At 32.7% G+C, this 58,646-nt stretch overlaps 1 protein-coding gene and 1 pseudogene across 2 annotated transcripts; one reads left to right on the plus strand and one right to left on the minus strand.

Moving 5' to 3' along the window:
* The first annotated feature begins 16,747 nt into the window (after positions 1-16,747).
* Positions 16,748-20,451, plus strand: LOC147409647 (putative mannitol dehydrogenase). Its single transcript, XM_086431188.1, has 5 exons — positions 16,748-17,336; positions 18,407-18,520; positions 19,041-19,554; positions 19,693-19,846; positions 19,990-20,451. Exons 1-5 carry the CDS (start codon positions 17,239-17,241, stop codon positions 20,187-20,189), a joined length of 1,080 nt encoding a protein of 359 aa, XP_086287314.1. The 5' UTR covers positions 16,748-17,238; the 3' UTR covers positions 20,190-20,451.
* Positions 20,452-30,187: 9,736 nt separating this feature from the next.
* Positions 30,188-39,575, minus strand: LOC147409648 (putative mannitol dehydrogenase; annotated as a pseudogene). The gene is made up of 5 exons (XR_015175027.1): positions 39,408-39,575; positions 34,890-35,003; positions 33,646-34,112; positions 33,307-33,460; positions 30,188-30,536 (listed from the first exon to the last, which is right to left on the minus strand). The product of XR_015175027.1 is annotated as a putative mannitol dehydrogenase (transcript).
* Positions 39,576-58,646: the final 19,071 nt, after the last annotated feature.

A 58,646-nucleotide genomic window follows, 5' to 3' on the forward strand; every position in this document is an offset into this window, starting at 1 on the left:
GGAACACACATTATATTTGAAATAAGTGTCTACTTACTCAATTTCAAGGATGGTGGGGGGGGGGGGGGGGGGCATAGTTTTTTGGTGTGTCACCATAAACTTGACATTGAGATGTTAGGGATTCCCAAGAAAATGTATCCCTAGAAAAATGAATGTAAATCCCTAGAAGATTAAATTAATCTCTAGGAAATCTGCTTTTTTACTCAAATCTTAGTCCAATTGACAAGTTATACAAAACTTTTATAATTAATGTACCATATGGGTTATGTTTGTTGTAGGATATGTAATAAAAACACAAAAAAGAAACTTATTAAAGATTACATATTTGGTTCAATGTATGATACAAACAAGAGAAAATGACTTACTAATAGAAAACAATTTGACAAGGTGTAAAATCTCTTGGAATTATTGTACCATATTGGTTAGTGTATTGCATGATGTATAGTGAGAAATAAAAGAGGAAACTTAGAAAAGGTCACATGTTTGGTTCAATGTATAACATCAACAAAAGAAAATAGATTATTAATAAAAAGGATATGTCAAGTTTGAGAAATCTTTTGAAATTAATGTACCAGATTTGTTTCCTTAAAATTTCATAAATTTTTTTTTTCTATATAAACCCACCCCCCATAGTTGTAGCGTCAAGCATTGTCTTATTGTGGTCTTTGTTTATCTCTGTTCAAAATGTTTTTCATTTCTTATTATTTTGGATTCGAGAAGCTTTTGCCCTCATCGATGCATATCTTGATCGTTGTTCATGGCATTTCACACTCTCGAGGCAATTTCGTTATTACTTGGTAATGAGAAAAAGCTTGAAGCCATTACTAGGGAGTACTTGATGAGAGTTTTAGCGAAGACACGAAGCTCATGGCACGAGCATGAACAGTGCTTGTCGGAAATGACATTACTTCACTCGCGATCCTTTAAATTCATATCAGCATATCTTCTTAAGTTTCATTGTAGTGATTATCCGCGTCGCATGATGTGTATTAAAGGAAAAAGGAAAGAGGAAAAAGGAAACTTATTTAGAGGACAAGTTGTAATATCTTCTATAATTAGTGTCTCTGTTTGATTGTAAGTATTGTATGATATGTAGTAAAAACAAATAAAGAAAAAAATTAAGGTTATCTATTTGATTCAATGTGATACAAATAATTAAAAAAAAGTCGTGATAAGCTGACGCTCCCCTCTGACATACGCTCCCATCACAGAATCGTAGATCATTTGTCTCGAGATACACAAAATAAAGATTTTATGATTCTATGTATCCCGAGGCAAATGATCTATGGTTCTGTAGGGGGGGGGGGGTGAATAACGATCAGATTCCCATGGTAGACAAAGAGGAGAAAATCACATAGATTTTTACGTGATTCCCCCAAGATTGAGGTACATCCACGGATCACACCCTTTCATTGAAAATAGATATATACCCCCAAGAAAATTTAACTAGGATTTTACATAATACTAGTAAAATTATGAAAATACCCTTGGAGACAACTGTGTGGTAAAAATATCAGTCCCCCTTTATCCATTTCTCCTCTGTTTTTTCATTTAGAAAACTATACATATTCAACTTGCAGGTTTTTGTGCTTGGCTCTGGTGATCACCCTTTGCTATGGTTTGTATGCTTTAATTGTAAATGAGAAGAATTCACTTTTCTCAAGATGGTTCCCCCATGATTATATGAGACCATATTAGCATCTTGATTTGCTTTTCTTTTTGAAAATTTAATCATATTTTGTTATTGTTTGTCAATGTTCATCCATCGAGTCAGAAACTAGATGTCTCTAATCACCCAATTAACCAAGGATTGATTGAGGTCACACAACTATAGCTGGAACATCATCTATTTCAGTAGGATCCTCTCCTCGATGGAATCCTCATCATCACATTGAGCAAATTATTCATTAGTTAGGGGCTTCTTGCTTGATAAAATTATATAGTGATACATGCGACAACAATGCCACGTTGTGTCTCCAATGGGCACACGATGATAATGTGTTGCCTCTCCCAACTAGCATATAAACAAATGCAAAAAGGATCGAAAACAAACATGCAAATGAGACATATTCTATGTAAGTCCCCTCTAGGCTCGATACGACTCTTGTTTATCTAGCAGATCATAATATTATTTATATGCACGTCATCTATCACTCCAACTCAATCCACCATAACTTCTATAATGATGAACTGTTTATAATAAATTTCACAAGAATAATTTCGGGTTATGTACTTAAATGCGACATTACCTTAAAAATGACAAAAACTTGTGGGTGATACAAATGTGACGGCCGGGACTTCAGCGAACGAAGGATCACCACAAAAAACATTGAGAAGATAATAACCACATTAATTCAATTCTTGAATGCTGAAATCACTCTTGTAATGGCTATCTTTTTGAAAAAATAGTACATAATCGGGCAAGAAAACATGTTTCTCCATACAAAATAATTGGTAATACTACACGTCATTCCCATCCATTACATGTAAACCAAAATTCATTCGCTTATAAGCTATGGCTCTTTACGGTTCCTTATTTATGTATTGTTTGTGATATGGTTTTGCATTCATTGTTGCAGCCATCACCATCGCATCAATCTCATTATCGAAATCAATGTAATCTGGATTTATGCACTCCATGGTTACAAATATTTCGTATTTAAATTATCAATTAAACCTCTAACTAGCATACCTATCTATGAAACCAAAAGTATAATTAAACATAACACAAAGTAGTATAAAATGACAATCCTCAGAAAGCACTTCTTGACCATGTAAGTTTTTGAGTCCAAATATTCTTATTAAGTATACCACTTTTTAACTTACTGACCAGTTCACGCTGTATAAATTATGATTGCAAATCAAAATTTATGATGTAATCATCAAAAAAATTTGAATCTCAAACTCGTTCTTCAATAAAAAGTGGTGAACTCAACAGTAATTTAAAAAGTGGTGAACTCGACACTAAATTAAAAACTGATGAACTCGCCATTTAGTGTCGAGTTCACCACTTTTTATTTATTTACCGTCTAGTTTCTGTAATGCAATTGAACTTTTCATTTATTTTTTTAATTTTGATAGTTGTTTAATCTCCTTTAAATACCCAAAAATGTATAATAAAAAAAAAAATTGAATTTCAAATTTGTTCTTCAATAAAAAGTGGTGAACTTGACAGTAAGTTAAAAATTGGTGAACTTGACACTAAGTTAAAAACTGATAAACTCCCCGCTTAGTGTCGAGTTCACCACTTTTTATTTAATTACCATCTAACGTTGTAATGCAATTGGATTTTTCAAAAAAAATTATTTTTTATTTTTCCATTTTTTCAACTTCAACACTTGTTTAATCTCCTCGAAATACCCCAAAGTACATCAATTATGGTTGCAAATCAAAAGTATGATGTAATCATCAAAAAAATTTGAATCTCAACTTTGTTCTTCAATTTTATTTTTATGAATCATTGAAAATAAATAAAAAAGAGTACATCTAAATGTTCAAAATTGAGAGAATATCATTCTCCATTTGTCATTCATAATCAAAGATCATCGACAATGATGACTATCGCCTTTGGAAAATCTAACTATGTGAAGAAGATGAGAAAAAGGGTAATTTTGACATTTCACATGTCAAAATGGTGAAAATGGTATTTAACGACCATTTAAAAAGAAAAAGTTTACTAAATGTCCTGTTTAGCTAATTGTGAAAACTTAGGGACTATTTAAAAAGAAATCCCTCCACAATTAGCTAAACAGGACATTTAGTAAACTTAAAGAAAAAGTTTACTTAAATGTCCTTTAAGTAATTTTCCCAATTTTATTCCATGATTTTAATCCTAATTTTCTGTATTTTATAATTTGCTTGTCGAGTCAAATTTGACTCTGTTGATTTAATTTGGTCAAGTCAAATCCACTCAAATTGGTTCAACTCGATTTCAACATCAGTTGAAATATATATTTTGGGGAGAGAATATTTCAACATAATTTATATATGTATATTATGTTTTTAATTCGATCCGATCCAAACCAGATCTGACCACTATTAGATGAGTTTCGAGTGGGTTTTGGTATCTAATAATACACTGCAAATGACCCGACCTGACCCGATCCAATGATAGCTCCATCACAATCTTTTGCCCACAATTCGAATAAAGTATCACCTAAAAGCTATAGCCAAATGAATCAACTTGAAGGTTTGTTTCTATTTTCTCAACAGATGTATTGACATCTTTTCTTCCTCATCACGCGAAAATCGAGACAGATCCAATGGGTCTGATTCGACATTTCAGGAACCTTTTCAACAATGAAAAACATAAGCCCACATCCAGGGAACTGGACTCAATTCTAAATATTTGTACTTATGGTGTGTTCCCAAGTACTTCAAGATTAGATGATCTCAACCATCCAATTGGTTGACTTGTTTTAAGTGGTCAACAAATCTTGCTGGTGGCCCAAAAGGAGTCTAATTAAGATTGATGTTGACCATACACAACATCTATTTAATGATTTTCATAAAAGATGTGACCCATTAATTAAATGATGGGCCCAAACGTTTTGTTTTATATTCCAAGTGTCCCATTATTTTAAGTTTTATTTTATTCTCATTAACTGAATCTACCAATAAAGGTACAAAAGGGTGAGTAGTCAATGGTTTGCTTAGTCCCACATCGACTAAGGACTATAATTGTAAATAATATATCAATAATTGTCTATTTTACATGTAGTGTTATGAGAAATATGTTTATGTATAGATGTGGTACTAGATCATGTTAAGTTTTCTTAACTTGCTCTGATACCATGTTAAATTAATTTATATACTTCTCATTTTTTTTTAAAAATTTAGGCAGAAGATCAATCCCATTGAGTTAGATAAAAAGACTAAAATGCTTTAGTCATCTCATTTTTTCCCTCTTTCCCCCTCTCACCCCAGTTCTCTCAGTGCGTGTCTCTCACTTCTTGTCCCTTGCACAAATAACATGGATTGGAAGAACATTGCATCCATATTTGTGCAAGATGTCACTTACGTGCAAGTAAAACCTATTGATTAATTTCTCTACTTTGGAATAATTTGTTGGTGATGATGTTTGGCTGTTCAACTTGGTAGGTCTCAATGTTACTCTATGTGGTTCAATCAAATTCGTTATTTATTTATTTTTAAATTTCAGTTTTCTTTTATAGATTACGAATATTCCAAAAGCTCTTCTTGGTCTACATCTACTTCTCAGGTTTTTGTCTCAACAAATATCTATATAATGAAAACAATGGCGGACTCAGGGATGGAGCCAAGATTATCTTGTAGTGGGGGCAAATTATAATTAGTGTTATAAGTGAAGAGCTTGAAGATAAATAGTTTTTGGGAGAAATTTAAAGATTTTTGGTTAGAAGTTGAAAAAAAAAGGATATTTAGGTAATTTTCAATTAGTTTATGAGAGAAGGCCCAGTCAAGAGGCAATATCATCTTGAAAGATGATCGGGAGAGCAGGGGGGATAGAGGGAGGTGAGGGAAAATGGGACACCTAATTAGTTGAAAATACAAGGGTGTCTCAAAGTTATGTAGGGGCAATTGCCCCAATTGTCTCCTTATTAGGTTCGCCCTTAGGTGGATCCCATTCTTTTTATCCCCTGCATAAAGAGGGGTTGAGAATTAATCTTCCTATGAATCTTTCCTGTACTATCCCTTTTCAAATAACATCCCACCAAGTTTTTTTTACTTTCCTCTTCTACCGTTTGAGCCCAAAGAGGATGCCCGTGTCGGTAGGTGCGTACAAACTATAGTATATTAAATTTATAACAAAAACAATAATCAGTTGACAGAGATTGTGAAATGTCAAAAATACCCTTATGTGTTGAATTTATGAAAATGTCCTTCGATCGAAGCAACTCAAATGTATTCGATTTAATCGTTCTAAAGACAATAACCTTGAGAATCCTAATCAATTTCAACCAATTTTTCATCGATCTGAACCTAAACTTTGTTATTTTAAAACTTAATCTTATTGTTTTCAACCATTTCTCATCATTTTCAATTCAATTTCATATTTTTCAACCTAATATCAATGTATTCATCCCAATCTCATTGTTTTCATCTCACCCTAATGGCATTCTTTGACCCAATGCTTAGAATCTCCACATGAAAAATATCGAAACAAAAAAATTAGAGAAAAATGAAAAATCGAGAGAAAATATGAAATAATGAAGAAAATAAAATTAATAATACCCACCTCCTGTAACCTCCAGAGCAGTCAAGGACACAAACAATATATTTTTCTTGATTTTTTCCATAAAAATTTATGGTTTGAGGATAAAATGGTTAAAAGAGCTCACATGAGAGTTGAAATCTCCACCCATTCTATGAAACATGAGATCTTTAACTTGTTTAACCAAAATCTATCTCAAAATTAAAATCGAATTCAAAGATGTTAATGGTAGGATTTCAAAGTAATGGGTTTAAGGAATATAACCTTAATACTCTTGAGAACATTTCAATCCAATGGTTGAGATTTGATTTGATTTTTTATTTTTTCAACTAAAACAATGACATTTTGATAATTTAAATGTTACACGGGTAATTTAGATATTCAGATCATAGACCGTCAATAGAATAAACATTGGTAACAATTAGATCAGGTCAACTGATAAGGACCCAATAAATTGATTTTTGGGACCGTAAATACGCGAAAATTATCAACGTTTAAATGTTAGTTCTTATAAATAATAGCAAATTATATTAATTTTCCAAATTAATGAAGCTAATGAGGTATTATTGCTAATTACAGATAAATAAAGTGCATGTGGAAGTTACCAAACGACGTAACAAAGTCGGTTACAATGTGCGAGCAAAAAGGGAGCATCCAACAAAATCTCGAAGAATTTCGCTGCCATGTCACCGCATCACAGTAGGGCCCTAGTGTTCCGCGGTGATATTGAGGAATTTTACCTCGAGATTTGTACAGAATGTTCCAGATACTTCGGTGGTTGTAACTGAATGGTTCTTTCGAAGCGAATCATCCTAAAAGTTGACTCAATAACCCGATTACGAATGTTATAAATTAGAGGGTTGATTTCAAAGAAGGGGTCCCCTCTTGACCCTCTTCTTCTCCCTAATTTCTCTGCATTTTTCTTGATTTTTATTTTAGAGAGAGTTTTTGTAGTAGTGAGAGGATCAATTGTTTCTTTAGTTCTTATTGTAACTCTTTTGGAGAACCATTTAAAGAAGGAATCAAAAGTGCAGTTTTATCTTACATCATCTTATTCCTTTTGTTATTGTTGCAATTATGAACCTTGCAATGAGTGGCTAGATCCTCTTTAGAGAGATCAAGGATGCCAGGGCAAGTTCATCCCTCTAATGTAGTTTTAATTCCTTATTTTGCTTACATGTTCTGAGAATTCTCCTATGATTAGATCATCTAGCTTATATTTTTAATTTAAACTTTGATAGTCATTACTTAGATAAGTTCAAGAACGGCTATACTCTGTGAAGAATCTGAATATAAGTTAGGCAATTTCAATCAAATTAGGATTTTCATGAATAACTTTTGGGTTACCTTTGATGATTAAACTGCTCCACCTTCCGATCCATGAGCAATGATTTACTACATGGATTGAGTTATTCTTAGAATTAATCTACATTATGGATGGGTTACAAGGGTCGAATTGACCTCTCTAATTCCTCCTTATTATATTTTCAATCTTTACTTTCTATTTTTATTTCAATTGCAAGTTAATTTCCATCTCTATTGTGTTACAAATCTATTTTGTTTTTTTACCAATCTGTTTTTAAACTCTGTTTTGGTTTTTAATCCTTGTTGTGTAAAATAGAGGTTAAAATATGGACTTTGGGTAAGTCAAATTCGTTCCATAGGGACAGTTGGGATTCAAGTGTTCATTCAGATTAAAAACTAAAACAGAGTTTGAAAACAGATTGGTTTTAAAAACAAAACAAAAACATATTTGTTAAACACAGAGAATGAAAATCAATAACAGGAAAGAGAGATTAAAATTAGTAGAAAGAAGCTTAGAGAATTTAAGTTTACCATCATAAGTCATCCAAAATGCTGAATCGTTCTAAATATGACTCAATCCACATAGCAAGTCATTGCTCGTGGATCGGAAGATGATTCGATGTAACTATTGATTGTAATCCAAGAGTATCTATGAAGATCTCTGATTTAGACAAGATTATCCGACTTATGCTTCCATTCATCACAGAGCATGAGTGTTCTTGAACTTATTTAAGTAACACTCATTAAAGCTTAAATTGGAAGTATGAGTTAGCTGATCTTATCCGAAAGAGATTCATAGAATTAACATGTAAAATAGAAATAACGAATTAAACAACATTAATAGAGTAAACTTGCTCCGGCATTTTTGACTTCTCTAATGAGAGTTTAGCCGATCATTGCAATGATTAAAGTTGTAGAAAATAATACAAGAAATGAGAAGATGGGTGAAGAAGATGATGTTACACTTTAATCCTTCTTTAATAGCTCCCAAAAGAATTACAAAAATTACTAAAAATTAGATCACTCTTGATGTTCTCACTACAATCAAGAGTTCCTTATCAAAAACTAAGAAACCAAAGAAAATTGCAGAGAATTACAAATGGAAAAACAAAGATCAAATCAGAGCCCCTTCATTTGAAACCACCCCTCTAATTTATAACATTCGTATTCGGGTTATCAGGTTGATTTGATTCGAGAGAACTAGTTAGTTACAACGGCCGAAGCATTTGGAAACTTGTACAAATCTTGAGGAAAAATTCTTCGAGATCACCGCGGAGCACCAAGGCCTAGCCGCGCCGCGGCGCGGTGACGTGGCAGCTGCATTCATCGAGATTTTGTTGGATGCTTCCTTTTTACTCGCACATTGTAACCGTCTTCGTTTCGTGATTTGATAACTTCCACGTGCGCTTTATTCATCTGTAATTACCAAAAAAATCTTACTAGCTCTCTTAATTTGGAGAAATAATTAAATTTGTAATTATTCAAAGGGATTAACATTTAAAATTTGATAGAATTTGTGAACTTATGGTCCCAAAATCACATTATTGGGACCTTATCATCAACGAAAGTCCAAGGGGGTAGACCACATCTTGCATTTTGTGTGTATGTGTATGTGTGTGTGTGTGTGTGGGGGGGGGGGGGGGGGGGTTAACCCTAATTTCACATATTTCATAGGAGGTATTACTAAAATACCCATAAATATATAAACTTATTTACTCAATTACCAAAAAATCTTATTTAAATCTCTTTCGGTAAGCCTATTTTTAATGAGTTTAGTAACTCGGTGCATGTGGGATTTGAGCCTAGGTCTCATGTATCATCACCCAAAAACTTTACCAACTAAGCTTATTGGTAGTCAAATGAAATTTTCTTACACTTAAGCTTTAAAAAAAAGCCTTAGCTAGGAATATCATTGAATTGAATCAGATTTGGAAATTTATCAGATCAGTAAGTTTAAAATCCAATCCAATCTTAACCAGATTGGTTCCGTGATAGCTCTACTTTCTCCAAATAATATGGTTATTTAATTAGGGTTTTGTTTTTAAGGGACCTACTAGTTGCACGCCACCAAGAACTGATTGCACTCCTAGCTACCTAAAAAAATTTATTTCGACTTTCTTTTTCTTTTTCAAATTTGCATCGTGTCCTTACTCACTACTCTTAGGAAGGAATTTTACTCCAATACCAAAGATAAAGAACCCATTGTAAGCAAGAGTTCCTACAAATTTTACAAGCAAACCTACCATTAATAGGAACTCTTCCCTTGTAGGATCATGAAAATTTAAAAATTGAATCTAGAGTTAGCAAAGCTTCAGTTCCGTGGTTCCTCTTCAATTTTCAAGGAGAAGAAAAGTAGTGCAACGCTTTATTTTTGGAATGCAATGATAACAGTTGAGTTTACGTGATTTTTTTCATAGTGATGGAGTGATGTGCAATTAGTTGGGCCCTCTTTTAATTGTTGGATTAAAGATAAACTTAAACCTCTTTAAAAAAAAAAAAAAATACTGTTATTTACTTAATTGCCATCAACAGCTAGCGTCTCTAAATATTATAATTTAGGGTTGAATTTTTTTTTAAGGAAAATGAATGTCCAATTACACTTAAAAAAGAATTTTTTTTAACCCCTTTACCCTTCAAGTAAAATTTATACACTCCAGATAAATAGTGTAAATTATTAAAAAAAAGAAAACTTCATTATTCTAAAAATAAAGAATACAGAAGAGTAAGACAATTAGATATTAAAGATTGAAGTTTTAATTTAGTCCCAACTTTTTTTTTTCTCTAAAATAAGATGGATTCCAAGATTATTAATCATAAGATTATATTTTTATTTAAAAAATAAAATTTAAATTATAAAAAAAAAACATTTAATAAAAAATACAAAATATTGCTCAAGTTATCTCAGTTGTCAAATGAGATCAAGTGGGAGATGATTTACACAATATATCCCACTCGCTCCTTTATGATAGCGAGTGATCTCAGTCTCAGACCAGATTTGAAACCACGACTGAGGATAAAAACACATTTTTTTGTGTGTGTAAAATTATCTTTTCTTTCAGTGATTTGCTCTTATGAGGTCTTTCTAAATATTTCAAGATTGTTTGACTTCAATCATCTAAATAGTTTTTGTTCAACAATTATGACAGATTACCCAAAAGGAATTAAAAAAATTAAGTGGTTGTGACGGTTTACATTGATTTTATTTTATATATATATATATATATATATGGGTCAGGTTCAAGGGCCATTTGAGAAAACATGTAAGAAAACTTTCGGCGGTAAATAAAATTTTAAAATATGGGTTAGAAATTTTAGATTGAGCTGATTTTTTGTGAGGATGATCTCTATGATGGGAAGATCATCCAAAAAAAAAAATCAGCCCAATCTGAAACTTCTAACCCCATTAAAAGTGATTTAGAATATGGACCGTCGATTTTTTTTCAATTTTTATCACTAATTTGTAAATCACTTTTGATGGATTTAGAGGTTTCTGATTGAGCTGATTTTTTGTGAGGATGATCTTCTCATCATAGTGACCATCCTTGCAAAAAATCAGCTCAATCCAAAACCTCTAACCCTTATTTTGAAAAACGAAAGTTTTCTTACATGTTTTCTCACATGTAAGAAAACATGTAAGAAAACTTTCGTTTTTCAAAATAAGGGTTAGAGGTTTTGGATTGAGCTGATTTTTTGCAAGGATGGTCACTATGATGAGAAGATCATCCTCACAAAAAATCAGCTCAATCAGAAACCTCTAAATCCATCAAAAGTGATTTACAAATTAGTGATAAAAATTGAAAAAAAATCGACGGTCCACATTCTAAATCACTTTTAATGGGGTTAGAAGTTTCAGATTGGGCTGATTTTTTTTTTGGATGATCTTCCCATCATAGAGATCATCCTCACAAAAAATCAGCTCAATCTAAAATTTCTAACCCATATTTTAAAATTTTATTTACCGCCGAAAGTTTTCTCATATGGCCCTTGAACCTGACCCATATATATATATACAGATCAATTATATGGTGGGCCTAATTGACTTAAAGTCCTTTTTTGCGTTCCAAGTGTCCCAATATCCTAAACTTTATTTTATTCTCATCACATGAGTCTACTTGTAAAAAGGAGTGCTTTGGTTGGTTTCTTAGTCCCACATCGATTAAAGGTTAGAATTCTATATAACATGTCTATAGTTAACAATACAATATGTAGTGTTGTGGGAAATATATTCATATAAAGACATGGTATTAGATCAAGTTATGATTCCTTAATTTGTTTACTTAAGTTCTCTTAACTGGCTCTGATACTAAGTTGATAAAATTTATATATTTCTCATTTTTTTAAGGATTAATATTACTTTTTATCTGAGAACATTTTTTGAGTCCCGATGTTTGCCAAACACTACCCAAAAGTGTTCCACCATCTCACCCTAGGGTTCATTTTTATATAAATAGTTACACGAGATCAATTTCTTCGCAAATCTTACATTTAGATTTAATATTACCCATTTTCTATTAGAATTAAAAAAAAATCAGAATATTTCATATAAGAATATAGAGTAAGTTGTTCAAATAATAACAATTACATTTGCAAATTATCATAAATTATAGTAATATAAAATATTGTAGGTGTTAGATGCTTGTTTGCCCCTCTACAAATCACCATGAATTTTCGTCAAACGTTTAATTTGCCTTTTATCAACCGCACATCATCACAAAATTTTGTACATTCCCACAGTTTCAATAAAAAAGGTCTTACAAAATTTTGCAATCTAAAAAATCACAGTAAAAGATCACAAAGTTTTTCGATGCATGAATTTTTGGCTCATTTTACAATACTAAGCACAAGCAAAATGTTTAGAACTTTCGCATGCATCTATGGACATACGCTTAAGTTTTCTTAAATAAAAATAAGGTCAGGATCCCTTGACTTTTAGGAATGACTTATGAAAAAAAAACACATGATCCCAACCCTCTAAATGTAAAATTCAATGGTTGAGATTTATTTTTGGGATAAGTATCTCTGAGATTTGTGTTATTAAGTTACTCATAAATCTCAACCATTGGATTTCGAATTCAAAGGGTTGGGATCATGTGTTTTTTTCATGAGCCATTTTTAGGAGTCAACGGATCCGAACCCATAAAAATAACATATTCCATTATTGATATTAGATAAGTAGTTAAGTATCAAAAAATTAAAGTAGCTAAATTGTATTTATTGGACTAAAAACTTGCCATACCCAAGTGGCGAGAAGGAAGAACACATGGTAGATAGTTTATTACATTGTTTTCATGGGTTTAGAAAAATTATGCTTAATGTTAGATCATATACGTAGAACCTTGATATACGAGTAGTTTGTAGTCAATTAAACATTAACTAATTCCTAGGATACATGTTTTTTCTTACATCGTAATCATTTGTCTGCTATTTTAATTCAAACCTCGTATGAGGTTACAAAAATCCTTTAAAAAAAAAAAACCCACCTATTTTCGATTGAACATGATTTTAAAAATTGCCTGAGACCAAAAGGGGCAGAGCTAGTAAGGAGACAGTAGGGGAAATTGCCCCTACTCAATATTTTTGGGTATTTTACATACTCTTGCATATACACTTGAATTTGAAACACCCTTGCATTTTCAATTAATAAAATGCCCCATTTGACCTTGTTGCCCTCATTCCCTCACCTCTCCAATTTTTGCACCCCTTATCAATTTTTTAGGTGATTAGACACCCTTTCACCTTACCCTTTTTTTTTTTTTTTTTAAATTAATGACATGCCGCCATTGACTTATTTTTCTTTTCTAGACTAATAAAAATGACTTAAATACCCTCATTTTCAATTTATAACCATTTTTTTCTTCCTAAAATAGTCATATTCAAGTACTTGAACCTTTACAGAAAATTAATTTTAATCTTCAATCCATCATTTTGAACATTACCTTCATCCCTTCTATAAAACCTTAGAATTTTCAATTAAAAATCCATCACCTTCTACTTCAAAAATCCTATCTTGTAGATTTGAAGGTTATAGTAGATCTTAAGTTTGAAAATTAGGATAGTTTTTTTACTAAAGAAGTTGAAGATAATTGATTTTGGGAAGAGATTAGACTCGAAATGTTTTTGATTTCAAGTTGAAGAGGGTAATGAAATCAAATAAATTGTCTACTAGATAAGATGGAGATTGAGGGGGCATGTAGGTGTTTTGGTGGATGTTTGAGATACCTCATGATTTTTTAGATGACATTTCCTCCGACTTAAGTTGTGGCGTCCCGCCAAATGCTAACACAAATCCCCATGTCAGATCTCGAGGTACTAGGTGACACTTAAAAATTTCGGCATGGTCTCCTCTGTTTATGTTAGCATTCCAAAACGATTCAACCTGCACCTAATAAACGACATACAATCCTGCATATATATATATATATATATATATACAAAATATAACAATACCGGAAGTTTAAATACATCTAATAAGGAACAATAGATCAGAGTATGAAAGGATAACAAAACACAGAATTATACAAACATCCTCATTCTAACAGAAGTTCTAACACTCAAGACAAAATTCATAATAGTCCTGGACAAATTGACACCACTAAGGGAGTATAGCCCCAATACTCACCAGGTTACGGACTCTAGTCGTCTATTTGACCTACTAGATAGTCCTCATTCGTGTTCTACACCTGCTTCGCCAAGCTCCGAATCTGAAACTAAAAAAATGGAGAAAGAAGGGTGAGTAACAATGGTTATTCAGTAAGGAAGAAAATAATTTCTGCTAATAACCTCTCCTAACATGAACGAATAAACATACTGAATCATTTTAAAATATGCAAAGTTTTACAAAAGAAATTACGATTAACTGTTACATATAGCCAGGGATGAGCAATTAAACATTTTAAAATTCACATTACATCGATCAACAGTACTCACTATAACATTATCTTTTTATACAAACCTAATTGATCAAATGAAAACATTAAACATGCATTTCATTTTATATATCAGAATAAGACAACAGATACATAATACACAATGGTGGAATATTGGAATTAGAGAGTTGGGATTCATGACTGGATCGCTCCCAGTCAGGACGTGATGTTACAATTATTCTTTAGTATTTAGTTCCTGATTTTGTGGCTGGTCGTTGTTTATCACGTTTGGTTGACCATTTATCCGGCTTAGGCTGGCCGTTTGACATAACCGTAAGCAATGGGTCTCTTTTCGATGTATTAGAACGTTCGACTACTATAGATTGTTAATGATCACTAACTAATCATCTTCGTTTATGCCTATCAGGCATACATGTGATTTCCAAATATACAAATCATTCGTATACGACCACCTTTACATTACAAGTTCACTGGTAACGATAGAGAAGAATATCCCGGATTCTAATTGTGACTCCACTCTCATACGCGTCCCATACCACGTATGAGCTTGGTGGTCCCTACCGTATATTCAAGGATAGTACACCACTCCGGATGATATGACGCACTATTCCTTCACGCATTCACAGACTCTTTAATAGCTCACAAAATAGCTACATATATATATATATATATATATACATATATATATATACATTTGAAAACAAAAGAGAAATTAACAATACAAGGGTTGATAATGGATATCCAGTTTTTTACCATGCAAGTGTGGCCAAACGACCTAAAATAAATAACAGAACGGAAACGTAAACAGCGCCTCGCACTAACAGAAAGTAAATAAATATGCAACCAGTAATATTATCCCTGGATATCCGTTTACCAACCCACACACAACACAACAATGTAAAATGCAAACATTACCCCTCGAGTGTGATTCTGACATTTTACCGTTTTCATACCCTTTTTCCTTTTTTTTTTTTTTCGAATTTTATAGTTTTCAATCTCTCAAACAAAATATTCACTTTCTGATATTCATTAACTTAATATGAGTTAATTGAATATTAAATCATTTTTTCAATTATGAAATTCATTTTTATCAATAACATTGAAAAGTACAAAACCTAAATTAAAACGCGGTCCGAGCGATGCACAAGACCCAACTGACGGAAATAACCCGGTGAAATATCCTACCCACGTATAATTTGTTATAAAATATAATTAAACATATCAAACATGCAAGTTTTGACGTGAATTTGAAATAACCAATTGAATTTGATAATTTTTGGAAACTCACCACAAATTTTTAATAAAATTCTAAATGAAATTTTCACAATTTATGATTACTAATAGAAATTGAGAGTTCCTTACAATCTCTATGTGACATGATCGAAGTACGTGCGCGAAAATCGAAGCACGTGCGTGAAAACGGACGAAATCCGAGGTCAAACTTTCGAAATTCCCGTATATAAATACGACTGATTTTTGACGATATTGAATAAAAAAGAAAGTGAAATGAAAAGCGATTGAGTGGGTTTTGTAGAGAACGCAACTGCGGATATGTCTCCATTCTGTGTCAATCGTTGACGGCGAGCCGTTTGCAAGAGATTTGAGGTGAAAGATCAGAAGAAATCGAAGAAAATTCGTTATTTTGTTGGTTGTTTTGGATGAGTTGGAGAAGACGAATAATAAAAAAATAATTAATAATTTTATTTAGAAACTCTCATTTATTTTTCTTAGATTCTTTTGTTTTAAGTTTAAGAATTTATATGAACTTTTTTTATGATTGTAAAAACTATTGAAATTGTTTGAATGAATACTATAATATTTGATAGACATTAAGCGTTAGCACAGAAAAAATGAAATTTAATTTTAATTTTAATTTTTTAATATTGAATCCTAAGTTTATACTTATTGTTAACATATTAATTCTTATATCAGATAAATAATCTTTTTTTTAAAATATTATTTTTAATTTTATTTAGCAATTTCTAAACAACAAGTTACCGAATAGTTCAACATCTTCACAGTACAATTAGACAGCATGTTACCAAATAATATACTCAATTCAACAAGTTGTTTCAGCAATAACAACAACAATTTTCTCTCAGCTTCAGCAACTTAATTCAATATAAGCAATTTTACATACATCTTTTCCAAACAGATCATAAATAGTTCCCTAATCCATACGTTTCTATTGCTTGTCTCACAAGACTCACGGTCATCAATTGCAGCAGCCTTCCTTTTTTTTTTTTTTTAATTTAACAAAGCATCTTTATAGACCTCCTGGTGGCCCATCTCTACACTGTTGTCGTTAGAATTTGCATTAAATGTTCCTGAATCAGACTACATTCATCGATAAACATGATAAAGTAGGCTTCGATGGGTAACGACAGATTATCAGTTTCCAAACATGTCAAATCAGGGGTGTCAATTGAGCATCCCACTTGGAAAAGACAGATTATCACAACTCCAAAAGTCTAAAAACTAAAGCAGTCTTAAACAACGATTTATCGACTCGCGGGTTTGGATATTTTCATCTACTCATTTCGTCACTCATTTCGTCACTGGTTGCGCCGACGTCCCCTGTTGTTACATGGAGGACAATTAATCTCAAGGTCAAGAGAGATGTTCCTAAAGATTCCCGATGATACATTTCACTAGGAAACAAAGGAACTATTCTCCCATCTTAGCCGTCTCTTAGACCAGAAAAGTCTCTCTTTTAATAGAAGATTATAGGTCTGAGATTCTCTAATCTGATCTCCTCCCACTATATATATAAAGATAACAACCCACACAGCCTCACTCAAAGTTCACCACCACACACACCATCTCTCTCTCTCTCTCTCTCTCTCCCTTAACATGTCGAAATCACCAGAAGAAGAACACCCACAAAAGGCGCTTGGATGGGCAGCGAGAGATGCATCTGGTGTCCTCTCTCCCTTCAAATTCTCCAGAAGGTGTCGTTACGTCCATCCCTTTTGATGTTGTTTTCATATAAAACAGAGAGTTTACGAGGCAGACCTATCTGTTGCAATTTTATTCTACTTCACCAAGTTTGTTACTTAGAACAAACCTTACTTTATGAATCAGGCTACATTGACAAACATGATAAAGTAAGGTTTGATGGGTAATGGACATAATAAAATACGGTCCGAGTGAGTTTTATAATGAAAAAGCAAGTCTGCCGGTAAATCTCTCTATAAAATAACAGAGCTATTATTGGAACCCAATTATTACTTATTACACCCTAATTTCTTAAATTATTTATCACACCCGTATTAAGGATTAAAATAAACGATTCAAACATTAGAAAGGTTCGGCTTAAAATATTATCTAAACAAACAATTTAACACTTGTTTACCTGAACTTTTACTTATTGTCAATCAATTTTTATTTACGTATATATCAATCACATGCATGTGTATAACAATTAAATATTTCATTGTGAATCGTTTACTTATTTTCTCTATTTTTAATTGACGTGTAATAAGTGCCAGTAGTAGCTCTCTAAAATAATCATATCTTAATAATTTAAATAATATCATTGTAAAATGATATTTTATGAATTATAATTAAATTAAAAAAGAAAATAATTATTTTACTATGAATATTCATTTATTAAAAATTAAATCCATAACATTTTAATATGAATATTCATTTATAAAAAAGATTATTATTTGAACTTAATTTAAAGGACTTGACTCGTTTGAGATGGATTGACTCATATATGACCCATAACCAGATAGATGATCTAAAGATGTCGCACTTGAGCTGTAAAGCTCTCCATGGCCCACGTAGTCCTATATGGCTCATGGTTCATTTTCCAAACTTTACCTTTTTTGTTTTTTTTTTTTTTCGAATTGTTATCGATCACTCTTCAATAACCATCTCTTAGTTATCAGGAATTCATTTTACCCTACTCTAAATCCTTTTTTTTTTTTTTTGTGTGTGGGATTATTATTAATCATTCATCATCATCCATCTTGTTGCGATTGTGAATGCAATTGACCTTAGATTCTACTTGCAGGGCTACCTGCGACAATGATATCACATTCAAGATACTTTATTGTGGAATCTGCCATACGGACCTTCACTTAATTAAGGGTGATTGGGGCAATTCAATTTATCCTATCGTCCCTGGGTACTACTACTACATCTTTTACATTTATTATTTGGCATTGTCATCACCAATATATCATCATCACCATAGTTGGAATGGGACATATGACATCTTAACCATTTTTACACATCGGTTTATGTTTGGACTTTGACTTTGACTTTTGAAAAATTGATGTCTAAAGCCCCCCCCCCCCATTTATGAGTGTTTTTACATCCAAATAATAGACATCATTTAAAATTAAACTGTTGTCTAAAATCTTTTTTTTTTTGGTCACAAATTAATGCTTCTTGATCACGCAAATTTGAATGCCAATTAACCCCATGAGCTGTTGGTGCATCCTATCTTATTTGTTGATTTATAAGTTTCAAGTCATAGGATAATTCTACTACTTCAACACCATATGCATTGCACTTGCTTTCCCTAGCTAGCTAATTCAATTAGATGATCATAGAAATTATTAGTGAGAGATGAGTTGTCAGCAATCTACTCATATATACTGATCTGAAAATGAATCCTAAAGCTTGGTTACGTACTCGTATAGGCATGAGATCGTAGGCATAGTTACAGAGGTAGGGCGCAATGTCCAAAAATTCAAAGTGGGAGACAAAGCGGGCGTTGCGGGCCTGATTGGATCTTGTGGTTCATGTGACAATTGCTATCAAGACTTGGAAAATTATTGCCCAAAAGTAATACTCACCTACAATGGAATTTACCACGATGGCACAATAACGTATGGTGGCTATTCTGATAAGCTTGTCGTGGATGAGCACTTTGCTTGCCTTTTCCCTGATAACTTACCCTTAGATGCAGGCGCACCACTAATGTGTGCTGGGACTACAGTCTACAGCCCAATGAAATTTTTTGGACTCAGCGATCCCGACAAACATTTGGGTGTTGTGGGTCTTGGTGGTCTTGGTCATGTTGCTGTGAAGTTTGCCAAGGCTTTTGGTATGAAGGTTACAGTGATCAGCACTTCTGCTAGAAAAAAGAAGGAAGCTATCGAACGACTTGGTGCAGACTCTTTTTTGGTTAGTTCTGATCCAGAGGAAATGCAGGTAAATAAATAGATGTTACAAAACAAATGAAGTTCAATTCTAACTTTATTTGCTAATGTTACATTATTTAACTGATGTGTGAAATGTGGATTGCATTTGCTTCTTCTAATTCTAACGCTAGTAATATTAATTTCATAGGCTGCAATGGGCACTTTGGATGGTATTATCGATACGGTCTCTGCCGTTCACCCTCTCCTTCCATTGATCGGTCTATTGAAGACTAATGGGAAGTTGATTATGGTTGGTATTGCAGATAAGCCACTAGAACTACCTACCATGCCTTTGGTTATGGGTAAGTTGTAATAATTATCTTTGAGTTGCAATAAGAAATATTAGATGGTTGAAAACTTATGAACACTACTACCCGGCCCCATGCATTCATTTTTTTTGGTGGTGTCCTCACTTATAATTAAAATGCTAATTATGATTTGATAGGGAGGAAGATAATAGCAGGTAGTGGCGGTGCGGGTATGAAGGAATCACAGGAGATGTTAGATTTTGCAGGGAAACACAATATAACTGCAGATGTAGAGGTTATATCGATGGACTATGTGAATACAGCTATGGAACGACTTGCCAAAGGCGATGTTAAATATCGATTCGTCATCGATGTGGCAAACACACTCACTCCTTAGCCAAAATACTTGAAATCAAAAGCCTATATCTTAATATTGGTGGAAGTCAATAAATTTAAGTTTTATTTAGCAGAGTACTTTTCTTGATTGATATTATGTATTAGAGTATTAATCATGATGGATTATAATAAAGTGTAAGGGATACACTAAGTAATTTTGTAATGATGGGGATGAATTTGATGTGATTAAATTAGGTGTGTTTTTTGTGTGCTCACAACCCAACAGTTTGGATTAACCACCAATAACTTATACCCATATCCTAGGTTATTTAATGGCAAATATATATTGGTTGTTGAATGGGTACTTTTTAATTCCTTTTATCAAGTAATTTTACTTTGTTCATAAAAGTTATTTATGCAAGCAAGTTATATTACAATGCTATCTATATAGAGTAGACGAGTTGACTCTGGACCCTGCACGTGTCTATATTAGAGAATTATTTTGTGTTGGGCAACCCAGATTTCAGCACTACCTTGCCTTGTGGTAGCTGAAGTGTTTGAGAGCGCTGCCTAGCATAACATGCCTGAGTGGAGTCAAGAGCCTACTCTTCCCTAGATTGAGAAGAGCATATGCTTATAACGAGCACTCCTCTTCTTTGAGTGGGAATTAGTAGAAGATCCTGAAAATCTAAAAGTGATTGATTGCATAAATCACGTCATTTTCTAAGTAGATAACTTCAAATTTTGTCAGTAAATTTTTTTCACTAATTCTCGGATTTAGGAGAGAATCACTTTAAATTCCCTATCCCTCTCGAATAAGGTAAATGGTGATGTGACTAAGGGACATTTAAGAAAGGAAATTAGCATATAAATAGGAGAAGAAACCATTAAAAAAAAAAAAAAAAGACTTTTGGAAGGTGATGAAATTTATAATCATTATTTCCTGCAACTTACACTCTAACTTGAGCGTCAAAGGGTATTTGGAAAGTCGAGATATTTTAACTTTATTAAACTCTGAAGATGGTGTGGTGAACTTGAGGCCCGGTTAGGTACTTTAGGACTTTAGGGTATGGAGAATAGACTATGGACATCATACTCTTTATGGCCCACAGATTACAACAATTTTTCGCCGAACAGCCTTTGTAAATGGTGGACTTATTATACACACTATCATCCTGATTATTGATTTTGTTGGATTGGAGGTTTTATTTTTATTTATTTTTTTTTGAACATGGGCTTGCAACGGAGCCATCATGGTTCAAGAATAAGATGCTGGAATTGACTTGATGTCTATCAAATTCGGTTTGAAACCATTAGGCCATGATGTCATACGGACCTACTTAATTTCTATAGTATAGACTATGGAGAATATGTAGTGTTAGTTTTGGTTTTTTATTTATCACTGTATTGTCAGGTTATGAGTTTTGTTAGTATAGGTTTATGTTATCTCAGGTTTGTATGCTTAGTGCAGTTCTTGTACTATTTTCATATTTTCATATCGTGTTGGCTGTAGGAGTGTCAATGGGTACCCATTTGCCTGAACCAAAATAAAAAACGCTGATTCCAATTCCCTTTTTATTGGTATCGATTAGAGTCGGGTTTAATATGAAATCAAGCCGATAGGAATCGGAATCATTAGGTTCTATTCGATGGATACCCGTAGGTACCTGGAACCAATTTATTTTATCATTTATTTTTACATTACACATGATTCGGATGTATGTACGAAACCATAGATGCTTTCATCGAGAAATGAGTGAAAAGCATCTATAGTTATGTTTGCACCTCCACAACAATAATGTGAGAATTGATGTACATTTTAATGGTAGTCACTCTAAATTTAAGTAACGTCGCCCAATTTTGGTGTCAAACCACTTCTTCTCCACCTTCCTTCGTTCTAATACTAAAGATATTAAAGAACTTTATATAAAATAGAAATTGGAGTCGTCGTATAAATTTGACCTATTTTCTTCATAGTGAAATCGAACTTCAACGCTACCTCCTTGGACATAACATTTTGGTGAACCACATAAAATATTGTGTTGTGGGTATTGTGTTCTTAATCTTTTATTCGTGTGGTTGTTTATCTTCTTTGTATTTTCTACTTTTAATTAGGTTACCCTCCATTGCTATTATCAAACAAGGTCTTAGAAGATGTAGCATATAAAATATTTGGTTAAATACCTAATAGATGTTTGATCAAAGTACTAAGTGAACTTCACAAGGGTGTTCACATACATAACAATTTTTATTAAAATATTCTAAAATATAATAGAATTCATCAATCAAACTAACTTCTTGCAATATTTCATGAACTAACGGATGATGGACCAATAATTTGATCAGATTTTGATTTAAAAAATCTTTAAAACATAAATATTTTTCTTAATTTTTTATTTTCATAATATAATATGAGAGCTTCAATTGCCACACTACTTTTACTAAGAAGGCATAGATTCTATCTATAATATTAAATTTCAATTTAAGTTATTTCTTACCTAATAAAATAATTATAGTCTTATTTTAAAAAATATAAATCCTATACCGAATCAACTTAATATTATTAAAAGAAAGGTTCCTGTCAATTATTATTATTATTTTTTATTTTAAAGACACCTATCACTCCTCCAATCCTCTGAAGAAATTATGATTTTTATGAAAGCGAACTATGTTGCCCAATCAAAAGTAGATACGCTTCCAAGAATCATTTCTTACGTCAAAGAGTTCACATGATGGGAGCACAACTCCACCACTGATGGATGTGGTACATAACAGAGACAGACTATATATATATATAAGAACAGTTTGAGATTATTTATTTATTAATGGGATTGGGAGTAACTAAGTATACCTTGTAGAGAATTTAAATGGGGAGAGGATACCAGAGGCATCTTTCGCTGCCCATCCAAACGCCTTATGTGGGTGTTCCTCTTCTGGCGATTTCGTCATTTTAGTTTCACACTCAGAGAGAGAGATGGGAGTAGTGGTAAAGTTGTGTGAATGTATGTGGTGGTATATATATTATATTTTAAGATCCACACAACGTCAAGAGTACGACTTTGTTGGGAGGAAGAAACAGAAGATGCCTAGAGATTTTCGAAATGGAGTCAGGATTCAGAACGGTGTCCCGTTCCTATTGAATAAGAACGTTGTCTATGTGGCGTGTTTTGGTAGGAGTTTAAGACACATACGACTCCTGACCAAGTCATTTTTATATGACACAGTCCACAACTCCAATAACAATGTATTACGTAGACACTGTATTTGCTTATAGGATATTGGATCGCAATTCTTTTTGTTATATATAACCAGGCTCTTCGGGATCCCATACTTAAGGATCAAACACCAATTCTAAAATTGATTTTTTATTTTTAATTTTTATTGTAGATGACCTGTACGCCCACTAGCAGAGGCGAGGCAACTGACTTCTTAGAACACCATTTTTTTTTTGATAAGTAGTATTGCATTCAAGAAAAAAATCAAATTGGTCGAGTTGACCAATCTGGAAGGCCTTACAGATAAGAACTATTCACGTAAATACCCACAAATCCCATCCCAATTAAACAAAAAATCCTCGAAAAACAAGCCCCTAAGCTCCTTATATATTTTGGACCAACAAAATATAAAATCCAAAATAGACATAATCGAATTTGTGTAATCTTTGTGTTTCCCCTCAAAAATTCATCTATTCCTTTCAAACCACACCCCCCAATAAATTGCGAATGGCGTAATGCTCCACAACATCCTCTTTGTACCGCCAAATGAATACCCAATTGTCGACCAACCAATGAATATATCCTTAATCGATTTCGGTAAGCATGTCACGACCCCGAATAACTTAAAAAAATGGACCCAAATGGCATGTGAGAATTTGCAATGGATTAAAAGGTGATCCGATGATTCTCCGTTATCCATACATAGCACGCACCAACTCGCCCCACACCATCCACGCCGCATCAAAAAGTCTGTTGTCCGAATCTTTCCTAAAGCCGTCGTCCATGTGAAGAAGGTGACTTTGCTTGGCACTTTCGGGCCCCAAATTGAAACATGAGGGAATAACGATTCCCCATCATTGCACAAGGATTGATAAAATGAACGAACCGAAAACCTTCCGTCCTTACTTGCTGTCCATATTCGCTCATCTTCTCTTCCCGTGCGTAGCTCGATATTAGAAGCGTCGATAACTAGTCTACCAACTTCTTGTAGTTCCAACTCATTAATATTTCTTCGGAAACCGAGATCCCATTCCCTTTCTCCGCCCATATCTCTTCGGATAGAATTGATGGGTTGCCCTTTCTTTGAGGATATGGAGTATAAGTTTGGAAACACCTCCATTAGAGGCCGATTAGCACACCATGTGTCTTCCCAAAACCTTACCTGGTTGTCTCGACCCACCTTAAATTTAATTCTCGTTATGAATAATGGGATGATCTTCATGATGCCTTTCCACAATCTGCACCCATATGATTGTCTTATTGGACTGCTTTCCCACCCCGTCCGCCTAGATCCGTACTTGCCTTCTATGACTTGTCTCCATAAGCTATTCCCATCAGTCTTGAATTTCCACAACCACTTCCCCCTCAACACCAAATTCATTTCTCGGAGCCTCCTAATGCCGAGGCCGCCTTGCTTCTTAGTTGAGCAAACCTGTTTCCAATTCACTAGGTGGTGCTTTTTACTCCCATCTCTGTCATGCCATAAAAAGTTACGAAACAACTTATCTAACCTTAGCTCTACGCTTCGGGGCATTGAAAGAAGAGAGAGAAAGTATATTGGTATACTAGAGAGCACGCTTTTTATCAGTGTCAGTTTACCTCTCTTGGATAGATAATTGGCCTGCCACATTGCTAGCTTCCTTTCTATTCTTTCCACTATCGGATCCCAAATTGCCACCCTCCTATACGGGGCCCCCAGAGGCATCCTTAAGTAAAACGAGGGCAAACTACCTGCCTGCCAACCAAGCGAAGCTGCTAGAAGAGTTACACATCTAACCAATCCAACTGGGAGTACCTTACTTTTCCTTGTGTTAACTGGGATACCTGACACCGCTTGGAAACAACACAACAGTCTGCTTAATCTCCTTGTCTGATCTATGGAGAGATCCAAAAATACTAAGGTATCATCTGCAAATTGAAGATGTGAAATAGTCACAGTGCCCGCGCCTATTGAAAACCTTGAGAAATATCCATTCGCCACTCCTCTCTCCATCATCTTACCAAATGCTTTTGCTACTATGATAAATAAGAAAGGGGACAAGGGGTCTCTTTGTCTGAGCCCTCTTGTACTCCTAAAGAAACCGTGGGGCGCCCCATTCACTAACACCGAGTAGGACGGGGAAGTAATACACGCCATAATCCATGAAATCCATCTCCTATCAAATCCCAATTTCCTGAGCATACACCATTTGTCTCTCCAAATCTCCCGTTCATGCAATATCCCATAAACAACACTTTCCGGTAAGTAGGGTTATTTGTTTTTTTAGTTATTTTTTTAATTATTACTCAAAGGTCATATGCAAATGCACATGTATCTAAAGGGCGTATATGTTTATATATATAGGATCATGTTCAGGGGACATCTACAAATGATAATAATTTTTACATCACTTGGACGCCATCCATTTTACAAGATCCAACAGCATGTGTTGTAGAAAACATTAAAAAAAATGGATACCATCCAAGAGGTTGTGTAAAAATAATTGCCAGTTTAGGCGATCATTAAAGACACCTAGCAATTTTGCTAGGGCAACAATGTTTTTTTTTTTTTTTTTTTTTTTCTACCTAGGGGTGTCAATTAAGCGCATCAGCTCGCTAGCCCGGCTTGTCCGACAAAACAAGAGCTAGGGCCTTCATATGAAGCCCACAAAGGTAAGGCCGGGCTTAGTAACTTTTAACCCATAAAATCTGAGTTGGGCTAGTGCCCTATACTGCCCGGCCCGCTACTCAATCTTATAGAAATATTTATAATATATTTAAGGGAAAATTATCAAAAAAATAATAAAAAAAAATTATTTACAAAAAACAATCTAATTTTAAAAAATATCGAAAAAAGATACAAAACCGGTCTTTGAAAGACCGGTTTTTCTCTCTCTTCAATTCTCACAACTCTTTCTCTCTCCTCTATTATTATTTTTTTTTAAAAATGAATTTTTTTTAAAAACCGGTCTTTCAAAGACCGGTTTTTTTCTCTCTTCAATTCTCTCACCCCTTTCTCTCTCCTCTATTATTAAAAAAAAATAATTTTTTTTTAAAATACCGATCTTTCAAAGATCGATTTTTCTCTCTCATCAATTCTCTCACCCCTTTCTCTCTCCTCTATTATTAAAAAAATGAATTTAAAAAAAAAATTTTAAAAAAATTCATTTTTTTTTTAAATATAAAGGAGAGAGAAAGAGGTGTAGGTTTTTTCTCTCTTCAATTCTCTCACCTCTTTCTTTCTCCTTTATATTTAAAAAAAATGAATTTTTTTAAAATTTTTTTTTAAATTCATTTTTTTTTAATAATAGAGGATAGAGAAAGGGGTGAGAGAATTGAAGAGAGAGAAAAACCGGTCTTTGAAAGATCGGTATTTTAAAAAAAAATCGTTTTTTTTTAAATAATAGAGGAGAGAGAAAGGGGTGAGAGAATTGAAGAGAGAGAAAAATCGATCTTTGAAAGACCGGTATTTTAAAAAAATTCATTTTTTTTTTTAATAATAGAGTAGAGAGAAAGAGTTGAGAGAATTGAAGAGAGAGAAAAACCGGTATTTCAAAGACCGGTTTTGTATCTTTTATCGAATTTTTAAAAAATTAGATTGTTTTTTGTAAATATTTTTTTTTTTTGGATTTTTTGATAATTTTCCCTATATTTATTTAGAAAAATATTTTTCTAATAAAAGTAAAATATGTTGTTTAGCTACAATTTAACTCTCATCTATGAACATTATAGGTTAATAAGACATTTAATTTCAACTTCGATTGGATGGACGTTATTTGAAAAATGCATTTTTTCCATTAAAAATATTAAATTTTAGTCATTTTATTCGGCATGAATCATGCCCGAGCCTATTAGGGCCAGGCTAGGGCTTAGTCGACATAGGCCCAATACTACTATCGGGCATGGTCTAGATAGAACCTGTCTCTTTAGGGCTGAGTTGGGGTTCAACCAAGGCCGGCCTAAACCCATCTATTGGCACCCTTACTTTTAACCCATTAACATAAGTTGAAGAATTGTGGACCATTCATTTTTTTTTTTTTAAAATCACTTTTGAGGAAAATCACCCTGACAAATCAGCTTATTTCAAAACTTCTAAACCATGTAGGACAAAAAAAAAAAACTTTGGCAATGGCATGGGTGGGTGCCCAAGCTATATCGCTAGGTTCCTTTGACACTTGCCTTAGTTTAAGATGTCACGCAAACAAATCCCATACCAAAAGAGCACCTATATATATGGACTGAATCTCCATGTGGCCCAAAAATATGGTCAAGTGGCACATGAACGTAGAGCATAAATTTTTACAAACACCCAAAAAAGGAATTTTAAAAAAGACATATTTTCACCATGTGAAAATATGGGGTTACATAGATTGAAAGAGCACATATCTATATGGACGACATCTCCATGTGGCACCCAAAAATGCGATCACGTGCCACATGAATGTAGAGCACAAAAATTTATGAACACCCAAAAAGGAAATTTTGTAAAAGACATTTTCACCAGTAGATTTAATTTTTAAATTTGTGACTGTTCACTTTAAAAGTCGAGATTTGACACAAAAAAGGTGTTTTTTTAATTCTATTTTTAATAAATCTAATCTAGACGATAAACCTATAGGGCTGAGGTGCCATTTGGACCTAAGCAGCCCACATGGCCCAAATGAGAGTTTAAATTTCAGTTTTAAATGTGGGAGTTTAGTAACTATCCATTTTCACCAGTCCAATATTTTATTTTATTTTTTAATCTGAGTTTTTCCAAGAAATCTAGAGTGTCGTGGCGTTGGATTGCCAATTTGGTAATTCATTTTAGCTCACAACCCTTGGTAATATTTAAAATCTGACTACTTAGTAAGGATAGCATTACTCTATATAAAAAATATTGTATAGGCAAATAACTGAGTATGTGGAAGAGTTTTCTTATGAGTCAGTCTAACTAGATTAACTTAGTAAGATTTCAACTTACTAAGGGTTGTGAGCTCACATCTTGGCATCCCAAAAATATGATCTAATGCCACAAGCTTGTGAGAATAAATTTTAATAACTTCAATATATATATATTTTTTATTAAAACATTAGTTTTCACCGTTGAATTTTAATTTTAAGTGTTGAGAGCTCAGTAGTAGTCCATTTTCAACACCTTCGAACAAGCTAAAAAATATTTCTTTTTAATTTTTTTTTGTGTATGAGTTTTAACATCTAGAAGGTTGTCGTGTTGGATTACCAATTTGAAAATCCATTTGAGTCAAACGACTCATAGCAAGACTTGAAATTTTACTAAGGTGCTGTTTGTTAAACTGAAAAAAATAAGTGCTGAATAGCATTAAGTGCTGAAACTTTAAGTGCAGAATTTAAGTGCTGAAAAAGTTGTTTGTTTAGATGCTAAATCATGTTTGTTAAACATTGGTAAATTGTCTTTGTTACCCTTACAATAATATTAGACATTGTTTGCATGTTTCAAATGCCTATTTCTTATCAAACACAATAAAATATGTTATTTCTTATAAAATTAAAATACAATTCATTTTTAAATAATAAATAATACTCAAATCTTCAATTTATAAATATTAATTTCTATTTATAAAAGCCCACAAATTTCAAATTAAAAATAATAATGTTATACAAGTCACCAAAATTTGAAATTAACATTAAAGGAACTTAATTTTGGATGAATAATATTCGATGGAAATAAATGACGTATAATTATAAAAACACCTTATGAATTAATAAGGGCAACCTACACCACCGCCAATTTTTTTTGTTTTATATGGGTTAAAGTTTTTGGAATGAGCAAATTTTTAGTGAGGATGGTTTAGAGATCATCCTCACCAAAAATCAGTCCATTTTGAAACTTTTAACCCGTCAAAAATAGTTTTTGAAAAAAAAAGGGACGATTTATGGTTCTTGAACTTATTTTGATAGGGTTAGAAGTTTTAGGATGTGCTGATTTTTGGTGAAAATGATCTCCTCATTGTAGAGATCATCCTCATCAAAAATCAACTTATTCCAAAACTTTTAATCCATATAAGACAAAATAATTTAGCCATGGTGTGGGTTTATTAATTTGTGGGGTGCTTATACACTAATGGAGAGATCATCCTCACCAAAAATCAACTCATTCCAAAAAATTTAACCCATATAAGACAAAATAATTTAGCCATGGTGTGGGTTTATTAATTTGTGGGTTGCTTATATACTTATCCATGAGATATAAGAGATAATATCATTTTAAGAATAAGGGCATACTTGTCCATTTTCAAAAAAACAAAGGGTATACTTGTCCGTACAAAAAAAAAAGCGAAGTACTTACAGCTTCATCACTTTTTTTCAGTATTAAAATAGTGCTGTATTTTTTTCACTTATTTTCAGCAATAAACACTGAAAATATAGAGTAAACAAACGTGCTATTTTGACAAAAAATGCTGAATTTAATTTTTTTTAGCAATAAGCGCTGAAAAATAACGCAAACAAACACTGCCGAAGTAAGTGGAGTGCTTTTTTTTTCCAAGGTTTCATGTACAAAATATTTTGTGGGGGCCACCTCTCAATCACATGTAGTTCAAGTTTCTAACGTGGGTTAAATCATAAGAAGATATTTATTTGAAATTTTCTCACAATCTCTCAATCTCTCTGGCCTCTTCATCTCCTATTGTGACATTTATTGGTAGGCAATTATCCTATACACCGCAAGGCAATTATGTTTTAAATTATTTATCCTATAAACGATAATACCACAAGGTAATTATGTTTTTTTTTCCTTTTATTATTTAATTTTAATATATGAAAATCTAAATCTGACTAGGATTCATGTACTTGCATCCGATTTTCTATAAGAATCTACGACTTTCCGATTGCTGCATTTCAAATACAACATTAGTTCAAGAATTTTAGGTTGTTAAATAGTGTAGACGTAATTCACAAGGAGTTGGACTGATAAACCCCACATTGATAATAATAGATAAACAGTACTTGAATTATTGACTTACAACATAAGGTTTCAATTTCTTGCAAATTGGCTTAAGAGTGAGTGTGTTTGCCACATCGATGACAAAATCGATTTTTAACATCACCTACAGCAAGTCGTTCCATAGCTTTGTTCACATAGTCCATCGATATAACCTCTATATCCGCTGTTATATTGTGTTTCGCTGCAAAATCTATCATCTCTTGTGTCTCTTTCATTCCCCCAATTCCACTCCCTGCAATAATCTTCCTACCTATCGAATCAAAATAAACATTTCAATTGTTAGCAAGAAATCACCAAAAATCAGCACATTCCAAAACTTCTAATCCCATAAAAAATGATTTACAAAAAATGGACGGTCCACGATTTTTCAACTTGTAAACATGGGGCTAAAATTTTTGGAATGGGCTGATTTTTGGTGAAGATGATCTCCTCATTATAGAGATCATCCTCACCAAAAATCAGCCCATTCCAAAACTTCTAACCCATGTAGGACAAAAATGATTGGCTAAAACATTGGTCAAAATGTTTGGTGCTAAACAGGACCCTATATATATGGGTCAGGTTCCGTAGACACATAAAACTACTCATAAAGCTACAACATTTTTGTCTTATATGGTTAAAAAGATTTAGAATATGCTAATTTTTTGTGAGGATGATCTCGATGGTGAGGGAATCATCTTTGCAAAAAATCATCCCATTCCAAAACTTCTAACCCCACAAAAACTGATTTACAAAAATTGGACGGTCTAAAAATTTTCAACTTGTAAACATGGGGTTAGAAGTTTCATAATGGGCTGATTTTTGGCGAGGATGATCTCCTCAATATATATATAGGATTAGGATCAGGATCCGTATACACATAAAGCTACAATGCATTTTGTCATATATGGGCAAAAATGTTTGGAATGGGCTGATTTTTGGTGAGGATGAAACTTCTAGCCCCATGTTTACAAGTTGAAAAAGTTTAGACCGTCCAATTTTTGTAAACCATTTTTGATGGGGTTAGAAGTTTTGGAATGAAATGATTTTTTGCAAGGATGGGTCCCTCACCATAAAGATCATCCTCACCAAAAATCAGCCCATTCCGAACCTTTTTAACCATATAAGACAAAAATGTTATAGCTTTATGTGTCTACGGAACCCCACCCATATATATATATATAGGGTCCCGTTCAATGGCTAACTTTTTGGCAAAACATTTTTCAAAACATGAGTTAGAAGTTTTGGAATGGGCTGATTTTTGGTGAGGATGATTTCTACGGTGAGAAGATCATCATCACCAAAAATCAGCCCATTCCAAAACTTCTAACCCCATCAAAAATAGTTTACAAAAATTAACGGTCCACGATTTTTCAACTTGTAAACATGGGTTAGAAGTTTTGGAATGGGCTGATTTTTGGTGAGAATGATCTCCTCACCGAAGAGATCATCCTCACCAAAAATCAGCCCATTCCAAAACTTCTAATTCATGTTTTGAAAAAATTTTGGAAAAAAAGTTAGCCATTGAACACTACCCATATATATATATATATAGGGAGGCGTTCGGAGCCATCTGTTTTAACAGTTGTTTTAACAAAAGAAGCTCCATCGTTGGATTTTGAGGCGTTGGACGGTCGAGATTGAATTAAATAGTATATACGTTTAACTTATAAATTTATAGACTTTTTACAGCGCCATCCCTCATTTGTGAGCTTATTAGTGCCACCTCCCTGGTACAATTACAACTTGAGAGTGAAAAAGAACAGAGAGTTCGTTCTCGTCTGTACTCTCTAACAGCTGAAACCCTCAAACCTCTCTCTCTCTCTCTCTCTCTATCTCTCTCTCTCTCTCTCTCTCGCTCGCTCGCTCCGCTGAAACCCTCGATCCATTTGAAGAAAAACATTGGTAGGGGAGGTTTAATAAGAAATATTACATTCTCAAATGTGTACATGGAAAATACTCGGAAAGGAATACGGATTGCTGGGGATGTTGGAGACCACCCGGATGACAAATTTGATCCGAATGCTCTACCTGTCGTTAAGGGTGTTATAATTCGAAATGTGTGGGGTGAGAAGGTTCAGCAACCGGGCTCGATACAAGGGCTGAAGAACTCACCTTTTACGGGGATTTGTCTCTCCAATATTAAGCTTCACGGTGTGGTTGGACCGGTAACATCTTCTCCATGGAAGTGTTCTGATGTTAGTGGTACTGCTCTTGAAATGAACCCATGGCCATGCTCAGAATTGACAAGCTCTAATGGGTCTGGTTCTTGTTCTGTTTCTTTTAAGGTTTGTTGTGTATTCTTTTGAACCATGTTCATGGTGTGATAAAGAGTCTGAAATTATCTTTAATTTTTATTTTTTAATTATTAATTATTACGTTAGAGAGAGAGAGAGAGAGAGAGGTAGGTTTGAGGGTTTCAGCTGTTAAGAGAACAGACGAGAACTCTCTGTTCTTTTTCACTCTTAGGTTGTAATTGTGCCAGGGAGGTGGCACTAATAAGCCCAAAAATGAGGGATGGCGCTGTAAAAAGTCCATAAATTTATAAGTTAAACGTATATGCTATTTAATTCAATCTCGACCGTCCAACGCCTCAAAATCCAACGATGGAGCTTCTTTTGTTAAAACAACTGTTAAAACAGATGGCTCCGAACGCCTCCCATATATATCAAAAATCATCCTCACCAAAAATCAGCCCATTCCAAAACTTCTAACCCCATGTTTACAAGTTGAAAAATGATGGACCGTCCATTTTTTGTAAACCATTTTGGATGGGTTTAGAAGTTTTGGAATGGGCTGATTTTTGGTGATGATGATCTCCTCACCGTAGAGATCATCCTCACCAAAAATCAGCCCATTCCAAAACTTTTAACCCATGTTTTGCCAAAATGTTTGGTGTTGAACATTTCCCTATATATATATATATATATATTCTGAAATCAAGATACTAAATATAGATGGGAGAATATTCGCAATCGTAATAGTTTGAAAATACAAATTTGTTCATTCCAATTAACGATGATGATGATACGACAACATACCCATAAGCAAAGGGAAAATAGGTAGCTCTAGTGGCTTCTCAGGAGCACCCAACATAACCAATTTCCCTTGAGTCTTCAATAGTCCGATCAACGGAAGTAGGGGTTGAACAGCTGAGACCGTGTCGATAATTCCATCCATGGTCCCCATGGCAGCCTAAGAAATTAATAATGACAGCATTATAACATGCAGCAAATGCACTATCCGTCCAACAATGTAACATTAACAACACTAATGCTATCAATAGATCAAGTTCGCCACATTGGGTCTGGAATCAAGTAGGTCTACCATTGTATCAAATTCTAATTTGACCCCAATTTTTTCAATATATATTTATTTACCTGCATCTCCTCCAGATCACGGCTGACCAAGAAAGAGTCTGCACCAAGTCGTTCGATTGCTTCCTTCTTCTTGCTAGCAGAAGTACTGATCACTGTGACCTTCATCCCAAAAGCCTTGGCAAACTTCACAGCCAGATGACCAAGTCCACCAAGCCCCACTACACCCAAATGTAATACCAGCGCACAATAGCGGTGCACCCGCATCTAGTGGCATGTTGTCTGGAAAATGGACAACAAAGTGTTCATCCACAACAATCTTATCGGAATATCAACCATATGTTCTATTGCCATCAACGTAGTCAGCATTGTAGGTGAGTATAAATTTGGGGCAGTAATTCTCTAAGTCCTGAGCGCAACTATCACATGAACGACAAGATCCAACCATGCACCCCACACCCGCTTTATCTCCCACTTTGACTTTTGTTATGTTTCTCCCCACCTCTGTTACCATGCCTACAATCTCATGCCTAAATAACAGGTTATTGTTGATTTTTGTATTCGTACGAGACAAATCGATATACAGCTTATGTCTCTATAATATTTTCTCTAACCATCTAACATATTAGGTAAAGTACGTGTAATGCATGTAACGCTGAAGTAGTAAAATTTTCATTGTCCTTGCATCAAATACGTCGAAAACTTATAAATCATCAATCAAGTTGGAGTTCAATAAAGGCTCACGAGGCTTAAGTGACAAAAACAGGGGACAAGTATTTGTGACCAATACATAGGATTTTCACTTGAGATAACATATGTCAATTAAGGATATCCTGTAAGCGGCAGTTATAAGACAAGGTACATATGGAAAGGTACAATGAGTCATTTGGGAATCCAGCAAAGTTGTTCTCGCTAATCTATCAGCTTACTTTTTCTTATGAGAGTAGTTCAAGTTGGGAAGGTGCTGCTGGCCAAATAAGGTGGACTCCATCCATCATATATAATACAAAAATGGTTTGAAGAGAAATGTGGTTCAAAATGAATTTTGAATTTTAATGTCAATTAACATAAATGACAATTTTAAACATAGTTAAAGAACATAATAACAAGTTATCATAAATAAATAAATAAATAAATAAATAAAATTGAAACAGAATCAATACTACCATTATGACAAATAACCTAGGATATTCATTTAAAATCATGATTCCATGGCAAATAACCTAGGATATGATTATGACATATACAGCTGAAAGTCATATGCTCAGATAATGACGATTCCAATGAAGATAAAGAGATGAGAGTACCCAGGGACCATAGGATAGACAGAATTGCCCCATTCATTCTTAATGGAGTGAAGGTCTGAACGGCAGATTCCACAGAAAACTATCTTAATGGTAACATCATTGTCCCCATTAGCCCTGCAAAAAAAATTAAATCAGATCAATTACATTCTCCATGGCTAAATCAGTGATATTGAGGAATGATTAAAGAATTAAATAAATAAAAAAAGATTAAAATATGAACAATGGGCCATATAGGAGTTTTGCTTTGCTTGTGGGGACGTAGTGTGTGTGTGTGTGTGTGAGTCGTGCTGGAGTAACATACGAGTGAGATCTCAATGAAAAGCATCTACGGTGAGGAGATCATCATCACCAAAAATCAGCCCATTCCAAAACTTCTAACCCCATCAAAAATGGTTTACAAAAAATGGATGGTCCACGATTTTTCAACTTGTAAATTGGGGCTAGAAGTTTTGGAATAGGCTGATTTTTGGTGAGGATGATCTCCTCACCGTAGAGATTATCCTCACCAAAAATCAGCCTATTCCAAAACCTCTAACCCATGTTTTGAAAAATGTTTTGCCAAAATGTTTGTTATTGAATGGGACCCTATATATATATAGGGTGGTCTTCGGAGGCCCTACAAAGAGTCAAACATTATGCCAAACATTTTTTTAATGTATGAGTTAAAAGTTTCAGAATGTTTAGCTCTTTCTAAGGCCTCCGAACGCTTCCTTATATATGGGGTCCCTTTGGACAGACAACTTTAGGGAGACAAGTTGGGAGAAACTTTTTGTCCTATTTGGCTTAAAAGTTTCAGATTTAGCTCATTTTTTATGAGGAGATCATCCTCACAAAAAATCAGCTCAATCTGAAACTTTTAAGTCATATATGATAAATTTTATCTCCCAACGTTGTTCGTGGCTCAATTTTTTTTAGGGAGGAAAATAGAGAGATTGTAACCCATTTTTCACAGTTAAGGAAGGAATCTCTCTATAGACGTGGACTTAGGCATCTTGCCTAACCACAGAAATCTTGTGTTCTTGCTTGCATTTTTTTTTTCTTTCTATTTATTTCTTTTGTGACGATTGATGTCATTGTTATCAACAGTGATTATTATTTACTGGAATTAGGAAACTTGAGGCCTTATAAGTGTCTATCCAAACACAAAATGGTTATACCAAATGTTGAAACACATTTTTAATGCACTAGATCTGATTGGAGAAAAACTTGGGGCTTCAAGTTTTACTAAAATATTCGCAAATCCAATAGAAATCATCAATCCTTATAACTTGGCACAATGTTTCAAGAACTATAGGATGATGAGAGATTTTTTGCACACTTAATTTTTTGCCACAGTGCTCATAGACTCTCTGGTGTGTGCCACTTCAAACCAATACATGTCATGATTTCAAAACTCATCCAAGACCAAGATGTAATCACCTGAGTCATCTCAGTATCGCCCAGCAACAAGACAGATGGGCAAGTCAATGTATTGGACAAGATTTAAAATCCACACTCATTTTTCTCATTGTTAAACGAGACGTCTCAAACATATCGGAAAACTCATCCCAGACAACTCGGGGTCTCATTCACCAACGAGACGTCAAAGTTTTAAAACCATGATGCATGTGGGCTCATGTGAATGGTGGATCTCAGCTTCTGTGAGCAAAAAAAAATCTCAGAGGATGATGGACAATTAAGTTGTCAATCTAATAAAATGGCGATTTAATGAATTTTAAAAATATAATATATTTTTCTTAAATTATTTTTATTTTTATAATATAATGTTAAATTTGTATTAATTAAACAATTTTCTCAATAATGGAAAATTATGGTCTTATTTTAAAAATATAATTCTAATAGCGAATCCAACTAGAGTCCCGTATGTCCCTGCGTGGAGGATTAAAATCCTCCACCCACGCCTCAACACGTGAGCCTCAATCCAAGAAGTTAATGCCTGAAATATCTTCTTTATGGACCTGGTGGAGGATTGAAACCCTCCTCCCACTCCTCGACACATGCACAATTCAAGGGAATTTTAAAAGAATACACATCGTGTCCACCCAAGGTGGAGGAATAAAATCCTCGTCCCACGTCTCAATACATGCCACGTTAACTATATTTCAAAGATTCCATGAAATATGGTTAAGGTGTCATCTATTCCTCGACCAATTTTTGTAGGTGGATGACGTGGTAAGGACAATTAACCGCACATCTTTTTCTTGTGTATGCCAATAAAAAAGATCTATGGTTTTGTGCGACGTCAGTCATGCATTCATCACGTCTCTTTTAAAAAGGAGATATTTTAATATCAATCCCTTGGATTGTGGCATCTGTTGAAGGTGGGACAATGGATCCTATCCTCAATGAGTTGTTTTTTTGGGGTAGTATTGTAACTAACAAGGTACTTTTATAATTTATGAATGCCATTCAATACACGTGAGTATATGAGATTGGTGGATCCCAGATTTTTGTGAACTCCATGAGCAAAATATTGTGATCAAATTTTTTTACAATCCTCCACTTGAGTGCATACGATCTAGACTAATCTTCTTTTTTAAAATTTCATTGAATTATAGTTTAGGTGGCATCGGTTGAGGTGTGGGAGGAAGATTTTAAGAGTGCTGATATTCAAACTATAAAGTCTTCGCTCCGTCAATACTCAATTGAAGTGGCATGGACATTTAACCATAGATCTTTTTCCTAGAGATAAACAACTAAACATCCCCATAAAAATGTGCAATTTTGTATTCTGAGGAAAAAGATCTATGATTCCATGTCCGCGCCACATTAGCCTAATATTGATCAAGTAAAGACTTTAATTAAAAAATCATTATTCGGATTTTAATCCTCTACCCTTGATGCATAAGATCTAGACTCATCAAATTAGTATGAATAATGATTTTCTAACTAAAAAGTCATTAGTCAACTGACATGTTATGGACACGAAACCATAGATGTGTTTTCTCAAGGCACACAAATTCAAATACGACTAAAAGATGTGCATCCCGAGGAAATAGATCTATGGTTCCATGTCTATAACACATCAAGACTGGCAATGAACCAACTTTTATTTGATATCCGATCTAATCAGAAAATTCGGTTTTGGATCAATAATTTGGATTTTCGGATCAGATTCATATTGAAATATATAGATTAGTAAAATTTTGGATCAACTATAATCCGATCCGATTGATTTTCTTAATACCAACCCTTTCGTCTAATCATCTCCCACTATATATATATTCTCTCTCAAGGTTTGTTAAGAAGGTGAGAAGTCAAAAAGCCATGATCGCGATTCTTCCCCAGGTTTGAGCTTCAACTCTCTCTCAAAGACTTAACGACAATCACGCTCTCAGGCAGCATTCCTTCAAACCAAGTCCTCAACAACAACCATGCTTCCATTTGATTGTGAGTATAAGGAAGGATGAAAGAAAGTTTCCCTTGTTGTAGGTGTAAATCCATTAAATCCACTAGGTGTTTGACTATATTATGATGTGAGATGAAACTTTTCTTTGTTCATGATATGTGATTCTTTGAGATAGAAGGTTAGAGGATTGATTAGAGATTATTGTATAGAATAACTAACGCTAGTCCAATCTGCTTGGTAGTGATTCAAAACGACTTGAAAAGAGAAATTCTATGACAAAATGAAAACTAAACTTATTTGCTTCATCTCCACTCTCAAGAGATTAGGAACCCAAACCTTAAAATTTTCCCCAAATTTAAATCGGATCGGATCAAATTCGGGTCAATGTCTTATTCACCCTATCGGATCTGGACCACATTGTAAAAGTTTCGAATCAATAGCAGGTTGATGCTGATCCAGAACTAAACTGATTCAGTCTTAGTGAAGACTTTCTAATTAGAATATCACCACTCTATTAGTATTTATTGTTATGGAAGGTATCAAATTAATATTATTAAAAAAAGTCCCTGTCAATTATTTAGATATTATTGTTATGAAAGGTATAAATTAATATTATTAAAAAAAATCCCTGTCAATTATTTAGATATTATAAGCACACCTATCTCTCCTACAAAAAACCCAATTCTCGAAAGAAATTATAATATTTATGAAAGCGAGTTATGTTGGCCCAGTCATAAGTAGTCACGTTACAAGAATCATTTCTTACGTCAAGAGTACGCCCGGGAGCCCAACTCCTCTATAAATATACCCGAAAAATGAAAAAAAAAAAAAAAAAAATCAGAATCAAATTCAAGATTTTTTCAAAATCGAATAAAAATCCTGTTTTTTTTTCCCCAAACAAAACACATAAAATAAATATAGATAGTTTCCTGATTTAGATTGGTATAAAGTACAAATACGAGATGATCCCGATATCAGAACAGGTCGATATGGTCGAAATTTACAAAATATCAAACGAGTCATCTTGGATCTCGAACAAGTTAACGTGGTAGGTGATTAATATGCTGTCATGCCGTGAATGAGTCAGTTTTCGTTTATTTTTCAATGGATCTTAATCGAACATAACAACACGTACTGAGAGAATTCTAAAAATAAGAAAAATAAAATACCTTCTGGAGAATTTAAAGGGAGAGAGGACACCAGATGTATCTCTCGCTGCCCATCCAAACGCCTTCTGTGGGTGTTCTTCTTCTGGCGATTTCGTCATTTTAGTTTCACACTCAGAGAGATAGAGAGAGAGAGACCGAGAAAAGAGATGGTACACTTGAGAGACAGAGTGGTGCTATATATTTAAAGATCCACAATAGGACAACCAGGGTGGGTCAGTTTTTTAATTTCTGTCAAAATGGCGAGTTTTTTAAAGCTATAGCGATGTCTGACGCACAGCGTCAAGCGTACAGCATAGATGGGAGGAAGGAACAGAGGAATCCTAGAGATTTCCTAGTGATACTATTTAGAAATCCTTAGGTTAGTGGGACAATTGTTTTTCCCTTGAAAGTGGAAACTGCGAAAGGGATGTAGTGACGCAACTAGTGACGGATGGAGTTTAAAAACTTTGATAATGAAATATGTAACCAGTTGACACCAAGTCAACAGTCGGTAATAATTTTTTAATATTTTTTTTTAGAGTTATTGTCAGTTTGTCACTGTCAGGGCGGGCTTCATTTTTTTAATTAATGACCACTCTTTAAGGAATCCAGTACTTGCAGTTCAGTACACCACCGAGTTGCACCCCAAATCTAAAAAGTATTTATATTTTTTTAATTATTATATCATCCTGAATTATTGCACATCTTCTGTCTTTATAAATAAATAAAAAAGAGAACTTCTATTACCACACCAACTATTTCTAATGCCACCACAAGATGTGTGCTAATTCTTTATGTGATATATATACATGAATTGGGGTGGTGTTAGCAAAAGTTGGTGTCGCATTAGAATTTCTCTAATAAAATGTAGACTCCCTCTCTTATTTCAAGGAATGTTTAATGTGTGCCCAATATTAATATTTTTTTTAGGTTAATCTTGTGTGCAATATGAAGGGAAGAATGTGCATGAAATTTCAATGTTGAAACGTATTCGACATTTTTGATAGGGATAGGAACAAAATGTCATGCACTACGATTAGGGAAAATGAAATTCTACAAATTGGCATCAAGTCAAAGTAAAAGTATATGATTTTCATTAAGTGAAAAATTCATTCATTCTATTGAAATTATTATTGCCTTGATCATCGAAGAGAATTCACAGAAGAATCATGGAAAAAAAAAACAAGAATTATCATTAATAAAGAATTGTAAAGATCTTGTTCAACAAATTTTTTTTTTATTTTTTATTTTATGACGATGATCTAGACCCTTAGGCCCAACTAACAAAGGCAAAGCAACTAACCTCTAAGGGCACCATATCTGGCCCAAATCCCTTGGGTGCATGAAACCCTCAAAAATCACAAATATCAGGTAAGTAGGGATAACTCCATTTGGGTGGCCAATGAAACCTTGCTCAACAAAATTGTTTACCTACAAAATCCAATGTCTCCATCTCTATCCCGTTGGAAGAACGTTCTTAACTATCATTTAAGACACCCATTTTCCTTAAAAAGAAAATAAAACTATGCTGCATATATTTTTGAAATTGAGATGGGAGCATTTTCCCATTTATTGCCCTTTTTATATTTTAACCATACCATATGATTGGTTTTACTATTCTAACTTTTATTGAGATCAATGGGAAAGATTAAAAAAGAAAAATTATACATAATTAAAAAACACCATGATTGTTATTTTTTACCATCACATTTGTTCTATCACGAGCTTCACCCCATGGCCCTATGTAATGTATATTAAAGTTGATAAATCAAATTAATATAAATCATCAATCTTCCCAAAAGGAAGAATGGGCTTGAAAAGTGCCACGTGTTCGTAAAATTAGGTATGAAGGAGTGAAAAATCACCAATCTAGTAATCTAGATTTAAAAAACAAATGATAGAGTTGAAAGAGGGGACTAATAAGTTGGAAGAGTTCATTATATAACCAACCATTAATATTTTTTTCTTGAAATAATGCCCACCACTAATAGATTATCCTCTAAAACCTGTCCCACTTAGAAATGGAAATTATAAGACTAGTTAGGGAGCCGCCTAATTGGACCACATATAACAATAATAATAAAAATGAGGAAAAAAAATAGTGACTGACAGTGAAATAAGACCCATGAGTCATCGTGTTAAGTAGGTGGGTGAATCTCTCCACCATCATTTTACTTGTCGTTTCACGTAAGATTTTAAATTTGGAAAAATGGAAAATTACGTGATGGAACTTATTTCTAAATATTTCTACCACTTGGGAGGTAACTAAATAATCCTATTGGAGAACTTTTCCTTTATAAATGCACTCACACCTCGATTAACAAAATTGTTGAAGTCTACGGAATAATCTTTTTCTGCCCAATTAATTTATCTCAATTTTTTCACAATGATTATGATGCATTCCCACGATCTAGGATGATGAATTGCGAATGGCCTAGTCATAATTTCGAAGATTTAAACGTAATTTTTTTATTGAGTATCTGTTTCACTATGATTATTACGCATGCATTTCAAGTGTTTTGTGAAGGCCATTCCAATGATGAGTTCAACGTTTTAAGAATATAGTGTGCAACGTTAAGTTTGAAATTCAATGTGTGTAAGCATATATTAAATACAATGTTGAATAGATATTGACAAAATATCTATACTAGAGAAAATCTTTAGATCCGAAGTATTAATCAACAAGAAAAATAATAATCTCATAAGACACAAGATATACGTGGTTCGATCAAAGCATCGACTTATGTCCATGAGCGAAAACGGTGATTTCACTATGATAACCAAAAAAGAACTGGGTTATAATTTCATTGCCTCTCGTATATCTCTCTTTCTCACCCCATTAAGGTTTCATCTCTTACCCTTTATATATTTAGGGTTATAAAATGGGTAAACGTCTCAGATCCAAATCCAAATCAAAAGGGCCGAATATTTTGACCAGGCTAATTAAACAGGTCATACGGGTAGTTATTAGATCATCAAAAAATCCGGGTTGAATCCACGACAACTCTCCATATACAAGAATAAAATATATAACCCAACAATCTAAAATGCACATATAATAATAGCAAAGCGGACACTTAGAAAAAAAAGAGTTAAAACTCTTATTCAAGGTAAATTTTTTAAGTTATTAAATCTCTTTAAGTTTATCTTCAATCTTATGGCAAAAATCCTAATTTTAATGTCTTATTTCTAATAAATATAAGAACAAATGACAAAAAATAAAGTTTGTATCCATTTACTTGCAATACCCACCTCAACTTTAAAATAACTATCTACACACTTATTTCATGTTTTCCTTAAAATAACTAATTGCACACACGTGTTGGGTACCGAAGGATTACACCCAAACCAAATTACCGAGTAAACTCCTAAATCTAATTTGTCATTCTCATCTCCAATACTAACTCAAATCGAATGATTACACGCAACACAAAAATTCTCTCATCTCCAATGCTATAATCTAAACTTTCCTTGTGTTTTAATCACTTATTCTTGTATGATTTAGGCATATAATCATTTTTTTATTCTTTGGAAAATCTGTAGGGTTTCTTATTTAAGTGTATAATACATGCCAATTAACTTCATTTGCTCATATAAACATATTTTTTATTTTTTTATAAGTCATATTTTTCGAATCACATTTTTTACAATTTTTATGTATGTTTGATAATCTAGGACTGAATTTTGTATAGCATTCTTGATATTTACCTATCGAGTACGCAATAAAAATTTTGATATAAAAATATCGAAAATACACAACACTTTGAATAACCCCCTACACCGAAAGTTGGATTGAACACTCGGTATGTACCTACTGAGTCATGTGTGTTAAATTTGATACTATGGTTCTAAACAGACAATAAACTTCTTTAAATTTTTCCCATCAAAATTATGTTTCACTCGCATTTACTCAATGTTTACAAGTAACAACACATTCAAATCTAATAGTTATAAGTATACTTATATAACATCAATATAATGACTTGCTTGTCTTAAAAAATTAGCTCGCAAGCCTCAAAATATTCATCTCAAATTGGCTCGCAGACCTCAGAAAAAATAATATAAATATGTTATTTAGTCACTATCATTGTTGAGGATTATTAAACCTTCATATAGCACAACATCTAATCAAATCATTTATCTAAATTGTTCAATCCTAATTGAGAACATACCCGCTCAATTTGAAGCCAATGGATCATGGTGTTTTCTTCAAACCTCGGTGATATGAGGTATCAGACATCCTTCTTGCATAAAAAGCTGAATAAAATGATCATCTATGTAACCGATCGTAATGTTTTTTAATGCCTCAATTGTTAGTGTTGCTGATCATAAAGGCAAAATGGTTAAGCATTGTTGTCTTGATAGTGAAGTACAAAAATATTTTAAATCGAAGCAATTAGATGAGCCATATCAGGCATACTCATCCAATTGACTGGTACAAAAATTATAAAATAAAATAAAATATTGTATTTTCTCCAGCTCATCAACCTGTACTTCATTCCTGAATATCTGAATGTAATGAGCTTGAAATAAGATCAACTCATCTACTCCTAGAGTTATCATTAGTCATATCCAAAAAGTCCAACAACTGCTCTAAAATCACAATTTTTATGTTCAGAAAAATCCTTTATATTTACAATATCCTTGGATACCTCATATGGGAAATAGTGGATATATCTATCATGATTAGTTGACCTTCTACGGTGAAGTAGATGTTTTTTGACCGGTACTTTATTCGTATTACGCCTAAAAGAAGAAGATGATCCTTCACTTTGAACGAAAGAAATCTCACATGGATATGATGCTTCACTTTGAATTGAAGAAATCTTAGGTGGATCTATAGTTGATGTGTCAGCACCCGACATATCATCATTCTCCATCCTTGACCACGTATTGTAAATGGTTTTTCCTTGTTGGAGGGGTTTGACTTTGAACTAAGTTTCTTTAGGTAGATAAGTTTTATTCAATTTTGACTGTTCATTGTAAGTAGAGCTTATTTTTGTGACACTAAATTGATTTATTTCCTTGATTGCTTGGAGAATTTATTTTGGCTTAGCACCTAACATTGTCATTCCATACAGTAATTATTTATCACTCGGCAATAGTTTTCTAATAAATGAATGCCCCTCATTATGCTCAGTAATCTTGTGATTTTGGAAATCACATATTACCTTGATTTTCCACTGATCATCCTTAGGCACTTTCCAACCTTTCAAAGAAAAAAGGGCATCCGCATCTCTTGGTACCCGACCTTCTAATAGATTTTTCATCACCATCCTTTTTTGACCTTCCACCCCTCTCATAACTAAAGGAAAGTATGGGGATATCACTCTTTTAATTATCAAATCTTGAGACTATTAGATCAGTCCTACCAATCTTATTAGTTTCTGTGACCCATCTACATATGTCATCTAGACTATGAAAAACTTGATCCAATTTAAAATATCTCGTATAATCAATTACATTAGGTAACTACATTGAAGTTGTTGATGAAGTTAAATAATTAGTGAACAAGTAAAAGAACTTAAATGATTAAAAAAAATCAGTTTTGCTTGATTAGTTTTATCAATAGTTGCCAAACAAATTCAGTATGTAACAACTTCAGTATGTACATACTGAATTTGTTTCAACACATTTAGTATTGTGGCATCAGATGAACTCTGATAAGATTTATAGTTTTGTTCGGTACCTTTGCATCGAACAATGTGTGGTACACTCGGTATGAACTCACCAAGTGTGATAAATAATATTTGGTATATACCTACTAATTGATTATCTAGTATTATTTGAATTTTATCTGTCTATTCGATATATACATACCGAACATGTTTTTCCATGTTAGGTCTGCACCTACCAAACGACATCGAAATTTTTAAAAAATGATCATTTGCTTCTAAGATTTGTTTCAAATGTTAATAATAATTGAAAATAAAAACAAATTGCATGTCATTATATTCGTTAGTCAATCCATGTGAGATAACACTATCAAAAAAATTTAAACAAAGAAAATGAATTGTAAAAATCTTATAAACTTATCTCCATTACTTCAAATCTATCGACAAACTTCGAAGAATTGAAAATACCGGAGTGTAATGGCCATTAGTCCTTTATTCACATAAGTTAATTTGAATTTAATATTTTAAATAGAAATGTATAAGTTTCAATCAGTGGGAGTGAAACGTTGTTACCAATAAATGGGTTTTTTTGCACACAACCTTTCGGTAAGTGAAGGTGTGTATAATAAGCCAAAACAGAAAGATAATTTTTTTTCTTTTTAACAAAAATAATTTAAGTGAGTGCAATTTACCATTTCGGTGTGTGCAAATAGACCAACCCGATTATCATTCTCTAGCCAAAAACAAAAGAATCGTTATCCCTGACTCCAGAAAACACAAATTTTCATAAAAATGATAAGCAAAAAAGATAAACATGTACGGTTGGATGTAATTAAAGGTATTACTCAAGGTGATTTAGACATAATCTCTATGATTTTAGATGAGTTGTAGGTAAGGTATCTTTCCCGTGTTGAATTCACTGGACAAACCAAAATATCTTCAACTTTTTAGTGAAAATCTTTTTTTTTTTTTTATATAAAAAAAATTCATTATCTTCAACCTCTTCAGTCAATAGGTAAAAGATAGGATTTTGTTAACATGTGCCCAAGGGGCGCATGGTAAAGTGCAATAAATACACTTTGAAAATTATAATTTAATGGTATTTTGATAAAAATATTTTTTTTTAAGAACCTTTTGGCTTAAAATCCAATTTTCAAAGTGTATTTATTGCACTTTACCATGTGCCCTCAGGACACACGTTAACAAGACCCGGCATGGATATTGAATATTTATTCCACAATCCTTGATTTTCTTAAGATCATATACCAGATCTTAGGTATCTTAGAGATTCTAAGGTATGAAAGTTCTTACAATGAGAAATGAATCTAGAAGATGTGGCAATTAGCAAGGACGTCATGGCAACTACTTTAGTTGGTAAAGTTTTTGGGTTATTATACTAGAGACCTAGGTTCAAATCCCGTCAAGAATTCATTAAAAATAGGGTTACTAATAAATAAAAAATAAAGATAACAAAGCTTATCGATAAAAACAAAAAGTTAGTGAGATATCTTAAATACGCAATGGAGACATCTTCGATTATAACTTGTCAATTGAATCATAAACTCTATTTAAATTCTGACCACTAACTTGATCACCAGAGTTTTGTTTGCATGGCTATCCTTGTCAAGATTTGATTTTGCATCGGACAACGGTCAAATCAAGGAGAAGAACCCCACAAAATCCATGGATAATGATACCATAGACTTGAGATCAATTCCAGTCACTGATCACTAAGTTACTTATCTCACTAAAAAACTAAGTTTACTCGTAAAACAAATAGAACACACACCAAAATCAGCATAATGGATTATTTCTTGAGTAGGTTGGAGCTTGAACTTATTATCAATGGCCATGCACAATAAACATGTTGACGAAATTTGGTAATATTAATTTGAAATAAATCACCAATCAGGCTTAATTTTGGATGCTTCATTAATTAATCAAGGGTAGACTTAAAAATGAATCTTTCAATAAACTTGAAACTGCAACCTACTGTCCATAGGCTTTTCTTAATTACCAACTGTCGACAATAAATTTTCAACGAATCTACCTCGAGATTCATGAAATATAATCGTAAATGATTTTATTGATTTCGATGAAAAGTAGATACAGATCTCAGTGTTTCCTCTAATTAACAGTCAAATACAAAATAGTAATGATGACGTATGTAGCTTTTCTTCTTTTCGAGCTTCGCGTTTAATCGGCTGAGAAGGATCCTTTGACGTTGTCTTTACTTTGTGATTGATCTTCTGTAGAGGCTTCTGTAGATTTTCTTCTCTCTGGACTTCGCGTTTTATCGGCTGAAAAGGTTTTCTTAGCTTCCGGAGAAGGGCTTTATGCTTGATCTTCTCTTTAGTTAGAGTCCGGATCTCTGAAGAACCTTGCTTTATCTCTAGATGAGGGCTTGAGAGCTTCTTCTTCTCTAGAAGGACAGTTTCTATCTTCTGAGATAAAGTGATCCAGATACCTTCTTAATGAGAGAGACTCTTGTATTTATAGACTTAAAGGTAATTTAGCTTTCCAGTTATACCTCCAATTTAAAGAGGTTTAATTGATTTATTTAAAAGGTTAAATTTGTCCAAATCCAATTTTAAGGATTTAATTGGTCATTATTGGGCCGAACTCATTTGTTTGGGTGTAGGGCCCAATATTTAATGTGTGGATCACTTAATTCTTATTTAGATCATGGACTTTATCTGCGAAAGCCCAAATTCAAACTATGTGTGGCCCATCCCAATCAATGGGCCCAATTTAAACTTATGGGCCCAATTTTAACTTATGGGACTTTCGTTAATTTAGAAAACGACGGGGACCCGTTTAAATTTTGATGCCTACAAATGCCCCCTCAAGGATGGTGTTGTCAGATTGAAAAATATAGGGGTATCTATAATATCAATCAAAATGTGATGGGGGACTAAATCATCAATATTTTATTTTCTATAAAGTTGAATAAAGGTTGAAAGTAAGGTCCATAAGTAATTTTACATTAGTCTCAGTCTAAGACGTTTGAGGTCAAGCGATGAATATCATAAATTTGAAAAACACAATGGTATCTCTAATATCGATAAAAACTTGGAGGGTGGGTAACGGAGATTCATCGAGTAGACCTCACCCTTGCATTTTTATTACAAAAACTCTATTGGAGTTCTGATAACTCTAAGAGAACCTTACTTTACTTCATCAAGTTTGTTACTCAACAAATTTTGGAATGAGATCCATATTCCTTTAAACGATTAAATATCATTCTTTAAATCAAATATTTATTTTTTGTTCTCTCAACATAATTATCTATCCCAAAATCATCATTCGGCCCACATGACCGCATTGACAATCCAACACTAGGATCTCACCATTGCATTTTTATTACAAAAACTTTCTTGGAGTTCTAATAACTCTAAGAGAATCTTACTTTATCAAGTTTGTCACTCTAACAAATTTTGGAATGAGATCTATATTCCTTTAAAGGATTAATATCTATAATATTTTCATTCTTTAAATCAAATATTTATTTATAGTTCTCTCAACATAAGTATCTATTGTAAAATCATCATTCGGCCCACATGACTGCATTGGCCATCCCACGTTAGAACCTTATACATTTCATGATTAAACTTAGATATTTAAAAAAAAAAAAGGTTTGATTCTTAACTTCAGAATATAATATATAGATGTTGAGAGGAGAGAGATAAAAAGAGAATATCATAGGTATTATAGATATTTAATCTTTTAAAATGATGTGGATTCTATCCAAAGGTTTGTTGGGTAACAAACTTAAAAAAGTAATGTTCCCTTGGAGTTATTAGAATTTCTAAGGAGCTTTTTTGTTATAAAAAAAACACAATCTACACATTGGTAAATATCCTTCTTCTTATTTTTTATTTTTTATTTTATTTTTAAAGAGTAAGACTAACTTTATTAACTTAATAGATTTCAAATCTTACAAATGGTCATTGAGCTCACGACATACAAAAACATGATCCGATGCCACAATGATGTAGAGGAAAAAATTCTATAAATTTTGAACAAAAATATTTTGAAAAAAACTTATTTTTCACTGTTGAAATTTTATTTTAAGTTTGAGAGTTTGGTAGTCGACCATTTTCAAAACACTGGATCAACTCCAAAAAGAAGAGTGTTTTTCTTTTATAAAATTCAATGAGTCTGCATGTCGTCAGTTTGAAAAAGAACATGAGTCTTTTTAAATATTAATCAAAATTTAAGGGTTAAACACTAATTTTAATTTTTTCTAAAAAAATTCAGTTGGGGGGGGGGGGGGGTTCTAACTCACAAAAGAAAATAAGGATGTTTTTAAATATTAATCAAAATGTAAAGGGGTAAGCACCAATCTTAATTTTTCACAAAAAATTCATTGGGCTACTGCCCTTGTGGGGCTCCATGTAGCCTTGCCCATGGTAGGCAATGGTTTTAAAACTCGGTTTCACGTCTCGTCTCGTCCAAGCCCTATATCGAGTTGTCTCAGATGAGTTTTTCAATACGTCTGAGATGTCTTATTTAACAAATCAAAAAATTGAACGTGAGGTATTAAATCTCGGTCAAAAAAGTGATTTGTGAGTTGGTCTCATTCAGCTCTGATACCAAGTTAACTCGGTCAATACATCTCGGTCTCGGACGAGTTTTAAAATCATTTGGTAGCATGTAATTTAATGTGATTAGACACTGTTTTGGATTGTGACTCATCTTGCATTTGGTGGGTTATTTAAAGCAGGGGATAACTTATAGATACCCTCCAATTTTGTTAAATATTTGAGATACCTTTCCCTTTCTTTTCAAATTAATGACAAATTCTCTTAAAATGTTCTTTATCTTTTCAACCAATAACCAAAATCTCTTCATTTTCCTCTCCGAAATCCGTTGTTTTTAACCTCAAATTCCATCTCCTTAACCATTCAATTTTAAGAACAATATAGGATATATATATGGGTCAGGTTCAAGGGACATATGAGAAAATATATGTAAAAATAATGTAACATTTATAAATTTTCAAAATATGGGTTAGAAATTTCGGATTGAACTGATTTTTTGTGAGGATGATCTCTATGATGGGAAGATCATCCGAAAAAAAAAAAAATCAGTCAAATCTAAAACTTCTAACCCCATTAAAAGTGATTTAGAATGTGGACCGTCGACTTTTTGTTGATTTTTGTCAATAATTTGTAAATCACTTTTGATGGATTTAGAAGTTTCTGATTGAGCTGATTTTTTGTGAGAATGATCTTCTCATCATAGTGACCATCCTTGCAAAAAATCAGCTCAATCCAAAACCTCTAACCCATATTTTGAAAAACCATTGTTTTTTCATATGTTTTTACATATGGCCCTTGAACCGCCTCATATATATATAATTTTTTTTTCCTTTTGGAAAAGTTGAAAATGTTGAATTTTTTTTAATAAAATTAGAATTTTGGCAAAAGTTGGAGATGAAATCAGACAGATCTAGATAAGGTTGGTTGTCTCGAACAAGATAGATCCTTACTTCAATTTACAATTATTTATTAATATATATTTATGTAAATAATTATAATTTATTTTCATAAAATAAGAGGGATTAGAAGATAATTTGTAGATTTATAAGATTAATGAGATCACGTGAGAGATGATTCACATGAAATATCCCACTCGCTCCTTTATGATGGTGAGTGATTTTGGTCTCGGACAAGATTTGAAACCATGATCGAAGATCACACATATTTTTGTGTAAATTTCTTTTATCCTTTAGTGATTTGCATCTATGAAATCTTTCTAAATGGTTTTTGTTCAACAAATATGGCAGTTGGTGGTTGTGATGGTATACATTGATTTTCATATATGCATATAGAGACAAATTAAATGGTGGGCCTTATTGACTTAATGCCCTTTTTTGCATTCCACGTGTTCCAATTTCACATCACATGAATCTACTAAAAAGGAGTGTTTTGGTTGGTTTCTTAGTCCCACATCGATTAAATTTTTAGAATTCTATATGGTATATCTATACTTGACTATAATATACAATATGTGGTGGGAAATATATTTATATAATAACATGGTATAAGATCGAGTTATGATTGCTTAACTTGTTTGTTAAGTTCTTTTAACTGGCTCTGATACCATGTAGGAAAAATTTATATATTTCTCATTTTTTAAATAAAAATCATTCTTCTACTTAACAGTGAAAACTATCTATAATTTTTTGAATAAATTGTGATTAAATCAGGATTTTAATAATTGTCAATTAAATTATGATCTTTTAAAAAAATCATGAAGTTTTGGAAAGAAAAAAGCATTGATTTTTTCAAAAAATCATGATAAATCGTGATTTAATCAACGATTTTTAGATTGTTTTTATTTTTAAGTGTTATTTTATCATTTAATATATAAAATACACATTTTTATATGTTTTTAATTTAGTTGATGTATTATCGACTTTTTTTGAAACTTTCTCTTACCGAATTAGTCCCAAGCCTTGACTTTGTCACTATGCTACTTAATAAAAAATACCAATGTTTTAAAAACCGAATTAGTCATTGACCCGTATGGCAGACTGGGTCAATCCAAAGCGGTCCGATTAGTGGGTCTAACCGGTTGGACCAAAATAAAAATAAAATATTAAGTAAATATTTTTGGTTTCTTCCCAAAATCAAGTAAATTCAACTTCAAAAACATGATCGAATGTCACTTGAAGTAGATTATAAGATTTTAAGAACTTTTACAAAAACAAAAATTAAAAAGAAAAATTTCTCCCGTTGGATTTGAATATGAAATTTAAGAGTTTAGTGGCTATTCATTTTCAAAACATGGATCAAGCCCAAAGAAAATATTTATTTTATTTTAAATTTGGTCTAGACAAGAATTTTAGGGGTGGTCTTACAAAGCATGTGGACCCGACAATTAAAATCTTACAAAGTTCGATCATTTTCCATTATTTTGTAAGGGAAGACCTAAGGTCAAGGGAGCGTGTTATCAATTTTAAAACACAGGGACACTTCAACGATTCACCAAATTGTGGAGGGGTATGTGAAAAATCACCCAACTGTTGGACCAGTCCTTTAACAAATCGGAATGAGTCACCGGTTGAATAGGTTGAATCGGGCAGGCCAATTGATTTTTTTAGTGGATTCAACCCGTAAAAGGTAAGGTGTTGTTTGTTAAATTGAAAAAAATAAGTGTTGAATAGCATTAAGCGCTGAATTTAAGTGTTGAAAAAGTTGTTTGTTTAGATGCATAATCATGTTTGTTACACATTGCTGAAATTGGTAAATTATCTTTTTTACCCTTATAATCATATTATATATTGTTTGCATGTTTCAAATGCCTATTTCTTATTAAATATAGTAAAATATATTATTTTTTATAAAATTAAAATACGATTTATTTTTAAATAATAAGTAATACTCAAAATTTTAATTTATTAATAATAATTTTTATTTCTAAAAGCTCACAAATTTCAAATTAAAAACTATAATGTCATACAAGTCACCAAAATTTGAAATCAACATTGAAAGAACTTAATTTGGGATGAATAATTTTCTATGGAAATGAAGGATGTGTAATTATAAAAGCACCCCACGAATTAATAAGAGCAACCCACACCATAGCCAATTTTTGGTGAGGATGATCTAGATAGTTTAGAGATCATACTCACCAAAAATTAGCCCAATCCAAAACTTCTAACCACGTCAAAACTAGTTTAAAAAAAAAAAAAAAAAAAAAAAAAAAACGATTTGTGATTCTTGAACTTGTTTTGATGGAGTTAGAAGTTTCGGGATGGGCTGATTTTTGATGAGGATGATCTCCTCATTGTAGAGATCATCCTCACCAAAAATCAACTCATTCTAAGACTTTCAACCCATATGAGACAAAACAATTTGGCCATGGTGTGGGTTTATTAATTTTTTTGGGTGCTTATTTACTTATCTATAGGATACAAGAGATAATATCCTTTTAAGTCAAGGGCATACTTGTCTATGCCCCAAAAAACGAAGGGTATACTTGTTTGTGCCAAAAAAAGCAAAGTGCTTACAGTTTCAGTACTTTTTTTCAACATAAAAATAGTGCTGAATTTTTTTAACTTATTTTCAACAATAAGCGTTGAAAATATGGAGTAAACAAAAGCAATATTTTGACAAAAGTGCTGATTTTTTTTTTCAGCAATAAGCGCTGAAAAATAGTGCAAACAAACACCACCTAATAGATCTAGTTGGACCGGCTAGTCTGATCCAATTTTTAAAACATTGAAAAATACTATTTAAAAAGACAAACTTGGACCATTACCTTTTTACCAGATCACATTTTTGGAGTCTAAATTCACCAATGTTTGCCAAACACTACCCAAAAATGTCCCCACATCTCACCCTATTGCACATGATCAATTTCCTCTCAAATGGCACATTTAGATTCTCTTTTATCCATTTTCTATTAAAATTAAATTATTTTGTCTGAAATAATTTATGTAAGAATAAAGAGTAAGTTGATCAAAATATAACATTTACATTTGCAAATTATCATAAATTAGAGTAATATAAAATATTAAAGGGTCTCTCAACAAAAAAGGGAAAGGTCTTGAGTTCAAGTCCTCTCGTTAACCACCCACAGAGATTTATCCTGGCTTACCTGGTATGTATGGTTTATGGTGTCGCGAGTACTTAAGGCATTTGGATGAGATATGGTGCTCTAAGAGGTCGGTTGCTTCGTCCCTACTAGTCGGGACTACAGGTCTAGACATCCTGTCATCAAAAAAGAAAAAAAAGAAAACAGTGTAGGCATCTTGTTTAATTGCCCTTCTACAAATCATCATAAACTTTTGTCAAACATATAGTTTGCCTCTTATCAATGATAAATCATCGCAAATTTTTTGTACATTCTCACAATTTCAATTAAAATTCTTACAAACTTTAAGATCTAGAAAATCGTTATAAAAGACCAAAAGTTTTCTAATGCAAAACTTTGTGCATTTTACAAGTACTAAGAACAAGCAAAATGTTTAGAAAACTTTCACAACCATGGGCTTATGCCTAGTTTTTCTCAAATAAAAAATAGCATATTATGTTATTGGTATTGGATAAGTACTTGATTAACAAGAAATTAAAGTAATAAAATTTTACTTTTCGGACTAAAACTCGCCACACTCAAGGGGTGGGAAGGAAGAATACTTGGGCTAATACCATCCAGTCAATGATGGCTTTTGTTCACTTTTCATTTTTGGATTTGTACCGAGGGAAATAGATAATTAGCTTGTTATTGTTGGAAACTTGGGGTATTTTTAATTTTCTATTAGGCTAGAGAAATTGTGGAAGACTTAGCACATATAGGGCATGTTTGGTAACAAGATGGTGTTGCACATTGATCTTAGCTCAATTCAATACCCAGTTTTTATTTGAGATTATTAATGAACGATATTCAAAACAATGTAGAACATGTTGATGGGAGCCGAACAATATCTTCACTCCCTAGAAGTCAAACACACTGTATTGAAACTATATTGCATTCTTGTAAGATATAGCACAATTCTAGCTTTGTTACCAAAAATGTCCTTGACAAGAACTTTATGTCCTGAGGGCTGTAAAAAGATGATATCAGACTTGAAATTCAATCTTATCCAGTGGTTTAAGGCCTAGATCGAGGTTTTAAGATACAATATGGACCTAATTAGGGTTGTACATTTTACTTGAAACCCAAATTGAACTTGAACAACCCAGATCGAATTGAAACAAAAAAATTGGTTCAAGTTTAGTTTGATCCCTCGAAAATCAGATCAAAGCGGCCTAAATGAAAACCCAAACTAACTAAAAGCCAAAAAATTAAAAAAAATTGTCAACAAATTATTTATTTTATAATAATAAATAACTATCAATCTGTAGACATGAGATCTTCATCATTTGAATTTCAATAATACGTTGTTTGGAGTCATCACCATTCTATTTTAGAAATGGGTGTGAATGAATACCCAAATTAGTTTTTAAAAAAAATCATTTTACATGACATTGTATTGACTATCGTTCATGGAAAATAGTGTGGTTTACTTAAGATCTTGGTAAAGAGGTTCAATTAGAGAATCAGGAAAGTGTTAGGTGTAAGGTTTCAAGCATACAAATGTTTAACATAACCTTTATACTATAATTCTCGATAAGATCTAAAATCAATCACATATCTCAAGAATACTATTCATGTAAATTAAGAATTAAGTTAGGGTACTTACCTTGTACCATAACTAAATCATTGATTGAAGAAATGTTGGAGGTGTGCCTTTACAATCCACGTGTTTGATGAAGTGCTTGAACCCCAATTGTTTAATTCCTTTGGTTCTAGACTCACATTCTTCCTCCCTTCTATATGGATCAGCTAGGATTCTAATGATTGATGAATATCACTATTTCAGAACTCTCTTTCTTATGTGCGGTTCTTACTTACTATTATGGGGTTGTCGATCATCTTTTATAGATGGAGATTGAGGACCTAGAATTCCTTTTTTAGTAAGATTCCTATCCATCAAGGTTTTCTATTAATCTTAATAAAGTGCTTTCTAATTCCAACAATATTGGGAATCCCTTTCAATATTGACATCTATTATTATTATAAAATCCTTTTACAATTAAAACACCAAACGTTGAGGTCAATGGGCCACACGATTTATTGACTTCTAACATTCTCTTATGTGACCTATTAGACCGATTATGCTAAGGTGAATTTTCAAAATATTTTGAAAAGACTCAATTTAGGATTTTATAAATAAAAACATTTTATACGTGATCATGAATTTAAAAAAACTTGTTAATATTCTTAAGATTCAATTAGATTTTATAATGCCATATTTTAATTAGGTATTAATGTGAGTTATGACGTTTGTATGTCATCTACGTCACACTTCCTTCTATGTACCATGCCATCAATACCCTTTCTGATATAACATTTAATTATGTCTCTGTCATTTGTCTTATTAAGATATTTACTGTATTACTTAAATCCAAATAAAATATGCATAATATAAATGGAAACATGAAATGAGTAGAAAAAAACTTTATTTAATACTAATGTTAGTGTCAATTACATAACCACTTCAAAAATAATCTATTTTAAATTTATAAAAACTTTTCCAAAAGACTCATCTTAATAATATGTTCTTTGTAAGCCTTTTGTGATAATCCCTTTGTCATCAACTATCATTTGAGTGGTACTAATGTTCTTTTCTGACACTAACTATTTATGAACTTTTTCTCTAATCACAAAGTACTTGACTTTCATGTGTTTCATACCGTTCGAGTGCTTTCCATCTTTAGAGAAGAATATGACTGCAATATTATCACAATATATTTTCAACGGTCTGACTGTAGAGTTGATAATTCCAAGTCTTAAGATAAAATTCCGCAACCATAAAGTATGACTCGTAGCCTCAAAACATGTCACGAATTCAGTATCCATAATGAATAAAGTAGTAATGCTTTACTTCATACTCCTCCATGAGATAGCTTCTCATACTAGTAAAAATATAACATCCGATGTAAATTTTCTATTATCAGAGAATCCACAAAGTCTGAATTTGAGTATCCGATCACCTTTAGATGATCTGATCTCCTGTAAGTGAACATATAATCCTTCATCCCTTATAGATATCTCATAACCTTCTTTGCAACTTCTAATAATTTATTTCTAAATTACTTTAATATCTACCTAATATTCTAATTACAAAATTGATATTCGATCTGGTACGTGTCTAAGCGTACATCAAACTCCCAATAGTTGAAGTGTATTGGATATCCTTCATCTATTCACTTTTTAAATCATTTTGCGAACATTGCATCAAGTTGAACTTGTCTTCTTTCCCAATAAGCATACCACCAATAGAACAAGACTACATATTATATATCTCTAAGACAATTGATATAATCTTTTTAAGACAACTTTAATAATCATTGAGATTGATTCCTAAAGATTTTTATACCAATAACATATGTTGTCTCATCCATATCAACTATCTTAAAGTTTTTAGTGAGATAATTCTTAGTTTCATCCAGCAAATTAGGATTATTACTAACTAACAGAATATCATCTCCATGTATAATCAACATAATAAACTTTCTCCCACTAATCTTTAGATATATACACTAGTCAATAATGTTTTCTTTAAATCCAAATAAAGTAATGGTATAATTAAATTTTATATACCATTGCCTTGAAGTTTGTTTGAGTTTGTAAATGGATTTCTTAAATTTGTAGGGTAACTTTTTCTTTTTCTTTTCTATGACCCCTCAGGTTGTTCCATGTAAATTTCTTCAGCCACACTCTCATTTAAGAAAGTCATTTCCACATTCATTTGGTATAACTCAAAATCATAATGAGTCACCAATGCCATAATGATTCTAAGTGAGTCTTTATTTGAAATTGGAGAGAAAATTTCAGTGTAATCGATACTTTTCTTTTGGGTAGAACCTTTGGCCACAAGTCCGATATTAAATCGTTCAACATTGTCTTTTATGTCATGTTTGATCTTCAAGACTCATTTACATATGATTTTTATACTTTTATGAGGTAATTTGACAAGATCCCAAACACATTTCTAGTTCATAGATTTTAACTTTTCTTTTATGACTTCCATACACTTGATAGAATCATTATTTTTCATTGTTTGTGAAAATGTAATCGGATCTTTATTATCTTAATATCAAAATCAAATTCCTATAGATACATCACGTAATCATTTAACATAGCAAGTCTTTTTACTCTTAGAGATCTTCTCAGAACTACTGGTGGTAAATCTTTAATTACAATGTTGAATCCTGATTGAGTAGTGAACCAACTTGCTCTAACTATTGTCCAATCTACTCAAGTTAAATATTTTGAGAATCAACAGTTGAATATTAAGAGGTGGTACCACTTTTATTTCTTTGAGAGTTATTTTACGTGATTTTACACTCTCATTAATCTCATCATTTTTCAAGAATCTAGCATTTTCAATTTCAACTATTTTGGTATTGTGGTTGGACAATAGAATTTGTATCTTTTAGATTTTTTTGGATAACCAATGAAATATTCATAAATGATCTTGGGATCTAATTTCTTTTTCTATGGGTTGTTAATCCTTACTTCTGTTGGACAGTCTCAAACATGTAAGTATTTTAAACTAAGTTTCCTACCAGTTCATAACTTGAAAGGAGTCTTAAGAATTTTCTCTATAACTAACTTAGGTATCGGAGGCTCTATGGAATATGGAAGATCTCGAGAAGTTGTAGATCGTTTGATCGAGAGAACGAGAATCTCAAGATGATCACAAAATTCACCTCTACATGTAATAAGAAAGTTGGGATGCATTTTCTAATATCTTATTAGGATTTGCTTTGATTAAAAAATTAAAGAATTTTTAATTTGATTAAGAAAAAGAAACAAAAAATAGTGTTTAATGGCGAGGTTGGGTCGGGGTTTAAAAATCGTCTTAAACCAAAATGATTCATTTAAGTCATCTCGGTATTGACCATGAACGAGCAAGATATTCTATGTGAATCTTCCTTCATACTAACTTGTCTAATATCCACTGTGACTCGGTTGATATTTTGGAAATATTAGATTAATCAATTAGTTTTTAAACATATTTTTTTGATAAAAATAGTTAATTTTTAAAAATTTACATATTTATTTTCTAGATAAAAATATAATT

The sequence above is a fragment of the Akebia trifoliata genome, chromosome 2 (genome assembly GCF_017979445.1).
Source record: "Akebia trifoliata isolate Shusen 1 chromosome 2, ASM1797944v1, whole genome shotgun sequence".
NCBI lineage: Eukaryota > Viridiplantae > Streptophyta > Magnoliopsida > Ranunculales > Lardizabalaceae > Akebia > Akebia trifoliata.

Excerpts from the sequence above, each read along its gene's own strand:
- LOC147409647 (XM_086431188.1), top strand. The coding sequence starts at position 17,239 with ATGTCGAAATCACCAGAAGAAGAACACCCACAAAAGGCGCTTGGATGG. Across the intron at positions 17,337-18,406 it reads CCCTTCAAATTCTCCAGAAG|GGCTACCTGCGACAATGATA; the intron begins GTGTCGTTACGT and ends TTCTACTTGCAG. Across the intron at positions 19,555-19,692 it reads CTGATCCAGAGGAAATGCAG|GCTGCAATGGGCACTTTGGA; the intron begins GTAAATAAATAG and ends TTAATTTCATAG.